The following is a 72,089-nucleotide window of genomic DNA, read 5'->3' on the forward strand; positions in this document are numbered from 1 at the left end:
CCACCGACTCAGACGCGTCCGACGCCACATAACCTAGCACAAACATAGGCAACCACCAACACGAGCCCACCGACTCGGACGTGACCGACACCACATACACAAGCACAAACATAGGCAACCACCAACACGAGCCCACCGACTCGGACGCGACCGACGCCACATAACCTAGCATGGAGAGAACCGAGGGGCAAAAACATATCACTCCAGAACAAGCATCATCTGCTGACAAAACAACTTTCATAATTTGACCCAAAAAAAATCTGAAACAAAAAAGGACTACAGGAAAAAGCATTGTCATCCCAATCAAACAACACATTTAAATATTAAGTCACACCCACAAATCCACCTATATAGGGCAAGCAGACAATTTGCTACAGCATTTGCTAATCAAACACACATGCAAGCAGACCACACTACTACACAGACAACTCATCTACACACTGCAAACACACATAACTCACCCACAACACAACCTCCAAACAACTAGCACCACTGAAAGACACACCTACACACACACACACTCACCTTCACCCTCACATACACATTTAACACCACCATCAACCATCACCATGCCCCTAAGGAAGAATCCAGAGTTCCTAGCTGCTGAGTTGGAAGTGTTGGTAGATGAGATCATCCGAGCTGAGCCACAGTTATTTGGCAGCATGGCACAATAGACCTCACAGGCCTAGAAAACCAAACTCTGGGACCGGATCGTCAGCAAGGTGAATGCCCATTCACCTATCTTGCGCACAATGGAGGATATCCGCAACCGGTATTATGACGTTCGCAGGAGGGTAAAGAAGCTCATTGCCAGGGAACATGCCCTGAGCACCAAGACTGGTGTTGGACGGTATAAACCGGTGCGTTTCAAAACATGGGAGGTGAAGGTGCGGGACCTGCTCCCACAGTATAAGTATAAATACAAACAGACAAGTATTACAATACATGCACATAGATGCACAGAGCTGGACATGAGCAGCAAAGCACAGCTCTCCAAAATCATAATATCCTATTGGCTAATATCTCAGTGTCTGTGAAGATTGATGATTAAAATTAGTAAGTGAACGCTACTTTAGCAACAACATCGACACATTTGTCTGTGTATGACACAAGAACTCATGAAAATACACAAATAACATTGTGTCTCTCTACTACTCACAGGCACTCTGGAACAGGGGGCAGATTCTGGAGAGGATTCTGAGTCCAGCAGCAGCTCCAGTTCAACCTCGGACACTGAGAGCTCCAGTGACTCTCACACCTCCTCTGGTGATGGGACCGAACTTGGCACCTCCGGTGTGGGTCAGCATGCGGCACCAGTATGACACGAGCCCCCTCAACCACGCCTGCAACATCCTTAATCACCCAGACACCTAGGATACCCACGGACACGCCCAGTCTACAAACCACTCGTAGCACACCCAGACAGCCAACTCTGGATGTGGCAGAAGACGCAAGCCCTGACAACGATGTAGGAGGACAGGAGCTGCCAGTGCGGGCAACGCCCAGGAATATCCGTGCGGGTGGGGCAAGGAGTGGTGTGAGGGTGCGTAGTGGGAGGCCACATCACACAGCTGGTGTCAAAGATGAAGCTGACCCACAGTTGCAACGCATTTTTGATGTATATCGGGAATGTACAAGAGACTTTGGACAGGTGGTCGAGATCCTCAGGACATGAACCAGCATCAGGTTGCCCATTTCGACTGGATGGATGACCATGTGGACCGTGTGGAGCAACACATGGACAGTGTGGACCAAAACATGGACCGTGTGGAGCAACATATGGATCGTGTGGAGCAACACATGGACCGTGTGGAGGTACACATGGACCGCATGGAAACCAACTGATCAAAACTTGACGATCTGACTGCGGTGCATAGGGACATACTCACATGCCTACACCAGTTAACATCCAACATCACCCCACCTCCCCGTGTGCACTCCACACCTGTTGCCTCAACATCGGCAACTGCCACAGGGAGGGATGAGGAGTCTGGCGAGGAGTCCCCTGTACCGCAGCAGGCTGATACTGAGGGCCCCCCACCACCAAATTAGAGGAGGGGCCGTCCAAGGAAGGATGGCAAGTGAGAGACTGTTGGACCTGCACCCCCCCCAAGGAAGCAATGAAATGCTCGGGATATCCTCCATTCTGTGCAAATCATTCCCTTTGTTGACAGTCCATGGACTCTACCACATGGGATGGAGCACTTGAGTTGGGATATATGCCAAATTCACTGTGGACTTTTCTCGGAAGATTTTGATCGGCCAACACTTTCAAATCCAACATGAACTGTGGTATTCAAATTAGGCAATGGTATCTCCTTTCACTAACATTTTATTCACATGCACCTTAATAATATATTATTCACACAACCCATGCGTCATCTGTGACTTATACACTGTACCCACTCATGAAATCAAGTTCATTATCACCTGGCACTGTCTCCCAATGAGGTGCCTGAGGTCTATGGTAGGGAATCCTCTCGTACTTAAGTATGCATGGCAGAATAGGGTGTTGGTGAAGGATGGATGGCCATTAGCTGCACATCAGAACATGCAAGACAGCACAACACCACCTCTAGTGTCTACTTAGCCCTACATATCTTACAGTAGATACACAATGATTATACAAAGCACTAGCCAGTACCAAAGACATCTCTGAGTCAAGGTAGAAACACACACCTTCACGCTCACTCACCCATGCTTGTCCGCAAAACCGTTAATCAGAGCGTGTGTAAACATCAAACATTTACGTTTCATAAAGAACAATCTCTGTTGTTGGAGTATACGAGATATCTAATGCAGCTGAATACATGATCCTCAAACAATATACATCAAAAAAAGGGAAATATTTTGATCAAATCATAGCTGCCATGTGTGTACATCCCCAGCATGGAAATCTCCACCCTCCATGTGATGCTGACATATTCCTCAAGCCATCATCAGAAAGTAGGAGTACTGGTTACAGCATATGCACCGAAAAGCACTTGTGCGTAGATGTTAATCTCCCATCTGTGCAGATTGTCGCCCTGTGCCTCAATGTCATGCAAGGATTCCACTCATGTGTGAAAAAGTGTAGCATTTCATGGCTAAAATATCTGTGCTGACTAGATCTTCTATTCCAAGGAGTCTTTCTTCCAGACTTGTGGCGCGGCGCTTCTACAGTGATTAAGGGTGGGCAGAATTAGCAAAAGTAGCTTTTGCAAAATATTGCGAAATGGCAAAATCTCTGCGATCACACGAAATTTCGTGTGATCGCGGAGATTTTGTGCTGATTAATGCGTTACTGAATTTGACCTTCAACTCGGGCACCTGCTTTATTTATATCTGTAAGTGCTTCCTGTTGAGGTTTAATTTTTGTGACAGGAGAATCGTGCCAGAAGGAATTCTGCCCTGCATACAAGAAGATGCCACCGTTTTGTGCAATACTCAACTGGAGTACTTTCTACTGGCTAATCAGTAAGTGCTACCTCGGTGGGTAATGAAATGTATAGTGCTTTTCCTACACTACAGCTGCGTAAAGCGCCAGAAGAGTTGTCTCCAGCGACCATGTGTGTCTGTAACTTTTGCCACCGCGCCGATGGGCACCGGGGTCCCTCGAGTGAGCTGTCCATCATAGTGGGGAAAGGGCGGGAAGACGTTGCACACCACTGGTGTGTGGGCTGGGGCCAAACGGCGGGGCTTCTATGCAGTTATCATGCCTCTTGTTTATAAAGGGTCAGACACTGACCAGAGCAGCAGATGAGGAGACAGAACCTCCTGGTGTCAGGAACTACACAGGGATTGCGCTCGAGAAACTCATGGATGCACAGACCTCCATCAAGGATTACAGTAAATTGTTGAAGGTAGATATGGGGAGAAAGCCCACCTGCCTAGCCTCCACCGTGCTCACAAATCTTTTGTGCTGATTAATGCGTTACTGAAAGTGACCTTCAACTCGGGTACCTGCTTTAAATCTGTTTGTGCTTCCTGTTGAAGTTTAAAATGACAGGAGCATCGTGCCAGAAGGAATCCTGACCTGCATATTTCCGTTCCCCCGCGGATCGCGGAAGTTTCGACATTTTCGCGTTCCGCCTGCAACGCGAAAATGTTGAAATTTCGCAATTTCCGTGATCGGAACGTGAATTGACGCCCACCCTTAACAGTGACAAAATGATCTCATGTGGACACAAAGGTACCTAGCACAACTACCCGACGCAAACGAAACGTACGCCAACGACTCCTTGTAGCCAAGCATCAACACGACCCGCCCGAGTCGGACGCGAACAATGCCACATAACCTAGCACAAACATTTGGAACCACCAACACGAGCCCACCAATTCGGACGTGACCGACGCCACGTAACCTAGCACAAACGTAGGCAACCACCAACACGAGCCCACTGACTCGGATGCGACCGACGCCACATAACCTAGCACAAACATAGGAAACCACCAACACAAGCCCAACGACTCGGACGCGACCGACACCACATAACCTAGCACAAACATAGGCAACCACCAACACGAGCCCACCGACTCGGACGTGACCGACGCCACATAACCTAGCACAAACATAGGCAACCACCAACACGAGTACACCGACTCAGACGCGTCCGACGCCACATAACCTAGCACAAACATAGGCAACCACCAACACGAGCCCACCGACTCGGACGTGACCGACGCCACATAACCTAGCACAAACATAGGCAACCACCAACACGAGCCCACCGACTCGGACGTGACCGACACCACATACACAAGCACAAACATGGGCAACCACCAACACGAGTCCACTGACTCGGACGCAACTGACGCCACATAACCTAGCATGGAGAGAACCGAGGGGCAAAAACATATCACTCCAGAACAAGCATCATCTGCTGACAAAACAACTTTCATAATTTGACCAAAAAAAAATCTGAAACAAAAAAAGGACTACAGGAAAAAGCATTGTCATCCCAATCAAACAACACATTTAAATATTAAGTCACACCCACAAATCCACGTATATAGGGCAAGCAGAAAATTTGCTACAGCATTTGCTAATCAAACACACATGCAAGCAGACCACACTACTACACAGACAACTCATCTACACACTGCAAACACACATAACTCACCCACCACACAACCTCCAAACAACTAGCACCACTGAAAGACACACCTACACACACACACACTCACCTTCACCCTCACATACACATTTAACACCACCATCAACCATCACCATGCCCCTAAGGAAGAATTCAGAGTTCCTAGCTGCTGAGTTGGAAGTGTTGGTAGATGAGATCATCCGAGCTGAGCCACAGTTATTTGGCAGCATGGCACAATAGACCTCACAGGCCCAGAAAACCAAACTCTGGGACCGGATCGTCAGCAAGGTGAATGCCCATTCACCTATCTTGCGCACAATGGAGGATATCCGCAACCGGTATTATGACGTTCGCAGGAGGGTAAAGAAGCTCATTGCCAGGGAACATGCCCTGAGCACCAAGACTGGTGTTGGACGGTATAAACCGGTGCGTTTCAAAACATGGGAGGTGAAGGTGCGGGACCTGCTCCCACAGTATAAGTATAAATACAAACAGACAAGTATTACAATACATGCACATAGATGCACAGAGCTGGACATGAGCAGCAAAGCACAGCTCTCCAAAATCATAATATCCTATTGGCTAATATCTCAGTGTCTGTGAAGATTGATGATTAAAATTAGTAAGTGAACGCTACTTTAGCAACAACATCGACACATTTGTCTGTGTATGACACAAGAACTCATGAAAATACACAAATAACATTGTGTCTCTCTACTACTCACAGGCACTCTGGAACAGGGGTAGATTCTGGAGAGGATTCTGAGTCCAGCAGCAGCTCCAGTTCAACCTCGGACACTGAGAGCTCCAGTGACTCTCACACCTCCTCTGGTGATGGGACCGAACCTGGCACCTCCGGTGTGGGTCAGCATGCGGCACCAGTATGACACGAGCCCCCTCAACCACGCCTGCAACATCCTTAATCACCCAGACACCTAGGATACCCACGGACAAGCCCAGTCTACAAACCACTCGTAGCACACCCAGACAGCCAACTCTGGATGTGGCAGAAGACGCAAGCCCTGACAACGATGTAGGAGGACAGGAGCTGCCAGTGCGGGCAACGCCCAGGAATATCCGTGCGGGTGGGGCAAGGAGTGGTGTGAGGGTGCGTGGTGGGAGGCCACATCACACAGCTGGTGTCAAAGATGAAGCTGACCCACAGTTGCAACGCATTTTTGATGTATATCGGGAATGTACAAGAGACTTTGGACAGGTGGTCGAGATCCTCAGGACATGAACCAGCATCAGGTTGCCCATTTCGACTGGATGGATGACCATGAGGACCGTGTGGAGCAACACATGGACAGTGTGGACCAAAACATGGACCGTGTGGAGCAACATATGGATCGTGTGGAGCAACACATGGACCGTGTGGAGGTACACATGGACCGCATGGAAACCAACTGATCAAAACTTGACGATCTGACTGCAGTGCATAGGGACATACTCACATGCCTACACCAGTTAACATCCAACATCACCCCACCTCCCCGTGTGCACTCCACACCTGTTGCCTCAACATCGGCAACTGCCACAGGGAGGGATGAGGAGTCTGGCGTGGAGTCCCCTGTACCGCAGCAGGCTGATACTGAAGGCCCCCCACCACCAAATTAGAGGAGGGGCCGTCCAAGGAAGGATGGCAAGTGAGAGACTGTTGGACCTGCACCCCCCCCAAGGAAGCAATGAAATGCTCGGGATATCCTCCATTCTGTGCAAATCATTCCCTTTGTTGACAGTCCATGGACTCTACCACATGGGATGGAGCACTTGAGTTGGGATATATGCCAAATTCACTGTGGACTTTTCTCTGAAGATTTTGATCGGCCAACACTTTCAAATCCAACATGAACTGTGGTATTCAAATTAGGCAATGGTATCTCCTTTCACTAACATTTTATTCACATGCACCTTAATAATATATTATTCACACAACCCATGCGTCATCTGTGACTTATACACTGTACCCACTCATGAAATCAAGTTCATTATCACCTGGCACTGTCTCCCAATGAGGTGCCTGAGGTCTATGGTAGGGAATCCTCTCGTACTTAAGTATGCATGGCAGAATAGGGTGTTGGTGAAGGATGGATGGCCATTAGCTGCACATCATAACATGCAAGACAGCACAACACCACCTCTAGTGTCTACTTAGCCCTACATATCTTACAGTAGATACACAATGATTATGCAAAGCACTAGCCAGTACCAAAGACATCTCTGAGTCAAGGTAGAAACACACACCTTCACGCTCACTCACCCATGCTTGTCCGCAAAACCGTTAATCAGAGCATGTGTAAACATCAAACATTTACGTTTCATAAAGAACAATCTCTGTTGTTGGAGTATACGAGATATCTAATGCAGCTGAATACATGATCCTCAAACAATATACATCAAAAAAAGGGAAATATTTTGATCAAATCATAGCTGCCATGTGTGTACATCCCCAGCATGGAAATCTCCACCCTCCATGTGATGCTGACATATTCCTCAAGCCATCATCAGAAAGTAGGAGTACTGGTTACAGCATATGCACCGAAAAGCACTTTTGCGTAGATGTTAATCTCCCATCTGTGCAGATTGTCGCCCTGTGCCTCAATGTCATGCAAGGATTCCACTCATGTGTGAAAAAGTGTAGCATTTCATGGCTAAAATATCTGTGCTGACTAGATCTTCTATTCCAAGGAGTCTTTCTTCCAGACTTGTGGCGCGGCGCTTTTACAGTGATTAAGGGTGGGCAGAATTAGCAAAAGTGGCTTTTGCAAAATATTGCGAAATGGCAAAATCTCTGCGATCACACGAAATTTCGTGTGATCGCGGAGATTTTGTGCTGATTAATGCGTTACTGAATTTGACCTTCAACTCGGGCACCTGCTTTATTTATATCTGTAAGTGCTTCCTGTTGAGGTTTAATTTTTGTGACAGGAGAATCGTGCCAGAAGGAATTCTGCCCTGCATACAAGAAGATGCCACCGTTTTGTGCAATACTCAACTGGAGTACTTTCTACTGGCTAATCAGTAAGTGCTACCTCGGTGGGTAATGAAATGTATAGTGCTTTTCCTACACTACAGCTGCGTAAAGGGCCAGAAGAGTTGTCTCCAGCGACCATGTGTGTCTGTAACTTTTGCCACCGCGCCGATGGGCACCGGGGTCCCTCGAGTGAGCTGTCCATCATAGTGGGGAAAGGGCGGGAAGACGTTGCACACCACTGGTGTGTGGGCTGGGGCCAAACGGCGGGGCTTCTATGCAGTTATCATGCCTCTTGTTTATAAAGGGTCAGACACTGACCAGAGCAGCAGATGAGGAGACAGAACCTCCTGGTGTCAGGAACTACACGGGGATTGCGCTCGAGAAACTCATGGATGCACAGACCTCCATCAAGGATTACAGTAAATTGTTGAAGGTAGATATGGGGAGAAAGCCCACCTGCCTAGCCTCCACCGTGCTCACAAATCTTTTGTGCTGATTAATGCGTTACTGAAAGTGACCTTCAACTCGGGTACCTGCTTTAAATCTGTTTGTGCTTCCTGTTGAAGTTTAAAATGACAGGAGCATCGTGCCAGAAGGAATCCTGACCTGCATATTTCCGTTCCCCCGCGGATCGCGGAAGTTTCGACATTTTCGCGTTCCGCCTGCAACGCGAAAATGTTGAAATTTCGCAATTTCCGTGATCGGAACGTAAATTGACGCCCACCCTTACCAGTGACAAAATGATCTCATGTGGACACAAAGGTACCTAGCACAACTGCCCGACGCAAACGAAACGTACGCCAACGACTCCTTGTAGCCAAGCATCAACACGACCCGCCCGAGTCGGACGCGAACAATGCCACATAACCTAGCACAAACATATGGAACCACCAACACGAGCCCACCAATTCGGACGTGACCGACGCCACGTAACCTAGCACAAACGTAGGCAACCACCAACACGAGCCCACTGACTCGGATGCGACCGACGCCACATAACCTAGCACAAACATAGGAAACCACCAACACAAGCCCAACGACTCGGACGTGACCGACACCACATAACCTAGCACAAACATAGGCAACCACCAACACGAGCCCACCGACTCGGACGTGACCGACGCCACATAACCTAGCACAAACATAGGCAACCACCAACACGAGTACACCGACTCAGACGCGTCCGACGCCACATAACCTAGCACAAACATAGGCAACCACCAACACGAGCCCACCGACTCGGACGTGACCGACACCACATACACAAGCACAAACATGGGCAACCACCAACACGAGCCCACTGACTCGGACGCGACTGACGCCACATAACCTAGCATGGAGAGAACCGAGGGGCAAAAACATATCACTCCAGAACAAGCATCATCTGCTGACAAAACAACTTTCATAATTTGACCAAAAAAAAATCTGAAACAAAAAAAGGACTACAGGAAAAAGCATTGTCATCCCAATCAAACAACACATTTAAATATTAAGTCACACCCACAAATCCACGTATATAGGGCAAGCAGAAAATTTGCTACAGCATTTGCTAATCAAACACACATGCAAGCAGACCACACTACTACACAGACAACTCATCTACACACTGCAAACACACATAACTCACCCACCACACAACCTCCAAACAACTAGCACCCCTGAAAGACACACCTACACACACACACACTCACCTTCACCCTCACATACACATTTAACACCACCATCAACCATCACCATGCCCCTAAGGAAGAATTCAGAGTTCCTAGCTGCTGAGTTGGAAGTGTTGGTAGATGAGATCATCCGAGCTGAGCCACAGTTATTTGGCAGCATGGCACAATAGACCTCACAGGCCCAGAAAACCAAACTCTGGGACCGGATCGTCAGCAAGGTGAATGCCCATTCACCTATCTTGCGCACAATGGAGGATATCCGCAACCGGTATTATGACGTTCGCAGGAGGGTAAAGAAGCTCATTGCCAGGGAACATGCCCTGAGCACCAAGACTGGTGTTGGACGGTATAAACCGGTGCGTTTCAAAACATGGGAGGTGAAGGTGCGGGACCTGCTCCCACAGTATAAGTATAAATACAAACAGACAAGTATTACAATACATGCACATAGATGCACAGAGCTGGACATGAGCAGCAAAGCACAGCTCTCCAAAATCATAATATCCTATTGGCTAATATCTCAGTGTCTGTGAAGATTGATGATTAAAATTAGTAAGTGAACGCTACTTTAGCAACAACATCGACACATTTGTCTGTGTATGACACAAGAACTCATGAAAATACACAAATAACATTGTGTCTCTCTACTACTCACAGGCACTCTGGAACAGGGGGCAGATTCTGGAGAGGATTCTGAGTCCAGCAGCAGCTCCAGTTCAACCTCGGACACTGAGAGCTCCAGTGACTCTCACACCTCCTCTGGTGATGGGACCGAACCTGGCACCTCCGGTGTGGGTCAGCATGCGGCACCAGTATGACACGAGCCCCCTCAACCACGCCTGCAACATCCTTAATCACCCAGACACCTAGGATACCCACGGACACGCCCAGTCTACAAACCACTCGTAGCACACCCAGACAGCCAACTCTGGATGTGCCAGAAGACACAAGCCCTGACAACGATGTAGGAGGACAGGAGCTGCCAGTGTGGGCAACACCCGGGAATATCCGTGCGGGTAGGGCAAGGAGTGGTGTGAGGGTGCGTGGTGGGAGGCCACGTCACACAGCTGGTGTCAGAGATGAAGCTGACCCACAGTTGCAACGCATTTTTGATGTATATCGGGAATGTACAAGAGACTTTGGACAGGTGGTCGAGATCCTCAGGACATGAACCAGCATCAGGTTGCCCATTTCGACTGGATGGATGACCATGTGGACCGTGTGGAGCAACACATGGACAGTGTGGACCAAAACATGGACCGTGTGGAGCAACATATGGATTGTGTGGAGCAACACATGGACCGTGTGGAGGTACACATGGACCGCATGGAAACCAACTGATCAAAACTTGACGATCTGACTGCAGTGCATAGGGACATACTCACATGCCTACACCAGTTAACATCCAACATCACCCCACCTCCCCGTGTGCACTCCACACCTGTTGCCTCAACATCGGCAACTGCCACAGGGAGGGATGAGGAGTCTGGCGAGGAGTCCCCTGTACCGCAGCAGGCTGATACTGAGGGCCCCCCACCACCAAATTAGAGGAGGGGCCGTCCAAGGAAGGATGGCAAGTGAGAGACTGTTGGACCTGCACCCCCCCCAAGGAAGCAATGAAATGCTCGGGATATCCTCCATTCTGTGCAAATCATTCCCTTTGTTGACAGTCCATGGACTCTACCACATGGGATGGAGCACTTGAGTTGGGATATATGCCAAATTCACTGTGGACTTTTCTCTGAAGATTTTGATCGGCCAACACTTTCAAATCCAACATGAACTGTGGTATTCAAATTAGGCAATGGTATCTCCTTTCACTAACATTTTATTCACATGCACCTTAATAATATATTATTCACACAACCCATGCGTCATCTGTGACTTATACACTGTACCCACTCATGAAATCAAGTTCATTATCACCTGGCACTGTCTCCCAATGAGGTGCCTGAGGTCTATGGTAGGGAATCCTCTCGTACTTAAGTATGCGTGGCAGAATAGGGTGTTGGTGAAGGATGGATGGCCATTAGCTGCACATCAGAACATGCAAGACAGCACAACACCACCTCTAGTGTCTACTTAGCCCTACATATCTTACAGTAGATACACAATGATTATACAAAGCACTAGCCAGTACCAAAGACATCTCTGAGTCAAGGTAGAAACACACACCTTCACGCTCACTCACCCATGCTTGTCCGCAAAACCGTTAATCAGAGCGTGTGTAAACATCAAACATTTACGTTTCATAAAGAACAATCTCTGTTGTTGGAGTATACGAGATATCTAATGCAGCTGAATACATGATCCTCAAACAATATACATCAAAAAAAGGGAAATATTTTGATCAAATCATAGCTGCCATGTGTGTACATCCCCAGCATGGAAATCTCCACCCTCCATGTGATGCTGACATATTCCTCAAGCCATCATCAGAAAGTAGGAGTACTGGTTACAGCATATGCACCGAAAAGCACTTGTGCGTAGATGTTAATCTCCCATCTGTGCAGATTGTCGCCCTGTGCCTCAATGTCATGCAAGGATTCCACTCATGTGTGAAAAAGTGTAGCATTTCATGGCTAAAATATCTGTGCTGACTAGATCTTCTATTCCAAGGAGTCTTTCTTCCAGACTTGTGGCGCGGCGCTTTTACAGTGATTAAGGGTGGGCAGAATTAGCAAAAGTGGTTTTTGCAAAATATTGCGAAATGGCAAAATCTCTGCGATCACACGAAATTTCGTGTGATCGCGGAGATTTTGTGCTGATTAATGCGTTACTGAATTTGACCTTCAACTCGGGCACCTGCTTTATTTATATCTGTAAGTGCTTCCTGTTGAGGTTTAATTTTTGTGACAGGAGAATCGTGCCAGAAGGAATTCTGCCCTGCATACAAGAAGATGCCACCGTTTTGTGCAATACTCAACTGGAGTACTTTCTACTGGCTAATCAGTAAGTGCTACCTCGGTGGGTAATGAAATGTATAGTGCTTTTCCTACACTACAGCTGCGTAAAGGGCCAGAAGAGTTGTCTCCAGCGACCATGTGTGTCTGTAACTTTTGCCACCGCGCCGATGGGCACCGGGGTCCCTCGAGTGAGCTGTCCATCATAGTGGGGAAAGGGCGGGAAGACGTTGCACACCACTGGTGTGTGGGCTGGGGCAAAACGGCGGGGCTTCTATGCAGTTATCATGCCTCTTGTTTATAAAGGGTCAGACACTGACCAGAGCAGCAGATGAGGAGACAGAACCTCCTGGTGTCAGGAACTACACGGGGATTGCGCTCGAGAAACTCATGGATGCACAGACCTCCATCAAGGATTACAGTAAATTGTTGAAGGTAGATATGGGGAGAAAGCCCACCTGCCTAGCCTCCACCGTGCTCACAAATCTTTTGTGCTGATTAATGCGTTACTGAAAGTGACCTTCAACTCGGGTACCTGCTTTAAATCTGTTTGTGCTTCCTGTTGAAGTTTAAAATGACAGGAGCATCGTGCCAGAAGGAATCCTGACCTGCATATTTCCGTTCCCCCGCGGATCGCGGAAGTTTCGACATTTTCGCGTTCCGCCTGCAACGCGAAAATGTTGAAATTTCGCAATTTCCGTGATCGGAACGTAAATTGACGCCCACCCTTAACAGTGACAAAATGATCTCATGTGGACACAAAGGTACCTAGCACAACTGCCCGACGCAAACGAAACGTACGCCAACGACTCCTTGTAGCCAAGCATCAACACGACCCGCCCGAGTCGGACGCGAACAATGCCACATAACCTAGCACAAACATATGGAACCACCAACACGAGCCCACCAATTCGGACGTGACCGACGCCACGTAACCTAGCACAAACGTAGGCAACCACCAACACGAGCCCACTGACTCGGATGCGACCGACGCCACATAACCTAGCACAAACATAGGAAACCACCAACACAAGCCCAACGACTCGGACGCGACCGACACCACATAACCTAGCACAAACATAGGCAACCACCAACACGAGCCCACCGACTCGGACGTGACCGACGCCACATAACCTAGCACAAACATAGGCAACCACCAACACGAGTACACCGACTCAGACGCGTCCGACGCCACATAACCTAGCACAAACATAGGCAACCACCAACACGAGCCCACCGACTCGGACGTGACCGACACCACATACACAAGCACAAACATGGGCAACCACCAACACGAGCCCACTGACTCGGACGCGACTGACGCCACATAACCTAGCATGGAGAGAACCGAGGGGCAAAAACATATCACTCCAGAACAAGCATCATCTGCTGACAAAACAACTTTCATAATTTGACCAAAAAAAAATCTGAAACAAAAAAAGGACTACAGGAAAAAGCATTGTCATCCCAATCAAACAACACATTTAAATATTAAGTCACACCCACAAATCCACGTATATAGGGCAAGCAGAAAATTTGCTACAGCATTTGCTAATCAAACACACATGCAAGCAGACCACACTACTACACAGACAACTCATCTACACACTGCAAACACACATAACTCACCCACCACACAACCTCCAAACAACTAGCACCACTGAAAGACACACCTACACACACACACACTCACCTTCACCCTCACATACACATTTAACACCACCATCAACCATCACCATGCCCCTAAGGAAGAATTCAGAGTTCCTAGCTGCTGAGTTGGAAGTGTTGGTAGATGAGATCATCCGAGCTGAGCCACAGTTATTTGGCAGCATGGCACAATAGACCTCACAGGCCCAGAAAACCAAACTCTGGGACCGGATCGTCAGCAAGGTGAATGCCCATTCACGTATCTTGCGCACAATGGAGGATATCCGCAACCGGTATTATGACGTTCGCAGGAGGGTAAAGAAGCTCAACGCCAGGGAACATGCCCTGAGCACCAAGACTGGTGTTGGACGGTATAAACCGGTGCGTTTCAAAACATGGGAGGTGAAGGTGCGGGACCTGCTCCCACAGTATAAGTATAAATACAAACAGACAAGTATTACAATACATGCACATAGATGCACAGAGCTGGACATGAGCAGCAAAGCACAGCTCTCCAAAATCATAATATCCTATTGGCTAATATCTCAGTGTCTGTGAAGATTGATGATTAAAATTAGTAAGTGAACGCTACTTTAGCAACAACATCGACACATTTGTCTGTGTATGACACAAGAACTCATGAAAATACACAAATAACATTGTGTCTCTCTACTACTCACAGGCACTCTGGAACAGGGGGCAGATTCTGGAGAGGATTCTGAGTCCAGCAGCAGCTCCAGTTCAACCTCGGACACTGAGAGCTCCAGTGACTCTCACACCTCCTCTGGTGATGGGACCGAACCTGGCACCTCCAGTGTGGGTCAGCATGCGGCACCAGTATGACACAAGCCCCCTCAACCACGCCTGCAACATCCTTAATCACCCAGACACCTAGGATACCCACGGACACGCCCAGTCTACAAACCACTCGTAGCACACCCAGACAGCCAACTCTGGATGTGGCAGAAGACGCAAGCCCTGACAACGATGTAGGAGGACAGGAGCTGCCAGTGCGGGCAACGCCCAGGAATATCCGTGCGGGTGGGGCAAGGAGTGGTGTGAGGATGCGTGGTGGGAGGCCACATCACACAGCTGGTGTCAAAGATGAAGCTGACCCACAGTTGCAACGCATTTTTGATGTATATCGGGAATGTACAAGAGACTTTGGACAGGTGGTCGAGATCCTCAGGACATGAACCAGCATCAGGTTGCCCATTTCGACTGGATGGATGACCATGTGGACCGTGTGGAGCAACACATGGACAGTGTGGACCAAAACATGGACCGTGTGGAGCAACATATGGATCGTGTGGAGCAACACATGGACCGTGTGGAGGTACACATGGACCGCATGGAAACCAACTGATCAAAACTTGACAATCTGACTGCAGTGCATAGGGACATACTCACATGCCTACACCAGTTAACATCCAACATCACCCCACCTCCCCGTGTGCACTCCACACCTGTTGCCTCAACATCGGCAACTGCCACAGGGAGGGATGAGGAGTCTGGCGAGGAGTCCCCTGTACCGCAGCAGGCTGATACTGAGGGACCCCCACCACCAAATTAGAGGAGGGGCCGTCCAAGGAAGGATGGCAAGTGAGAGACTGTTGGACCTGCACCCCCCCCAAGGAAGCAATGAAATGCTCGGGATATCCTCCATTCTGTGCAAATCATTCCCTTTGTTGACAGTCCATGGACTCTACCACATGGGATGGAGCACTTGAGTTGGGATATATGCCAAATTCACTGTGGACTTTTCTCGGAAGATTTTGATCGGCCAACACTTTCAAATCCAACATGAACTGTGGTATTCAAATTAGGCAATGGTATCTCCTTTCACTAACATTTTATTCACATGCACCTTAATAATATATTATTCACACAACCCATGCGTCATCTGTGACTTATACACTGTACCCACTCATGAAATCAAGTTCATTATCACCTGGCACTGTTTCCCAATGAGGTGCCTGAGGTCTATGGTAGGGAATCCTCTCGTACTTAAGTATGCATGGCAGAATAGGGTGTTGGTGAAGGATGGATGGCCATTAGCTGCACATCAGAACATGCAAGACAGCACAACACCACCTCTAGTGTCTACTTAGCCCTACATATCTTACAGTAGATACACAATGATTATACAAAGCACTAGCCAGTACCAAAGACATCTCTGAGTCAAGGTAGAAACACACACCTTCACGCTCACTCACCCATGCTTGTCCGCAAAACCGTTAATCAGAGCGTGTGTAAACATCAAACATTTACGTTTCATAAAGAACAATCTCTGTTGTTGGAGTATACGAGATATCTAATGCAGCTGAATACATGATCCTCAAACAATATACATCAAAAAAAGGGAAATATTTTAATCAAATCATAGCTGCCATGTGTGTACATCCCCAGCATGGAAATCTCCACCCTCCATGTGATGCTGACATATTCCTCAAGCCATCATCAGAAAGTAGGAGTACTGGTTACAGCATATGCACCGAAAAGCACTTGTGCGTAGATGTTAATCTCCCATCTGTGCAGATTGTCGCCCTGTGCCTCAATGTCATGCAAGGATTCCACTCATGTGTGAAAAAGTGTAGCATTTCATGGCTAAACTATCTGTGCAGACTAGATCTTCTATTTCAAGGAGTCTTTCTTCCAGACTTGTGGCGCGGCGCTTCTACAGTGATTAAGGGTGGGCAGAATTAGCAAAAGTGGCTTTTGCAAAATATTGCGAAATGGCAAAATCTCTGCGATCACACGAAATTTCGTGTGATCGCGGAGATTTTGTGCTGATTAATGCGTTACTGAATTTGACCTTCAACTCGGGCACCTGCTTTATTTATATCTGTAAGTGCTTCCTGTTGAGGTTTAATTTTTGTGACAGGAGAATCGTGCCAGAAGGAATTCTGCCCTGCATACAAGAAGATGCCACCGTTTTGTGCAATACTGAACTGGAGTACTTTCTACTGGCTAATCAGTAAGTGCTACCTCGGTGGGTAATGAAATGTATAGTGCTTTTCCTCCACTACAGCTGCGTAAAGGGCCAGAAGAGTTGTCTCCAGCGACCATGTGTGTCTGTAACTTTTGCCACTGCGCCGATGGGCACCGGGGTCCCTCGAGTGAGCTGTCCATCATAGTGGGGAAAGGGCGGGAAGACGTTGCACACCACTGGTGTGTGGGCTGGGGCCAAACGGCGGGGCTTCTATGCAGTTATCATGCCTCTTGTTTATTAAGGGTCAGACACTGACCAGAGCAGCAGATGAGGAGACAGAACCTCCTGGTGTCAGGAACTACACGGGGATTGCGCTCGAGAAACTCATGGATGCACAGACCTCCATCAAGGATTACAGTAAATTGTTGAAGGTAGATATGGGGAGAAAGCCCACCTGCCTAGCCTCCACCGTGCTCACAAATCTTTTGTGCTGATTAATGCGTTACTGAAAGTGACCTTCAACTCGGGTACCTGCTTTAAATCTGTTTGTGCTTCCTGTTGAAGTTTAAAATGACAGGAGCATCGTGCCAGAATGAATCCTGACCTGCATATTTCCGTTCCCCCGCGGATCGCGGAAGTTTCGACATTTTCGCGTTCCGCCTGCAACGCGAAAATGTTGAAATTTCGCAATTTCCGTGATCGGAACGGAAATTGACGCCCACCCTTAACAGTGACAAAATGATCTCATGTGGACACAAAGGTACCTAGCACAACTACCCGACGCAACCGAAACGTACGCCAACGACTCCTTGTAGCCAAGCATCAACACGACCCGCCCGAGTCGGACGCGAACAATGCCACATAACCTAGCACAAACATATGGAACCACCAACACGAGCCCACCAATTCGGACGTGACCGACGCCACGTAACCTAGCACAAACGTAGGCAACCACCAACACGAGCCCACTGACTCGGATGCGACCAACGCCACATAACCTAGCACAAACATAGGAAACCACCAACACAAGCCCAACGACTCGGACGCGACCGACACCACATAACCTAGCACAAACATAGGCAACCACCAACACGAGCCCACTGACTCGGACGTGACCGACGCCACATAACCTAGCACAAACATAGGCAACCACCAACACGAGTACACCGACTCAGACGCGTCCGACGCCACATAACCTAGCACAAACATAGGCAACCACCAACACGAGCCCACCGACTCGGACGTGACCGACACCACATACACAAGCACAAACATAGGCAACCACCAACACGAGCCCACTGACTCGGACGCGACTGACGCCACATAACCTAGCATGGAGAGAACCGAGGGGCAAAAACATATCACTCCAGAACAAGCATCATCTGCTGACAAAACAACTTTCATAATTTGACCAAAAAAAAATCTGAAACAAAAAAAGGACTACAGGAAAAAGCATTGTCATCCCAATCAAACAACACATTTAAATATTAAGTCACACCCACAAATCCACGTATATAGGGCAAGCAGAAAATTTGCTACAGCATTTGCTAATCAAACACACATGCAAGCAGACCACACTACTACACAGACAACTCATCTACACACTGCAAACACACATAACTCACCCACCACACAACCTCCACACAACTAGCACCACTGAAAGACACACCTACACACACACACACACACTCACCTTCACCCTCACATACACATACAACACCACCAACAACCATCACCATGCCCCTAAGGAAGAATCCAGAGTTCCTAGCTGCTGAGTTGGAAGTGTTGGTAGATGAGATCATCCGAGCTGAGCCATAGTTATTTGGCAGCATGGCCCACCAGACCTCACAGGCCCAGAAAACCAAACTCTGGGACCGGATCGTCAGCAAGGTGAATGCCCATTCACCTATCTTGCGCACAATGGAGGATATCCGCAACCAGTATTATGACGTTCGCAGGAGGGTAAAGAAGCTCATTGCCAGAGAACATGCCCTGAGCACCAAGACTGGCGTTGGACGGTATAAACCGGTGCGTTTCAAAACATGGGAGGTGAAGGTGCGGGACCTGCTCCCACAGTATAAGTATAAATACAAACAGACAAGTATTACAATACATGCACATAGATGCACAGAGCTGGATATGAGCAGCAAAGCACAGCTCTCCAAAATCATAATATCCTATTGGCTAATATCTCAGTATCTGTGAAGATTGATGATTAAAATTAGTAAGTGAACGCTACTTTAGCAACAACATCGACACATTTGTCTGTGTATGACACAAGAACTCATGAAAATACACAAATAACATTGTGTCTCTCTACTACTCACAGGCACTCTGGAACAGGGGGCAGATTCTGGAGAGGATTCTGAGTCCAGCAGCAGCTCCAGTTCAACTTCGGACACTGAGAGCTCCAGTGACTCTCACACCTCCTCTGGTGATGGGACCGAACCTGGCACCTCCGGTGTGGGTCAGCATGCGGCACCCGTGTGACACGAGCCCCCTCAACCACGCCTGCAACATCCTTAATCACCCAGACACCTAGGATACCCACGGACACGCCCAGTCTACAAACCACTCGTAGCACACCCAGACAGCCAACTCTGGATGTGCCAGAAGACACAAGCCCTGACAACGATGTAGGAGGACAGGAGCTGCCAGTGTGGGCAACACCCGGGAATATCCGTGCGGGTAGGGCAAGGAGTGGTGTGAGGGTGCGTGGTGGGAGGCCACGTCACACAGCTGGTGTCAGAGATGAAGCTGACCCACAGTTGCAACGCATTTTTGATGTATATCGGGAATGTACAAGAGACTTTGGACAGGTGGTCGAGATCCTCAGGACATGAACCAGCATGCATCAGGTTGCCCATTTCGACCGGATGGATGACCATGTGGACCGTGTGGATCAACACATGGACAGTGTGGACCAAAACATGGACCGTGTGGAGCAACATATGGACTGTGTGGAGCAACACATGGACCGTGTGGAGGTACACATGGACCGCATGGAAACCAACTGATCGAAACTTGACGATCTGACTGCGGTGCATAGGGACATACTCACATGCCTACACCAGTTAACATCCAACATCACCCCACCTCCCCGTGTGCACTCCACACCTGTTGCCTCAACATCGGCAACTGCCACAGGGAGGGATGAGGAGTCTGGCGAGGAGTCCCCTGTACCGCAGCAGGCTGATACTGAGGGTCCCCCACCACCAAAGAAGAGGAGGGGCCGTCCAAGGAAGGATGGCAAGTGAGAAACTGTTGGACCTGCACCCCCCCTCCCCAGGAAGCAATGAAATGCTCGGGATATCCTCCATTCTGTGCAAATCATTCCCTTTGTTGACAGTCCATGGACTCTACCACATGGGATGGAGCACTTGAGTTGGGATATATGCCAAATTCACTGTGGACTTTTCTCGGAAGATTTTGATCGGCCAACACTTTCAAATCCAACATGAACTGTGGTATTCAAATTAGGCAATGGTATCTCCCTTCACTAACATTTTATTCACATGCACCTTAATAATATATTATTCACACAACCCATGCGTCATCTGTGACTTATACACTGTACCCACTCATGAAATCAAGTTCATTATCACCTGGCACTGTCTCCCAATGAGGTGCCTGAGGTCTATGGTAGGGAATCCTCTCGTACTTAAGTATGCATGGCAGAATAGGGTGTTGGTGAAGGATGGATGGCCATTAGCTGCACATCAGAACATGCAAGACAGCACAACACCACCTCTAGTGTCTACTTAGCCCTACATATCTTACAGTAGATACACAATGATTATACAAAGCACTAGCCAGTACCAAAGACATCTCTGAGTCAAGGTAGAAACACACACCTTCACGCTCACTCACCCATGCTTGTCCGCAAAACCGTTAATCAGAGCGTGTGTAAACATCAAACATTTACGTTTCATAAAGAACAATCTCTGTTGTTGGAGTATACGAGATATCTAATGCAGCTGAATACATGATCCTCAAACAATATACATCAAAAAAAGGGAAATATTTTGATCAAATCATAGCTGCCATGTGTGTACATCCCCAGCATGGAAATCTCCACCCTCCATGTGATGCTGACATATTCCTCAAGCCATCATCAGAAAGTAGGAGTACTGGTTACAGCATATGCACCGAAAAGCACTTGTGCGTAGATGTTAATCTCCCATCTGTGCAGATTGTCGCCCTGTGCCTCAATGTCATGCAAGGATTCCACTCATGTGTGAAAAAGTGTAGCATTTCATGGCTAAACTATCTGTGCAGACTAGATCTTCTATTTCAAGGAGTCTTTCTTCCAGACTTGTGGCGCGGCGCTTCTACAGTGATTAAGGGTGGGCAGAATTAGCAAAAGTGGCTTTTGCAAAATATTGCGAAATGGCAAAATCTCTGCGATCACACGAAATTTCGTGTGATCGCGGAGATTTTGTGCTGATTAATGCGTTACTGAATTTGACCTTCAACTCGGGCACCTGCTTTATTTATATCTGTAAGTGCTTCCTGTTGAGGTTTAATTTTTGTGACAGGAGAATCGTGCCAGAAGGAATTCTGCCCTGCATACAAGAAGATGCCACCGTTTTGTGCAATACTGAACTGGAGTACTTTCTACTGGCTAATCAGTAAGTGCTACCTCGGTGGGTAATGAAATGTATAGTGCTTTTCCTCCACTACAGCTGCGTAAAGGGCCAGAAGAGTTGTCTCCAGCGACCATGTGTGTCTGTAACTTTTGCCACTGCGCCGATGGGCACCGGGGTCCCTCGAATGAGCTGTCCATCATAGTGGGGAAAGGGCGGGAAGACGTTGCACACCACTGGTGTGTGGGCTGGGGCCAAACGGCGGGGCTTCTATGCAGTTATCATGCCTCTTGTTTATTAAGGGTCAGACACTGACCAGAGCAGCAGATGAGGAGACAGAACCTCCTGGTGTCAGGAACTACACGGGGATTGCGCTCGAGAAACTCATGGATGCACAGACCTCCATCAAGGATTACAGTAAATTGTTGAAGGTAGATATGGGGAGAAAGCCCACCTGCCTAGCCTCCACCGTGCTCACAAATCGTTTGTGCTGATTAATGCGTTACTGAAAGTGACCTTCAACTCGGGTACCTGCTTTAAATCTGTTTGTGCTTCCTGTTGAAGTTTAAAATGACAGGAGCATCGTGCCAGAATGAATCCTGACCTGCATATTTCCGTTCCCCCGCGGATCGCGGAAGTTTCGACATTTTCGCGTTCCGCCTGCAACGCGAAAATGTTGAAATTTCGCAATTTCCGTGATCGGAACGGAAATTGACGCCCACCCTTAACAGTGACAAAATGATCTCATGTGGACACAAAGGTACCTAGCACAACTACCCGACGCAACCGAAACGTACGCCAACGACTCCTTGTAGCCAAGCATCAACACGACCCGCCCGAGTCGGACGCGAACAATGCCACATAACCTAGCACAAACATATGGAACCACCAACACGAGCCCACCAATTCGGACGTGACCGACGCCACGTAACCTAGCACAAACGTAGGCAACCACCAACACGAGCCCACTGACTCGGATGCGACCGACGCCACATAACCTAGCACAAACATAGGAAACCACCAACACAAGCCCAACGACTCGGACGCGACCGACACCACATAACCTAGCACAAACATAGGCAACCACCAACACGAGCCCACTGACTCGGACGTGACCGACGCCACATAACCTAGCACAAACATAGGCAACCACCAACACGAGTACACCGACTCAGACGCGTCCGACGCCACATAACCTAGCACAAACATAGGCAACCACCAACACGAGCCCACCGACTCGGACGTGACCGACACCACATACACAAGCACAAACATAGGCAACCACCAACACGAGCCCACTGACTCGGACGCGACTGACGCCACATAACCTAGCATGGAGAGAACCGAGGGGCAAAAACATATCACTCCAGAACAAGCATCATCTGCTGACAAAACAACTTTCATAATTTGACCAAAAAAAAATCTGAAACAAAAAAAGGACTACAGGAAAAAGCATTGTCATCCCAATCAAACAACACATTTAAATATTAAGTCACACCCACAAATCCACGTATATAGGGCAAGCAGAAAATTTGCTACAGCATTTGCTAATCAAACACACATGCAAGCAGACCACACTACTACACAGACAACTCATCTACACACTGCAAACACACATAACTCACCCACCACACAACCTCCACACAACTAGCACCACTGAAAGACACACCTACACACACACACACACTCACCTTCACCCTCACATACACATACAACACCACCAACAACCATCACCATGCCCCTAAGGAAGAATCCAGAGTTCCTAGCTGCTGAGTTGGAAGTGTTGGTAGATGAGATCATCCGAGCTGAGCCATAGTTATTTGGCAGCATGGCCCACCAGACCTCACAGGCCCAGAAAACCAAACTCTGGGACCGGATCGTCAGCAAGGTGAATGCCCATTCACCTATCTTGCGCACAATGGAGGATATCCGCAACCAGTATTATGACGTTCGCAGGAGGGTAAAGAAGCTCATTGCCAGAGAACATGCCCTGAGCACCAAGACTGGCGTTGGACGGTATAAACCGGTGCGTTTCAAAACATGGGAGGTGAAGGTGCGGGACCTGCTCCCACAGTATAAGTATAAATACAAACAGACAAGTATTACAATACATGCACATAGATGCACAGAGCTGGACATGAGCAGCAAAGCACAGCTCTCCAAAATCATAATATCCTATTGGCTAATATCTCAGTATCTGTGAAGATTGATGATTAAAATTAGTAAGTGAACGCTAATTTAGCAACAACATCGACACATTTGTCTGTGTATGACACAAGAACTCATGAAAATACACAAATAACATTGTGTCTCTCTACTACTCACAGGCACTCTGGAACAGGGGGCAGATTCTGGAGAGGATTCTGAGTCCAGCAGCAGCTCCAGTTCAACTTCGGACACTGAGAGCTCCAGTGACTCTCACACCTCCTCTGGTGATGGGACCGAACCTGGCACCTCCGGTGTGGGTCAGCATGCGGCACCCGTATGACACGAGCCCCCTCAACCACGCCTGCAACATCCTTAATCACCCAGACACCTAGGATACCCACGGACACGCCCAGTCTACAAACCACTTGTAGCACACCCAGACAGCCAACTCTGGATGTGCCAGAAGACACAAGCCCTGACAACGATGTAGGAGGACAGGAGCTGCCAGTGTGGGCAACACCCGGGAATATCCGTGCGGGTAGGGCAAGGAGTGGTGTGAGGGTGCGTGGTGGGAGGCCACGTCACACAGCTGGTGTCAGAGATGAAGCTGAGCCACAGTTGCAACGCATTTTTGATGTATATCGGGAATGTACAAGAGACTTTGGACAGGTGGTCGAGATCCTCAGGACATGAACCAGCATGCATCAGGTTGCCCATTTCGACCGGATGGATGACCATGTGGACCGTGTGGAGCAACACATGGACAGTGTGGACCAAAACATGGACCGTGTGGAGCAACATATGGACTGTGTGGAGCAACACATGGACCGTGTGGAGGTACACATGGACCGCATGGAAACCAACTGATCGAAACTTGACGATCTGACTGCGGTGCATAGGGACATACTCACATGCCTACACCAGTTAACATCCAACATCACCCCACCTCCCCGTGTGCACTCCACACCTGTTGCCTCAACATCGGCAACTGCCACAGGGAGGGATGAGGAGTCTGGCGAGGAGTCCCCTGTACCGCAGCAGGCTGATACTGAGGGTCCCCCACCACCAAAGAAGAGGAGGGGCCGTCCAAGGAAGGATGGCAAGTGAGAAACTGTTGGACCTGCACCCCCCCTCCCCAGGAAGCAATGAAATGCTCGGGATATCCTCCATTCTGTGCAAATCATTCACTTTATTGACAGTCCATGGACTCTCCCACATGGGATGGAGCACTTGAGTTGGGATATATGCCAAATTCACTGTGGACTTTTCTCGGAAGATTTTGATCGGCCAACACTTTCAAATCCAACATGAACTGTGGTATTCAAATTAGGCAATGGTATTACCTTTCACTAACATTTTATTCACATGCACCTTAATAAAATATTATTCACACAACCAATGTGTCGTCTGTGACTTATACACTGTACCCACTCATGAAATCAAGTTCATTATTACCTGGCACTGTCTCCCAATGAGGTGCCTGAGGTGTATGGTAGGGAATCCTCTTGTACTTAAGTATGCATGGCAGAATAGGGTGTTGGTGAAGGATGGATAGCCATTAGCTGCACATCAGAACATGCAAGACAGCACAACACCACCTCTAGTGTCTACTTAGCCCAACATATCTTACAGTAGATACACAATGATTATACAAAGCACTAGCCAGTACCAACGAAATCTCTGAGTCAAGGTAGAAACACACACCTTCACGCTCACTCACCCATGCTTGTCCGCAAAACCGTTAATAAGAGCGTGTGTAAACATCAAACATTTACGTTTCATAAAGAACAATCTCTGTTGTTGGAGTATACAAGATATCTAATGCAGCTGAATACATGATCCTCAAACAATATACATCAAAAAAAGGGAAATATTTTGATCAAATCATAGGTGCCATGTGTGTACATCCCCAGCATGGAAATCTCCACCCTCCATGTGATGCTGACATATTCCTCAAGCCATTGAAGAACTCAGTGGCAATATGGGTTAACCGCTCACATCAGAAAGTAGGAGTACTGGTTACAGCATATGCACCGAAAAGCACTTGTGCGTAGATGTTAATCTCCCATCTGTGCAGATTGTCGTCCTGTGCCTCAATGTCATGCAAGGATTCCACTCATGTGTGAAAAAGTGTAGCATTTCATGGCTAAACTATCTGTGCTGACTAGATCTTCTATTCCAATGAGTCTTTCTTCCAGACTTGTGGCGCGGCGCTTCTACAGTGACTAAGGGTGGGCGGAATTAGCAAAAGTGCCTTTTGCAAAATATTGCGAAATGGCATAAAATCTCTGTGATCACATGAAGCTTCGTGTGTTCACGGAGATTTTGTGCTGATTAATGCGTTACTGAATTTGACCTTCAACTCGGGCACCTGCTTTATTTATATCTGTAAGTGTTTCCTGTTGAGGTTTAATTTTTGTGACAGGAGCATCGTGCCAGCAGGAATTCCTCCCTGCATACAAGATGATGCCACCGTTTTGTGCAATACTCAACTGGAGTACTTTCTACTGGCTAATCAGTAAGTGCTACCTCGGTGGGTAATGAAATGTATAGTACTTTTCCTACACTACAGCTGCGTAAAGGGCCAGAAGAGTTGTCTCCAGCGACCATGTGTGTCTGTAACTTTTGCCACCGCGCCGATGGGCACCGGGGTCCCTCGAGTGAGCTGTCCATCATAGTGGGGAAAGGGCGGGAAGACGTTGCACACCACTGGTGTGTGGGCTGGGGCCAAACGGCGGGGCTTCTATGCAGTTAACATGCGTCTTGTTTATAAAGGGTCAGAGACTGACCAGAGCAGCAGATGAGGAGACAGAACCTCCTGGTGTCAGGAACTACACGGGGATTGCGCTCGAGAAACTCATGGATGCAAAGACCTCCATCAAGGATTACAGTAAATCGTTGACGGTAGATATGGGGAGAAAGCCCACCTGCCTAGCCTCCACCGTGCTCACAAATATTTTGTGCTGATTAATGCGTTACTGAAAGTGACCTTCAACTCGGGTACCTGCTTTAAATCTGTTTGTGCTTCCTGTTGAGGTTTAAAATGACAGGAGCATCGTGCCAGAATGAATCCTGCCCTGCATATTTCCGTTCCCCCGCGGATCGCGGAAGTTTCAACATTTTCGCGTTCCGCCTGGAACGCGAAAATGTTGAAATTTTGCAATTTCCGCAATCGGAACGGAAATTGACGCCCACCCTTAACAGTGACAAAATGATCTCATGTGGACACAAAGGTACCTAGCACAACTACCCGACGCAACCGAAACGTACGCCAATGACTCCTTGTAGCCAAGCATCAACACGACCCGCATGAGTCGGATGCGAACGATGCCACATACACAAGCATTAACACTGACCGCCCGAGTCGGACGCAAACGATGCCACATACACAAACTTTAACACGGACCGCCCGAGTCGGACGCGAACGATGCCACATAACCTAGCACACACATAGGCAACCACCAGCACGAGCCCACCAACTCAGACGTGACTGACGCCACATACACAAGCACAAACATATGGAACCACTAACCCGAGCCCACCGATTCGGACGCGACCGACGCCACGTAACCTAGCACAAACGTAGGCAATCACCAACACGAGCCCACCGATTTGGATGCGACCGACGCCACATAACCTAGCACAAACATAGGAAACCACCAACACGAGCCCACCGACTCGGACGTGACCGACGCCACATAACCTAGCACAAACATAGGCAACCACCAACACAAGCCCACCGACTCGGACGCGTCTGACGCCACATAACCTAGCACAAACATAGGCAACCACCAACACGAGCCCACCGACTCGGACGTGACTGACACCACATACACAAGCACAAACATAGGCAACCACCAACACGAGCCCACCGACTTGGACGCGACCGACGCCACATAACCTAGCATGGAGAGAACCGAGGGGCAAAAACATATCGCTCCAGAAGAAGCATCATCTGCTGACAAAACAACTTTCATGATTTGACCCAAAAAAAATCTGAAACAAAAAAAGGACTACAGGAAAAAGCATTGTCATCCCAATCAAACAACACATTTAAATATTAAGTCACACCCACAAATCCACCTATATAGGGCAAGCAGAAAATTTGCTACAGCATTTGCTAATCAAACACACATGCAAGCAGACCACACTACTACACAGACAACTCATCTACACACTGCAAACACACATAACTCACCCACCACACAACCTCCACACAACTAGCACCACTGAAAGACACACCTGCACACACACACACTCACCTTCACCCTCACATACACATACAACACCACCAACAACCATCACCATGCCCCTAAGGAAGAATCCACAGTTCCTAGCTGCTGAGTTGGAAGTGTTGGTAGATGAGATCATCCGAGCTGAGCCACAGTTATTTGGCAGCATGGCCCAACAGACCTCACAGGCCCAGAAAACCAAACTCTGGGACCGGATCGTCAGCAAGGTGAATGCCCATTCACCTATCTTGCGCACAATGGAGGATATCCGCAATCGGTATTATGACATTCGCAGGAGGGTAAAGAAGCTCATTGCCAGAGAACATGCCCTGAGCACCAAGACTGGTGTTGGACGGTATAAACCGGTGCGTTTCAAAACATGGGAGGTGAAGGTGCGGGACCTGCTCCCACAGTATAAGTATAAATACAAACAGACAAGTATTACAATACATGCACATAGATGCACAGAGCTGGACATGAGCAGCAAAGCACAGCTCTCCAAAATCATAATATCCTATTGGCTAATATCTCAGTATCTGTGAAGATTGATGATTAAAATTAGTAAGTGAACGCTACTTTAGCAACAACATCGACACATTTGTCTGTGTATGACACAAGAACTCATGAAAATACACAAATAACAATGTGTCTCTCTACTACTCACAGGCACTCTGGAACAGGGGGCAGATTCTGGAGAGGATTCTGAGTCCAGCAGCAGCTCCAGTTCAACCTCGGACACTGAGAGCTCCAGTGACTCTCACACCTCCTCTGGTGATGGGACCGAACCTGGCACCTCCGGTGTAGGTCAGCATGCGGCACCAGTATGACACGAGCCCCCTTAACCACGCCTGTAACATCTTTAATCACCCAGACACCTAGGATACCCACGGACACGCCCAGTCTACAAACCACTCGTAGCACACCCAGACAGCCAACTCTGGATGTGGCAGAAGACACAAGCCCTGACAACGATGTAGGAGGACAGGAGCTGCCAGTGCGGGCAACACCCGGGAATATCTGTGAGGGTAGGGCAAGGAGTGGTGTGAGGGTGCGTGGTGGGAGGCCACGTCACACAGCTGGTGCCAGAGATGAAGCTGACCCACAGTTGCAACGCATTTTTGATGTAGATCGGGAATGTACAAGAGACTTTGGACAGGTGGTCGAGATCCTCAGGACATGAACCAGCATGCATCAGGTTGCCCATTTCGACCGGATGGATGACCATGTGGACCGTGTGGAGCAACACATGGACAGTGTGGACCAAAACATGGACCGTGTGGAGCAACATATGGACTGTGTGGAGCAACACATGGACCGTGTGGAGGTACACATGGACCGCATGGAAACCAACTGATCGAAACTTGACGATCTGACTGCGGTGCATAGGGACATACTCACATGCCTACACCAGTTAACATCCAACATCACCCCACCTCCCCGTGTGCACTCCACACCTGTTGCCTCAACATCGGCAACTGCCACAGGGAGGGATGAGGAGTCTGGCGAGGAGTCCCCTGTACCGCAGCAGGCTGATACTGAGGGTCCCCCACCACCAAAGAAGAGGAGGGGCCGTCCAAGGAAGGATGGCAAGTGAGAAACTGTTGGACCTGCACCCCCCCTCCCCAGGAAGCAATGAAATGCTCGGGATATCCTCCATTCTGTGCAAATCATTCACTTTATTGACAGTCCATGGACTCTCCCACATGGGATGGAGCACTTGAGTTGGGATATATGCCAAATTCACTGTGGACTTTTCTCGGAAGATTTTGATCGGCCAACACTTTCAAATCCAACATGAACTGTGGTATTCAAATTAGGCAATGGTATTACCTTTCACTAACATTTTATTCACATGCACCTTAATAAAATATTATTCACACAACCAATGTGTCGTCTGTGACTTATACACTGTACCCACTCATGAAATCAAGTTCATTATTACCTGGCACTGTCTCCCAATGAGGTGCCTGAGGTGTATGGTAGGGAATCCTCTTGTACTTAAGTATGCATGGCAGAATAGGGTGTTGGTGAAGGATGGATAGCCATTAGCTGCACATCAGAACATGCAAGACAGCACAACACCACCTCTAGTGTCTACTTAGCCCAACATATCTTACAGTAGATACACAATGATTATACAAAGCACTAGCCAGTACCAACGAAATCTCTGAGTCAAGGTAGAAACACACACCTTCACGCTCACTCACCCATGCTTGTCCGCAAAACCGTTAATAAGAGCGTGTGTAAACATCAAACATTTACGTTTCATAAAGAACAATCTCTGTTGTTGGAGTATACAAGATATCTAATGCAGCTGAATACATGATCCTCAAACAATATACATCAAAAAAAGGGAAATATTTTGATCAAATCATAGGTGCCATGTGTGTACATCCCCAGCATGGAAATCTCCACCCTCCATGTGATGCTGACATATTCCTCAAGCCATTGAAGAACTCAGTGGCAATATGGGTTAACCGCTCACATCAGAAAGTAGGAGTACTGGTTACAGCATATGCACCGAAAAGCACTTGTGCGTAGATGTTAATCTCCCATCTGTGCAGATTGTCGTCCTGTGCCTCAATGTCATGCAAGGATTCCACTCATGTGTGAAAAAGTGTAGCATTTCATGGCTAAACTATCTGTGCTGACTAGATCTTCTATTCCAATGAGTCTTTCTTCCAGACTTGTGGCGCGGCGCTTCTACAGTGACTAAGGGTGGGCGGAATTAGCAAAAGTGCCTTTTGCAAAATATTGCGAAATGGCATAAAATCTCTGCGATCACATGAAGCTTCGTGTGTTCACGGAGATTTTGTGCTGATTAATGCGTTACTGAATTTGACCTTCAACTCGGGCACCTGCTTTATTTATATCTGTAAGTGTTTCCTGTTGAGGTTTAATTTTTGTGACAGGAGCATCGTGCCAGCAGGAATTCCTCCCTGCATACAAGATGATGCCACCGTTTTGTGCAATACTCAACTGGAGTACTTTCTACTGGCTAATCAGTAAGTGCTACCTCGGTGGGTAATGAAATGTATAGTACTTTTCCTACACTACAGCTGCGTAAAGGGCCAGAAGAGTTGTCTCCAGCGACCATGTGTGTCTGTAACTTTTGCCACCGCGCCGATGGGCACCGGGGTCCCTCGAGTGAGCTGTCCATCATAGTGGGGAAAGGGCGGGAAGACGTTGCACACCACTGGTGTGTGGGCTGGGGCCAAACGGCGGGGCTTCTATGCAGTTAACATGCGTCTTGTTTATAAAGGGTCAGAGACTGACCAGAGCAGCAGATGAGGAGACAGAACCTCCTGGTGTCAGGAACTACACGGGGATTGCGCTCGAGAAACTCATGGATGCAAAGACCTCCATCAAGGATTACAGTAAATCGTTGACGGTAGATATGGGGAGAAAGCCCACCTGCCTAGCCTCCACCGTGCTCACAAATATTTTGTGCTGATTAATGCGTTACTGAAAGTGACCTTCAACTCGGGTACCTGCTTTAAATCTGTTTGTGCTTCCTGTTGAGGTTTAAAATGACAGGAGCATCGTGCCAGAATGAATCCTGCCCTGCATATTTCCGTTCCCCCGCGGATCGCGGAAGTTTCAACATTTTCGCGTTCCGCCTGGAACGCGAAAATGTTGAAATTTTGCAATTTCCGCAATCGGAACGGAAATTGACGCCCACCCTTAACAGTGACAAAATGATCTCATGTGGACACAAAGGTACCTAGCACAACTACCCGACGCAACCGAAACGTACGCCAATGACTCCTTGTAGCCAAGCATCAACACGACCCGCATGAGTCGGATGCGAACGATGCCACATACACAAGCATTAACACTGACCGCCCGAGTCGGACGCAAACGATGCCACATACACAAACTTTAACACGGACCGCCCGAGTCGGACGCGAACGATGCCACATAACCTAGCACACACATAGGCAACCACCAGCACGAGCCCACCAACTCAGACGTGACTGACGCCACATACACAAGCACAAACATATGGAACCACTAACCCGAGCCCACCGATTCGGACGCGACCGACGCCACGTAACCTAGCACAAACGTAGGCAATCACCAACACGAGCCCACCGATTTGGATGCGACCGACGCCACATAACCTAGCACAAACATAGGAAACCACCAACACGAGCCCACCGACTCGGACGTGACCGACGCCACATAACCTAGCACAAACATAGGCAACCACCAACACAAGCCCACCGACTCGGACGCGTCTGACGCCACATAACCTAGCACAAACATAGGCAACCACCAACACGAGCCCACCGACTCGGACGTGACTGACACCACATACACAAGCACAAACATAGGCAACCACCAACACGAGCCCACCGACTTGGACGCGACCGACGCCACATAACCTAGCATGGAGAGAACCGAGGGGCAAAAACATATCGCTCCAGAAGAAGCATCATCTGCTGACAAAACAACTTTCATGATTTGACCCAAAAAAAATCTGAAACAAAAAAAGGACTACAGGAAAAAGCATTGTCATCCCAATCAAACAACACATTTAAATATTAAGTCACACCCACAAATCCACCTATATAGGGCAAGCAGAAAATTTGCTACAGCATTTGCTAATCAAACACACATGCAAGCAGACCACACTACTACACAGACAACTCATCTACACACTGCAAACACACATAACTCACCCACCACACAACCTCCACACAACTAGCACCACTGAAAGACACACCTGCACACACACACACTCACCTTCACCCTCACATACACATACAACACCACCAACAACCATCACCATGCCCCTAAGGAAGAATCCACAGTTCCTAGCTGCTGAGTTGGAAGTGTTGGTAGATGAGATCATCCGAGCTGAGCCACAGTTATTTGGCAGCATGGCCCAACAGACCTCACAGGCCCAGAAAACCAAACTCTGGGACCGGATCGTCAGCAAGGTGAATGCCCATTCACCTATCTTGCGCACAATGGAGGATATCCGCAATCGGTATTATGACATTCGCAGGAGGGTAAAGAAGCTCATTGCCAGAGAACATGCCCTGAGCACCAAGACTGGTGTTGGACGGTATAAACCGGTGCGTTTCAAAACATGGGAGGTGAAGGTGCGGGACCTGCTCCCACAGTATAAGTATAAATACAAACAGACAAGTATTACAATACATGCACATAGATGCACAGAGCTGGACATGAGCAGCAAAGCACAGCTCTCCAAAATCATAATATCCTATTGGCTAATATCTCAGTATCTGTGAAGATTGATGATTAAAATTAGTAAGTGAACGCTACTTTAGCAACAACATCGACACATTTGTCTGTGTATGACACAAGAACTCATGAAAATACACAAATAACAATGTGTCTCTCTACTACTCACAGGCACTCTGGAACAGGGGGCAGATTCTGGAGAGGATTCTGAGTCCAGCAGCAGCTCCAGTTCAACCTCGGACACTGAGAGCTCCAGTGACTCTCACACCTCCTCTGGTGATGGGACCGAACCTGGCACCTCCGGTGTAGGTCAGCATGCGGCACCAGTATGACACGAGCCCCCTTAACCACGCCTGCAACATCTTTAATCACCCAGACACCTAGGATACCCACGGACACGCCCAGTCTACAAACCACTCGTAGCACACCCAGACAGCCAACTCTGGATGTGGCAGAAGACACAAGCCCTGACAACGATGTAGGAGGACAGGAGCTGCCAGTGCGGGCAACACCCGGGAATATCTGTGAGGGTAGGGCAAGGAGTGGTGTGAGGGTGCGTGGTGGGAGGCCACGTCACACAGCTGGTGCCAGAGATGAAGCTGACCCACAGTTGCAACGCATTTTTGATGTAGATCGGGAATGTACAAGAGACTTTGGACAGGTGGTCGAGATCCTCAGGACATGAACCAGCATGCATCAGGTTGCCCATTTCGACCGGATGGATGACCATGTGGACCGTGTGGAGCAACACATGGACAGTGTGGACCAAAACATGGACCGTGTGGAGCAACATATGGACTGTGTGGAGCAACACATGGACCGTGTGGAGGTGCACATGGACCGCATGGAAACCAACTGATCGAAACTTGACGATCTGACTGCGGTGCATAGGAACATACTCACATGCCTACACAAGTTAACATCCAACATCACCCCACCTCCCCGTGTGCACTCCACACCTGTTGCCTCAACATCGGCAACTGCCACAGGGAGGGATGAGGAGTCTGGCGAGGAGTCCCCTGTACCGCAGCAGGCTGATACTGAGGGTCCCACACCACCAAAGAAGAGGAGGGGCCGTCCAAGGAAGGATAGCAAGTGAGAAACTGTTGGACCTGCACCCCCCCCCCCCCCCAGGAAGCAATGAAATGCTCGGGATATCCTCCATTCTGTGCAAATCATTCACTTTGTTGACAGTCCATGGACTCTCCCACATGGGATGGAGCACTTGAGTTGGGATATATGCCAAATTCACTGTGGACTTTTCTCGGAAGATTTTGATCGGCCAACACTTTCAAATCCAACATGAACTGTGGTATTCAAATTAGGCAATGGTATCTCCTTTCACTAACATTTTATTCACATGCACCTTAATAATATATTATTCACACAACCCATGCGTCATCTGTGACTTATACACTGTACCCACTCATGAAATCAAGTTCATTATCACCTGGCACTGTCTCCCAATGAGGTGCCTGAGGTCTATGGTAGGGAATCCTCTCGTACTTAAGTATGCATGGCAGAATAGGGTGTTGGTGGAGGATGGATGGCCATTAGCTGCACATCAGAACATGCAAGACAGCACAACACCACCTCTAGTGTCTACTTAGCCCAACATTTCTTACAGTAGATACACAATGATTATACAAAGCACTAGCCAGTACCAAAGACATCTCTGAGTCAAGGTAGAAACACACACCTTCACGCTCACTCACCCATGCTTGTCCGCAAAACCGTTAATCAGAGCGTGTGTAAACATCAAACATTTACGTTTCATAAAGAACAATCTCTGTTGTTGGAGTATACGAGTTATCTAATGCAGATGAATACATGATCCTCAAACAATATACATCAAAAAAAGGGAAATATTTTGATCAAATCATAGGTGCTATGTGTGTACATCCCCAGCATGGAAATCTCCACCCTCCATGTGATGCTGACATATTCCTCAAGCCATCATCAGAAAGTAGGAGTACTGGTTACAGCATATGCACCGAAAAGCACTTGTGCGTAGATGTTAATCTCCCATCTGTGCAGATTGTCGCCCTGTGCCTCAATGTCATGCAAGGATTCCACTCATGTGTGAAAAAGTGTAGCATTTCATGGCTAAAATATCTGTGCTGACTAGATCTTCTATTCCAAGGAGTCTTTCTTCCAGACTTGTGGCGCGGCGCTTCTACAGTGACTAAGGGTGGGCAGAATTAGCAAAAGTGGCTTTTGCAAAATATTGCAAAATGGCAAAAATCTCTGCGATCACACGAAATTTCGTGTGATCGCGGAGATTTTGTGCTGATTAATGCGTTACTGAATTTGACCTTCAACTCGGGCACCTGCTTTATTTATATCTGTAAGTGCTTCCTGTTGAGCTTTAATTTTTGTGAAAGGAGCATCGTGCCAGAAGGAATTCTGCCCTGCATACAAGAAGATGCCACCGTTTTGTGCAATACTCAACTGGAATACTTTCTACTGGCTAATCAGTAAATGCTACCTCGGTGGGTAATGAAATGTATAGTGCTTTTCCTACACTACAGCTGCGTAAAGGGCCAGAAGAGTTGTCTCCAGCGACCATGTGTGTCTGTAACTTTTGCCACCGCGCCGATGGGCACCGGGGTCCCTCGAGTGAGCTGTCCATCATAGTGGGGAAAGGGCGGGAAGACGTTGCACACCACTGATGTGTGGGCTGGGGCCAAACGGCGGGGCTTCTATGCAGTTATCATGCCTCTTGTTTATAAAGGGTCAGACACTGACCAGAGCAGCAGATGAGGAGACAGAACCTCCTGGTGTCAGGAACTACACGGGGATTGCGCTCGAGAAACTCATGGATGCACAGACCTCCATCAAGGATTACAGTAAATTGTTGACGGTAGATATGGGGAGAAAGCACACCTGCCTAGCCTCCACCGTGCTCACAAATCTTTTGTGCTGATTAATGCGTTACTGAAAGTGACCTTCAACTCGGGTACCTGCTTTAAATCTGTTTGTGCTTCCTGTTGAGGTTTAAAATGACAGGAGCATCATGCCAGAATGAATCCTGCCCTGCATATTTCCATTCCCCCGTGGATCGCGGAAGTTTTGACATTTTCGCGTTCCGCCTGGAACGCGAAAATGTTGAAATTTCGCAATTTCCGCGAGCGAAACGGAAATTGACGCCCACCCTTAACAGTGAAAAAATGATCTCATGTGGACACAAAGGTACCTAGCACAACTATCAGAGAAATAAGGTGTGATAAAATGTCACACACAAAGTTATAATGCAAGCTTGGCTCCGGTGACTTTAGCATAATATAGCATAATACAGCATTATCCCATAGACAACACTACAATTCAGCAAATGTCTTAGGAAGAAAATTTACATGATACATACCAGAGATAGACATGCAATGTCACCCCAAGACACATAGCACATGCAACATTTGAACATTGCACACACTGTTATCAAATTAAACTGTTAAATCGCACAAACAAAGAACATACTCTAATGAAATGAAGACCATGTCCTGAAAACAGGATATTAACAATATTAGCATTTGCCAAAACAGACAAGGCAAACATCAATGTGTGTAACAGGTTTATTACACAGACAGTTGCTCTGCTCAACACAAAAGCAAAATGAGTATGGTCCCAGTGTCAAAATAAACAATCAAAATTATAAATCTGACCAAAATGAAGTGTCTGTCAGAGAGTACTGTTCCAAATTGTAAATCCATCATGGATCAGCATAGTGGTAACACACACAACAGCCAAAGGAGCCTGTGAAGGAGAGTCTTAAATTCAACGTTCCATGAATACATATCCAATGATTAAATCACTATTGTCCATTGTAAATTATGAGCACAAGCTAGGAGTAGTCTCAACAATGTAGTGATGAGCATCATGAGTACACATACCCTGGACCAATAAGATTGAGCATTGAGTTAGCATAGCCACACACGGATCACTACTGATTTTCCTACATACACACACCATACTTAGAAAAGGCGTCATCAAACATGTTTGCATACTTACACTCAAGTGAAAAAGTTGTTAATGAGCTGTCTCCTGACATCCACCGCCTCTTCCTCATCCTCACTGGCAATGTGCCCCAGGCCAGGATCCTCCCATGATGGTGGTCGTTGGTCCCTGTCATCCTGGATTATTGGTAGCCTATTCCTCACAGCCTTGTTGTGAAGCATGCAGCACACAATGATTATTTTGCACCCCTCCTCAGGTGAATATTGCAGGGCACCTCGCGTCCGATCCAGGCATTGGAATCCGGTCTTAAGCAGGCCAAATGTGCGTTCAATGACACGCCTGGTCCGCCCATGTGCCACGTTATAACGCTGATCAGCTGGTGTGACCGGGTTCCGTAGTGGTGTCAGCAACCATGGCAGGTTGGGGTACCCAGAGTCCCCTACATTTAACAAATATAAATGAGCATTAGAGCACAAACAGGCTACAACATGACATAAGATGAACACACAACTGACACTGAGAACATGATTCACCAACAAGCCAGGCACGCTCATTCCTGAGCTGTGACATCAACTGGGGGATACGACTCATCCTCATGATGTATGCGTCGTGGGCGGATCCAGGAAAATGCACACATATATGTGAGATGGTCTGGTCCGCAAGACATACCACAAGCGCATTGATGGAATGAAAGTGCTTGCGGTTGCGGTATACCTGCTCATGGGCTCATGGTGCTACCAAACCCACATGAGTCCCATCAATTGAACCAATCACATGTGGCATGTGTCCCAGGGAATAAAAGTCCTCCTTAATGCCTCTGAACTGTGGTGGCATGGGAAAGTAAATGTACTGGTTGAGGTACCTCAACATTGCCTCACACACATCCCGGAGCACTCGACTGAACATCGTCTGGGACATCCCACTAGCATCAGCCACAGTAAACTGGAACGAACCAGTTGCAAAAAAATGAAGTTGCGCCATCACCTTCACCCTGGGGGTAAGGGCAGAGGGATATGTGCGGCCAGGCAGCAAGTGTGGTGTCAACTGGACTGCCAATTCCTCAATCAATGCCCTCGTGAAGCGGTACCTCCTCATGCTCTCATGCTCCACCATGGTAGCAAGATCCGGGAAGGGTCTGTGGACATTTGGTGCCCTGCGGAACACATGAGAAGTTAGGTACAGAGATCACTCTCGAATTAAACATCAACTATTAACAAGTCTACAGATTGCGTTTCACTTACAATGATGCCACAGTGGAGTCAGATCTCTGAGGTAGATCTAATCCCTGAATTGCGGCAATGTGAGCATGAACATATATACAATTACGTAATGGCTGACACCCAAAAAACTGTGTTGTACCGTGACTACTCCCTGTTGTCTGACACTCTGCATGTGAGCTATTGTGACATACACAACACACACAAAATCAAGTCTAAGACATATATTTAGGAAACAACTAGCACATGAAATCAATGTGCACTGACATGTACAAGGTACCACTACATTGCAACAACACTACATACTGAGAGCTTGTCACAATGCACAACACTGTCATGGTGTTGCCATTGTCCTGCTGTGATGTATGACCTACATGGCCTACCACAGTGACATGACATTGATGATGTATAGCACTCATGTTTCTGATATACAGACATGCTATTCAATGACACATGGATACTACAGCAACTCATATTCCAAAACCAATAGGGTGAAATTCAACCTTACTGTGACAATTTTCAGCAGTGAGCCCTTGCGTCATATAAGTCGCACACACTGTGGACACAGTTCAAATGAGTTTACACTCGGTACCGTGTTCATGATCAGTTGATCTTGTGAATATGTGTTGAAGTTTACTGTGTTAACACAATGATCCACAGGGACAATGGGCAAGAATAGGACGGTGATTTGGAAAGTGGACACTCACACTAGTCATGTTCCTCACTAACACTGCTATAGTTGCCTTGTGATCTTGGATAATAATGTGAGTAGTTTTCTGTTTGTTCTCGGTAACATAGGACATGTGCTGAACTCCATCAACACAGGGCATGCTGCATGCCATCATTCATACACACATTGTCTGAGTTGATGAGTGGGCATTGCATCTACGCGTGTGAAAAATCATGACCGAGCCGGATGGACAGATTGCATACTGCATACATTGCAGTTCGAGGCGTGTGAATGTCCAAAAGACGCGTCTGACACATCCCGACCAAGCCGGACGGACAGATTGCATACTGCATACAATGCAGTTCGAGGCGTGTGAATGTCCAAAAGACGTGTCTGACACATCTCGACCGAGCCGGACGGACAGATTGCATACTGCATACAATGCAGTTCGAGGCGTGTGATTTTTCAAAAGATGCGTCTGACACATCCCGACCGAGCCGGACGGACAGATTGCATACTGCATACAATGCAGTTCGAGGCATGTGATTTTTCAAAAGACGCGTCTGACACATCCCGACCGAGCCGGACGGACAGATTGCCAGTTGGTCGTCATAGTGACAGATGCGCATTGTGCATCGTGCCCGATTCACGTAGGGTACGATTCGAATCATTTTGCACACAAATGTATCAAATTCGAAACGGTCATGCTGCAGAGATTCCGAACATGGCGGTAGGCGTGTCCGAGGAGTACTATTTCATGGATTGGACTAATTCATAGGATGCAAAAAAATCGGACCTATCCTTTTGGACGAATGGAACCGGTTCTGCCTCAGCAGCACAGATATAAGGCTGTCTCTTGCCCTGAGAGCTCACTTGCCTGCACTGAATGATCAATAAGGACATCTCTGATACCACTGCTGCTGTCTCTGTATCCTCTGGCTCCAAGAATGACACGTACTGTGGAGAGGGCCCCAGCCTTCACGGAGGAGGAGAACCAGGCCCTGCTGGACAGCCTCCTACCACAGTACAGCAAGCTGCATGGGAAACCAGGGGAGCAGGTGAGTGTGCAGGCCACATCCTCTCTCATTGTGCATCTTGTCTGTCTACCAGTAATGCTATTGTGTGAAGCTGTGGCTAGCAAGTTCACTCTGTAGTTGTCACACCCAAAGTGTGTAGGTACCTGCAGTGAACAGGTACTGTGCTGTGAGAGTGCTTTTTGAGACGGTCATACTACACAGGAAATGTTTCCATGTTGGTGATGGAGGACAAGTGTCTATCCCCATAGTTGCACTACCTCTGTTCATCATATGCCTTGTGAAAAGAACAGGTTTATCCAACTGTGTGATGCACAAACATGTAGCATGTGTGTTAATGGCCCTTTATCTTTGTCATCCTCACAGGTTGATGCCCATCAGAAACAGAAGATCTGGTTGACCATTGCCCGGGCAGGTCGATTGGTGGGGATCCACAGGCGTCGCATCCGCAACTGCCAGAAGAGGTGGCAGGACCTACGTGGCTGGACCAGGTGCATTGCGAGAGTCCAGCTGAAGCTGACGCCTCCTCGCAGTAGGGGTGGACACCGGACACTGACCCCCCACATGCTCAGGATTTTGGCAGTGGTCTTCCCTGACCTGGATGGGCTGTTAAAGGCCAGACAGCAGCAAGGAGGGGGTAAGTGCATGCCTTGTCTGTGAACTGTGTCTAACCTGATCTTTGCATTCCTTCAGCCTGGTTATGCAACCCCAGTATATGTGTTGTATAGAACTAGAGTCATGTTCATTCATTCATCTATGGCCCTTCCTCATCTGAGACACAGGTGTGTCCCTTTCAGTCAGTGACATGTCTCATTGGTGGGGGGGGGGGTGGCCTGCTGTTGACCAAGGTTGATGCTGGGTGCCCACTTCTGCTACCATCACAGTGTATTTTCCTTCATGAGTATGTTGATTTAGTGACATGTATCTGCACAAGGACAGATCCATGACATGCACTCTGTGTGGCACATAAATACGTGTCCTACTTGACGCTCTGCCTCGCCATATGTGTCTGGCGTGTTTCCCAGACACACATGCACATGATTGGACAATGTTGTGGGCACTGAAGTATGTCCATCATGTGTGTTACACATGCATGGACATATGTCCACTGTTCAGGCTACTCCCATGTTTCACATGTACGAGGTCAGGTATGCCTACTCTGGACGTGGTGTACAGTCAGTTATCCAAATCATGTGTGTCAAGATGATTTTGATGTATTGTGCAAGGTGCAATCAGGTGTCTGCCTCTGTATCATTGTGGAATGTGTCAGCTTTTTAGACAACTGTGACCTCTAATATTTAGTGGGGGTCAGCCATCTGACATGTGGCTGGTGGATCTTCACAATGGGTTCTGACCTAGGTGTGTGATCACTTGACTGTGCCTAATGGTGTATACAAATTTCTTGTGCAGGCACCTCTACTACATTGTCATCAGACTATACTGTGATCATGTTGACAGACTTGTCCTAGCTGACACTGTAATGTGGCATTTTAATGACGTAGGTTCATCAGTAGCCTTAACATGTGGGTGGCATTGGTGCGACATGTGCACTTGACCGATGCAGGGCTTATATTCACCACAAATACTTTATTGATAAAAGGTGCAGACGTTTAGTTTTGTGATGCACTGCCCTAGTGACAGTAGGCAGCAAGAAGATTTTAGCAAGAGTGCACTGTAGCATGTTGTTGCATTTCCTATAGTGTATCCCACAGTAATATAAGTTGTCCTGCATGCACTCTATTGTGGAATAGGCCAGGAATACATGAGCACATCATAGGTGTGTGGAGAAGGAAGCATATCCATGTTGTTTGAATAAACTTTGGGCATCCCTCATCCTGACACATGTACAAAGCCAGTGGCAGGAGATGGTATATGTGTGTACTGACACATTTCTATCACAATTCCTGCATTCAAGACAACTGTCTATGTGGTGCATATGTGCACATATGAGTAGTGTCTGGCTACATGCACCAGACTGAGGTCTCCATGGACATGTGGGATAGGAGGGGCTTGGTTTACTGGCAGACTGAAATGTGTGTTTAACAAATAGGTGTTAGCACTTTGGAGAATTAAATGCAAATGCGCTGTAATGTGCTGTATTGACTGTGATGTGTGATGTCAAACGTGTGAATGATGTTTATCTGTTTTCCCTGTTTATTTGCAGTTACATCTTCGGACTCTGGAGGAGACAGTTCCATGGACCGTGAGGATCAGCAGAGCCAGACAGGGTCCGCTTCCGAGGATTTGGAGGGACCCAGTGGCACGGAGTGTGAGGGGAGCCACAATGAGGAAATCGCAGCTGAAATCACCTCAGATGAGAAACACAGCAGCACCGGTGAGGATTCCCTTGTGGATGCGGGTGTCAGCAGACCCATGGCAGCATCTCTCAAGTCTGGCCCCAGCAACACCACCATCTCCACCCTCCCATCTGCTCCCATCCCAGATGTCTGTGGAGGCTCCCGTGTAAGGGAGCATGTCTCCTTCGTGCCAGGCACCGCACCCCTGCCCATGTCTTCACTGCTGCCCTGAGTGTGGAGTCTGTGGACTTACTTTCACAGATCCATGTAGAGCAGACATCAATGCTGAGTGTCCTCCCTTCTCACACCAGTCTCTTAACCCAACTGTTGTCCTACATGGAGGGCATCTCAGCTAACACCTCTGCCCAACATCAGACCATTCAGTCCATGGCCTCCACACTGACGGCAGCAGTGTCCCTCTTCCAACAGGCCCTCACCCTTGCTACTTCCGCCACATCTACCGTCCCCACTCCCCTGCCTGTTCAACAGACACACACACACACACATGCACGTACCACATCAGCCAATAGCAGCACACAGACACGCAAACCAAAGTCACGATCCACAAGCACGCACACTCCGGGGACTGATGACACACACAGGGGATGGTTCACAGATACACATACAGGCATCCACAAGCACTCCGCAATCTTCAGATGCCTCTCCCTCCAAAACACCTTCCCTTGCCTCACCTACTACCCCCATTCCCAAACAGCTCTTCCTCCGTGACCTTGGCCTCTTCCTCACAGACCCATCTGCTCCAATAAACAAGGGGAAGAGGAAGTCACCACACACGGAGGGGACTTCCCCTTCCCAGGCACACACCCTCCCCCAGGCGCAAGGACGCTGAGGCCCCCACCCGCAAGTCTCCCCTGACCAGGAAGGGTAAGACATCACCCTAAGGTCATACTTCTACCTCACACTCTCCACCCTGCATCCCCACAGACACACACACACAGGTCCCACAGCCATTCCCTGCACCAGGTTCACCCACACACCCATACCGCATCCCCAAGATGCTTAGGCCCTCCCCCCTTCTGCCCCCACCTCACATGCTCAGCCTGTTCCTGTCACTGGTGTGGAGGCTGTGTCTCCCCCCTCTGTCCTTCCCACCTCATCTGAAACCCATTTGACTCCTCTAGATGTTGGCACTGCAGTATGAGGCACATCCACCTCTTCTGACTTGGGCACTGCATTTGAGAGCCCGTCCACGACATGTGTCCTGCACACTGCAGTGGTGCAGGAAAACACATCATCTGACTTGTGCCCACCAGTGGTGACGGTGCCCACTGTGTTAGACCCCTCCACTGCAGTTGCTGGCATCACTCCTGCACCCACCACACCTCCCCTGCCCCATTCTCCTGTCCCCTGATCCTGTCCCTGCGGTGCATGGCCTGCCACTATGTATGCCCCTCCAAGGAGTGAGATGCCCCTGGTCCATAGCAGTGCAGGCAATAAATAGGTGACAAGTTGTCACATGTCACCATGGTAGGACTCTGATGATTGACCTTTTTGCATCGTGGCATGAACACATTTTATGTTTTAAAGCTGATTAAAGCTATTTTTTGTTATCCAGTGTTGTTTCATCTAATGTACATGATGTTGATGATGTGTATCATGAACTTGCTGTTGTGATGGTGTCTGTGTTTGTGCATCTGCACCACTGCAGGGTTCTGTATTTTCCTTGCTATTGGCAGTGTGTTTCTGGTAAGTTTTAGCCTAGTGTCCCTGCGTCTCATGGATCTACAGCCTGCGCATTCATCATGTTTGGTATCTCCCATTGCTGACATGGTATGGAACTTGATCACCTTCCTTCTTCAGTCTCCACAGGATTCCTCAGTATGTGTGTCTGTTGCTGTGGATATGTGTGTATACATCATGGTGCTCATTTAGCACATCATATGACTATACACTGAAGTCATTTTCAGGGATTATGGACATTGCTTGTCTGCACATGACAGAGGGTGTTCTGTGTATACACAGCAATCTTTGCCTCACAAATTCTATTTCAGTATGTGACACAACAACTACATTGCCACAGCATTGCTTGTGCAATTTAGACACGGAATCATGCATGCTGTTTTGGAGATGCTGCTATTTTGAATGTACAGAGTGCCATTTTTGTCACTGTGGTGATGGCTGTTTTAGACCCCATTGCCACAATGAGCATAAGATGCATCATTTTTGGACAACACAATCACCTTTTGATCACTGTGGTGATGGGGGGTTAGACCCCATTGCCACAATGAGCATGAGATGCTTCATTTTTGGACAACACAATCACCTTTTGATCACTGTGGTAATGGGGGGGAGGGGGTTAGACCCCATTGTCACAATGAACATAAGATGCATCTTTTTTGGATAAGACAATGATCTTCTGGTCACTGTAGTGAGTGGGGGTGTAGACCTCATTACCACAATGGCCATGAAATGCAGGATATTAGTGACACATAGCGATTTGTTGCACACATGTGTTGTGAGTCACATTGTATGATCACTGCCTCAATCTGTGTAGTTAGCATTTTTTACATGCAAACATGCTATGTATATAAGATGATAGGGGTGGTGGTTTGGTGGGTCACCCGATGTGTGTGTATCCTGCCACCTATGACTGGTGATGGCCATTTTGATTGGCATCCCCCCTATGGGGTGGACATTACTGGAAGTGGGAGGCATCCCTCCCCCTATGGGGTGGACATTACTGGGAGTGGGAGGCATCCACCCCCTAAGGGGTGGACATTACTGGGAGTAGGAGGCATCCTTCCCCCTATGGGGTGGACATTACTGGGAGTGATAGGCATCCACCCCCTATGGGGTGGACATTACTGGGAGTGGGAGGCATCCTTCCCCCTATGGGGTGGACAATACTGTGAGTGATAGGCATCCACTCCCCTATGGTGGTGTCTCCTTTCGTGTACTGGTGACATTATGGTGTGTGGTAGGTGTCTGACTTACCTTCTGCGTCGTGCGCGTAGGTGGCGATGGGCGTAGAGTATAGGGAACACATGCGTGATTGGGTACATGTCTTCTCCGTCTCGTCCCCGTTGATTGTGTTCTGGTGCGATTCGGAACTTTCATACGTCTCGTCCGAATGCTGTGACATGCTGCAGGCGGCACCACGTACGACGCGTATTGTGTACGCATCGTACTTGCATATTCGGAAATTGGTCTGGATGAGCCTCTGTGCGACTTGTTTTCGGAGTTTCCTGAGCCAGTTCGCTGCTGACATAGAGCACGATGCGGACGGTTCAGTCGGAATTTTGCTGGTTATACGCATCGTACTTGCTGGTTTGGAGAAAAAAGCTCTGGATGCAAGTCGGTCGGTAGGTAAGCCTACGAATAGCATTGGGAAGGCATTTTTAGCGACATCGGAATCGACCCCTTAGTGTCAAAATTTGATTAAAAATAAATTCTTTTTAGAGGATAATAAACATACATGGCTCTATATTTGTAAAAACAACTTTTTTTAAATAGAATATTTAAACAACCTGTCACATACAGAAACTTAATGTCAACTATTCAGACCTATTAATATAACACCTTCAAACCCAAAAGTACCTTTGTACATTTTTAACAACATAAAATACAATTTTTCAAGTGCTCTCGAAATAATGTAACTAAATTTTAACGAAAACCAAAAAATATTTAGCACAACAATTCAAACATATATTTATGCAAAAAATAAAACTACAATTTTTTATTAAACTATAGTACCAAATTTTAATTGTAAGCAACAAATTTCACAACTTAAATGTAATGAAACAACAAACATCACACTCTGATATTTAATCAAAAGCTATATAAATGTAAAAATTTCCAAGGAAATATGTGTTCATCTTTACATAAATTTTAATAATTAATTGAATTACTACTCATGCAAATCCACTAGAAACCCAAATCCCGGCACTAATGATCTCCAAATCAATTATTAATTTCAATAGTAAATGTATATATCTTATTCCATCTTTTCAAAAACTTTAACATTTTATATCGAGACTTATTAACATTAAATCCCAACAGACTGTTGCTTTAAAAAAACCATAAAACATTCGAAAAGCCAAATAATTGCACAATTTAATTTTTCAAAAATGTAAATTAGAAACCCAAAAATTATATATTTATATTAATTTAACATAAATAAGAAAACATAACAAAATTAACACTTACTTTTTTAAAATTTAAAAATCTAGAATTAATTTTAGAATATTTGTGGAAAGACATATTACCCATAACAACTATGAGCTCGTTACAATGTCAGTCAGAAATATTGCGCCCAACACCGTTTCTCATTCGGTATTTTAACGACTAGTGTTCGACGTTTGAATGTGACCGAATACTATGTTTCCAAACTCTGTTTGGAAGGACTCCAATTCACTGCTATGGGAGCCTGTGTTTGCACCAACAACACAAACTGCTATAGGGAAAATATCTTTCTGCGGAAAACCTTTCACCATGAAAAGTGGCCTTATAGGAGCAGTTTCCAACAGCCTTTTTACGTGTTGGAGAGACAGAGTAAGAAAGGCTGTCAGAATACAAAATCGGAATGGGTCAGTTGGAAAATGTATCTGCAGAACTGTATGGATCGCCTCCGACCAACTTGGTATCTTCGATTGCCATTCGTGAGTGATTAGAAATGAGCAAACAGTTACCCTTCAGACCGCGTTAATTGTCATTGGATCTGGCTAATTGAATTACAACCGACTCGGGCAGTTGGGTTAGGACTCAGGCGATGGGAACCCGAGTATAGATAAGAGGCTTTCAGACCAACATAGTAATGAGGCACTTTATTTTTATTATTTTTACATTGTTATTTCATACCACAATATTTGAACATTGCAATATTGAAAACACTATGGTGCCGATTCCGATCCGTTAAAAATAATTTGCGTACGACCCGTATCCGTATTTTTTTACGTACGAGTCGTACAAGTACCGTACAAACGGCCAAGTACGATTCGTACGTGAAAAATAACTACGAATATCGTCGGGAAAAGTGTACGAGAGTGAGCCGGACATTTTTACGTGCAAATCGTAAAACACAATTCCGAGTGCGCAAGTACGATCCCGACCGTCCGTCCGAATACACAATCGCACGTAAAATGGCCCGTACGGAGCCAACGCAGTAGCACACATGTACACGGGTAAACTTATGCCCGTGTACAAGCCGTACAGCCCCCCCCACCCCCCAATATGTCTGCACCGTACACCACCCTGTCCGCACTGTACCCCAGCCCCGCAACTGTACGCGCCGTACCCCCCATGTACGCGCTGACCCCCCCATGTACGCACCGTACCTCCGCATGTACGCGCCGTACCCCCGCATGTGCACGCTGTACCCCCATGTACACGCCTTACCCCCCCTGTCCACACTGTACCCCAGCCCCGCAACTGTACGCGCTGTACCCCCCCATGTACGCGCCGTACCCCCCCATGTACGCGCCATACCTCCGAATGTACCCGCCGTACCTCTGCATGTACTCGCCGTACCCCCCCATGTACGCACCTTACCCCCCTGTCTGCACTGTACCCCAGCCCCGCAACTGTACGCGCCGTACCCCCCATGTACGCGCCATACCTCCGCATGTACGCGCCGTACCTCCGCATGTACGCGCTGTACCCCAGGCCCACACGTGTATGCACCGTACCCCCACCGCATGTACGCGCCGCACTCCAACACCGGTGTTAGATCTGGCACCTTGGCGTGAGTTTCCCTTCCACTTTTTGCTGATGTGCCTCATTGTGTTTTGTTGGTGTTAGCTGCTCAGGGCCCTGTGCCACTGCTAATCAGTGCCACAGTACAAGTGCTCCCTTTGGAAAAATGTATACATTGATTGGTGTCCATGTTTGGCTTATTTGGTTTACTATCAGCCCCTAGTAAAGTGCACCAGGAGTGCCAGGGCTTGTAAATACAAATGATGCTGGTGGGCTTGCAGCACTGGTTGTGCCACCCACAGAAGCGGCCTAGTAAAATGTGTCTGGGGTCTGCCACTGCAGAACCTGCGCGCGGTCTGGTAGTGTCGCGCTGATTGCGTAAGTGCACCTACTTGCCAGTCCCCAAACCTTCACTTAACTACATATTGGTCACCCCTCTGGTAGGCCCAAGGGCAGGGTGCATTGTAGGTATAAGGTAGGACATACCCTGATGTGTGTGGCATGTCCTAATAGTGAATTACAGCCATTTTCGTTTATCACTATTGAAGGCTACCTGCTCTCCATAGGCCAGAATGGGCAGCTGGAATTACTACATGCTGTAATCCCAGTGGACTCAGAGAGCATGGTAGAAAGTCAAGTTTAGTATGCCTGAACTCAGAATAATAAAATACTTCTTTTAGTAAAGTTTATTTTAATATCCTGTGTTTGTAAATACTACTTTTAGAAAGTTAGTATTTACTGACCTGGCCATTTCAGTCCGCATCTGCTGTGTGTGTGTGTTCTACCTAGTAACAGTAAAGGAGCAGGGCTGGGGAATTCCAGGAGACAGGCTGGCTGCCAGGTGGTGAGTAGAGAGATTACACCAGGATGGGTGGGAGGAGTACACCTTTGACTCTGAATAGACCTGTGCTCTGCCACCACAATGCCGGCTCCGCCCCCTGTGGAGCGGCTGATGTCTCTGCCCTGCTGCTGAAAGGAAAGAGCAGAGTCACCACAACAAAGTGCTCCAAAACTGGACTGAGCCAGGCCCAGGCCCCCTGGCGACAAAGAACAAAAGAATTGTGCTATAAAAGAAGGAGCCCTGCTCCTAAGAAATCAGATCCTGTTTGCGCCAAGAAGAACCTCTGCCCGAAGAGAAGGACCTGGGAAAGCTGCATGGAGGACTACTGTCTCTGACCTGTGAGACTGGCCTGTGGTGGGTGCCTTGCTGCAAGAAGGAGAGGAGGAAAAGACTTCAGAAGAAAAGACTTTTGATCAACTTGTGCTTTAAACAATCTCCAAGGGCTTGCTGGTGAACTTTCCCCCTGAACTGCGCCCCAGGAACAGTGGGCGCTACCTTTCCCCAAGAAGAAGAGAAGCTGCTGGAGGCGATCCTGTAACGCTGACCCCAGAGGACTTGTGTGCCCCTCATCTGAGCACCGCGACATCTGCCACCGGGGCTACTGCGAGCACTGCAAAGACCTGTCCACCTGGTCCAAGCACCGCAAGCAACTGCCCCCGAGCTGTAGCTCGCACCGCAAAGAAGAGCTCGACTAGGCTCCGAGCGCCGAGCCTCTGCGACCCCCCCTGGCCGTGGAAGCCCTGTAAGGACCTTCGAATCACTGTGCGTCCTCCGAGTGAAGCCGGCAGCGCGACGCGCTGAAGAAATTGCCCCCAAGCTGCCCCTCCTGCTTCTGACCTCTGGTGCGAGTCTGGAAGCCTGGAAGTGCCCCACGAAGCATCGCCATCCACTGACCTCAAGGGACAGCATCGCGACGTGGGACACCCCTCGACGGACTTCTGGAGCCACCGAGAACTTTGTCCTGCAAGAAAAGGTACTGTGCATTGCAAGCACACCGGTACGAAACTTCCCGGGCTTTGTACGGTGCTAGCGTCGCGCTACGCGACTCACGCGAGAAGGGTGAGCCTTGGTACGGTCCGTACTGCATAGAAAAGATAGACGTTGCTCACACGAGAGGCGTGAGGTTTGGAAAGAGGCGTACCGAACGTGTACGACACGTACCTACGAGGGTACGGTCCGTACGGTTCACGTCCAGCATACGCGTGCTCACGCGAGAAGCGCGGGAAACGGCAAGCGTACGCGTGCTCACGCGAGAAGCGTGAGAAACGGCAAGACACGTTAAAAACCTTGTAAGAAGCATACCGAAGGCGCTACGAAGCGCACAGACACCCAAAGAAGCAGTTTTAAAGTAGAACACTGCCATTTTAAGAACTGTGGACTGCCTAAAAGCATTGAAAGTAACTGGAACCTTATTTAAGTGAAGAACTGTATTTTAACAAGCCTGCGTAAAGAAATCTTATATATAAAGAACTTTATTTTGATATAAATACAGCCTTGTGTCTTTGTGTGGTGGGGTGGTGATTATTGTGTGGGACAACTTGAACGCTTAACCTAATGCCCTCTGGAAATCTAGCCTGACTGCTCGCGCCACGTTACCTAGAGGGTGAGCAGGGGTTAGCCCTGACTTAGAGGAAAGGGTCCCTGCTTGTCGCAAGTGCATACCTGCGCCAACCAGAGACCCCGGATTCTAACATTGGTGGCAGCGGTGAGGATTTACGGATTTGCGTTCTTTGTGTCTGCGCAGTGATTACTAACCATTGCACAGTGAGGACAGTCCAGTAGCTTGAGCCACAGAACTTTTTATTTTCGCTTGCCAAGTAAAGAAGATCCCTTGTGTTGGAGTCATGCCTGGCCAAAACAGCATTGAGAAGTCCGTCTCTCAAACCTCTGAGATAGCAGGATTGGAATGGGACGAAGCAAAACTGGGCAACTACACAAAAGAACAACTCAGGCATTTCTGCCAGAAGTTCAAGGTTCCACGCAAAGGATGCACAAACAAAGCACACTTCCACACGGCACTGAGAGCCTGGATGGAATCAAGGGGTGCAGCTGAGAATGTTGTACCTGAGGTTGACCTAGTGGAACCAGTGGAGAGCATCCGTAGTCTTGGCAGAGGCCTGTCACCAGAGGAGCTGGCAGACAGACAGGCCGCAAGAGATCATGAGATTACATTGGCAAAGTTGAAATTGAATGGCCAATTGGAGCTAGAGAGCAAGAAAATGGCTCTTGAAGAAAGAAAGATTCAGATGGAGCACGACGCGAGAATGAGGGAGCTGGCGATAAAAGAGAAAAGTTTGGAAAACCCTCCCTCTGGTGGCAGCGCAACGCCGGTGCAGGTAGAGTCAAGGGTGTACATGCCAAAAGATGTAGTTAAGGAATGCTTTAAGAATGATGACATAGGGCAGTGGTTCAAGGCCTATGAGGTAGCCATGTCTTCCCACCGGGTCCCTGAGAGAGATTGGGGAGCGGGGTTGTGGGGACGGTTCCTCAGTGAGGGTTGGGACACACTTTTAGATTTGCCCTCTGACATGTATAATTCTTAACCCCACATGAAGGAAGCTTTAATGACCAGATATGGGCTAACTCCTGAATTATATAGACAGAGGTTCAGGGGGTGTACCAAGATTGCGGGGAGTACGTATGTGGAGTATGTGACCTTTTTCTGCAGAGCACTGGATGGCTGGGTGAAGGGTAGCAAAGTTGAAGATTACCAAGGTCTCTTTGATTTAATTGCATGGGAGCACTTGTCGCTTAATTGTTTTCCTGAGCTACGCCAACACCTGATAGATAGCAAGATGACTAACCCTAGGAAGCTTGCTGAAGAGGCGGACTGCTGGGTCAGCACCAGGGTCCACAAGGGTCAAGTGGGAGACTCCGCCAAGGGTGGGCAGGGTCCCCAGCAGAAGAGTGGGGGGGACAAGAGAAAACAGAAAGGGTTCCAAAAAAGCCCCCAAAGTAATCCCCAAGAGAACCAGCAGAAAGGTTCTCAGCCTCCCCCACCCCCGAAGCCGACAGGGGCCCCGACAGGTAAACCTGTTCCCAAGGGGCCCCCTCAATGTTATAAATGTGGTGAACTAGGTCACTTTGCCAGTGATCCCAAGTGTCGCCAGTATGTGAAACCAGCACCCACTGGTGCTCTACCGAAGCAAGTGGCTACAGTAGCCTATGGGGAGGAGGTAGAAGTCCCAGGTGGGTGGGACCCTGTCCAACTGACCTTAGGCTCACTAGGAGACAGTGAGATGGTCCCAAACGCCGACTTGCCCTCTAACACTAAGAAATATGGGCAAGTGGTGACCGTCAATGGGAAGAAGGTAGAGGCTCTTAGAGACACAAGAGCCAGCGTGACTGCAGTGCGGCAGCACCTGGTATCTCAAGAGCAGGTCGTACCCCATGCCTATTGTCGGGTTGTCAATGCTGACAACACAGAGAGTCATTGTCCAATGGCTCAAGTTCCCTTTGAGTGGGGGGGTGTCTCTGGTACTCTGCAAGTCGCTGTGAGAACTGCCATGCCTGTAGACTGTCTCCTAGGGAATGATTTGGAGAGCTCCCCTTGGGAAAAGGTGGAGAAGACAGCTCACCTGCGGATGGTGGGTTTACCTGATTGGGCGTGCGTGACCACCCGGTCGATGGCAGCCAGTAGGGGTGTTGAAGGGACCCTGGAGCCTGAGAGAGAGGCCCAGGAACCGGCTTTAGGGAGAGGGCGCAGGAGGCACGGGAAACCGGCTCCTAAAGTTCCCACGGCCCAGGAGGAAGCAGACCTTGAGGGGGATGCCCTGGAGCCGACCGGGGAACAGATAGCCTAACTGGGGGACCTGCCTGAGCTGACCCATTGGCAGCAAGAAGGAGGCCCCACCAGGGAGGAATTCTGCAGGGAGCAGAGAGAGTGCCCCTCTCTAGTGGGTATGCGGCAGCAGGCTGCAGCCCAAGCCAATGGTCATCAGTCCGGTACGCACTTGTTATGTTATGTTATGTTATGTTATTCGTTCTTCTATAGCACACAGCTGCCCCAGCAAAGGGGCGTCCCGGCGCTCTGAGCGACAGAACGAAAAGATACATAGAACAGGATGTAACAGAGAGAGGGAGAAGCGGGACCGAGAAAAGAGATCCTATGTAGTAAGATGACATCCAGAGGGAAAGAGATAGGTTTTAATAGCCCTCCTGAACATAAGCATATCATCAAGGGCACAAATATGAGCAGGTAGTGAGTTCCAAAGCCTAGCCGCTAGAACGCGGAAGGAACGTCCTCCCGCTCTGCAGCGTTTGAACCGTGGAACTACTGCTAGATTTTGGTCCAGTGACCTCAAACAGCGAGCGGGAACATAAGGAGTAAGAAGATGCTCCAGAATCGGAGGAGAGGACAACTTAAGGATCTTAAAGGAGAGACATAAACTCTTAAACTCAATCCTTTGAGCCACAGGCAGCCAATGTAGTTTCCGAATAGTCTCCCTCGCAGAACAGAACCTAGGTAAACCCACCAGGGCTCTGGCCGCCGCGTTCTATACTCGCTGCATCCGAGTAACTTCCGCCTGATTGGCCCCCACCAAGAGCGAAATCGCGTAATCCAGCCGCGAGAGTATGGTGGCCTGAATTATCAGCTGTCTAGTGGGGGCATCAAACAATTTCAGGGTTGGCCTAACCCCCCGCAAAATCCCAAAGCAAGCAGCAGCCACTTTTTTCGTGTGTCCGCAGAAACTAAGGGCGGAATCTAACCAAACCCCCAGGTTTTTAGTCTCGGGGACCGGAATAGGGGTTGAGCCCAGCTCTGGGGGCCACCACTGTGCACCCCATAGATTGCATTGCTTACCAACGATGAGAACTTCAGTTTTTTTAGCATTGAGTTGTAAGCAGTTAGCCGTCATCCAGCCAGCCACTGCTGTAATGCCCTCCCTGAACCTAGGGGCCTCCGAGTCGGAGTCCCCGTTAAGTGCAACCACCAGCTGCGTGTCGTCAGCATAGGAGACCATAGTAAGGTCCCACTGCTTGGCGACCGCAGCCAGCGGCTGCACATACAGATTGAACAGTGTGGGGCTGAGTGCCGACCCCTGAGGGACTCCCTGCTCGATAGGATAGGGTTTGGATTCAAAAGGAGGTGTGGCGACCCGAAATGAATGACCAGCTAGGAAAGACCGAAACCAGTCAAGTGCCACACTAGAGATACCTGCCTCACCCAGACGCTGCAGAAGTAACACATGTGAGACCGTCTCAAACGCGGCACTAAGGTCAAGTAACACCAGTGCCCCAGTTTGACCGGAATCAAGCACGGTGCGAAGATGTTCTCTCATCGCGAGAAGAGCAGTCTCCGTGCTGTGACCTGCTCGAAACCCGTTCTGGGAGGAATCCAAGATATTAGCCGTCTGAAGATGTTGAGTCAGAATACCGTTGACATAAGCCTCCGCCACCTTGGCAGCCCAAGGGAGAAGAGAGATTGGGCGATAATTCTCCAATTTAAGGGGATCCAAGGCGGGTTTCTTCAGAATAGGGGTGACATAGGCTTGTTTCCACTTAGATGGTACTGTCCCTGCGCACAGCGAAAGATTAATAAGTTGGCGCATAGGGGGGAAACATAAAGCAGCCGAATCCCTGAACTGCGCGGGTCTAAGCGGGTCTGCAGGGGACCCGGATTTAATTTTAGCTGCCAACCTATTGAACTCTGCTTCTGAGATTCCCGGGAATGTGGATAGAGCCATATTAGAAGTAGAAGTAGGTCTCTGACCTTCACACTGAGGGGTGGTATTAGGGAAGGAGCGGTAGATGGTATGCACCTTTTCCAAAAAAAAGTTGGCGAGCTCCTCACAGTGGGATACAGAACATATCTCACCTGCTGAGGCCCTTTTAGCAGTCAGATCTTTAAGAACTTTAAAAATCAGCTTTGTAGGGTTGGGGCTACGTTTGAACTCCTGGGAGAAATAAGCCGCACGAGCTCTGCATATGGCTCTATGGTATATTTTGATTTTTCCAAGGTACAGTGTTTTTTTCTCAGCATCATAGGTTTTACGCCAGGCTCTTTCCGCTTGTTTACACAATTTTTTGGGAAGCAGTAAAGCGTTATCATACGATGGGCTGGGTTCAAAAGAGCGGCATTTACTCCACGTAGCAGGAATCAAAGAATCGAGTGCCCGGGAAACCCAGTCACAGAAGAGATCATAGCCACACTCGACATCATTAAAAGGGTCTCGTGGATATTCACTGAGTACCCGATGAAAGTCCTCGAGCTTAAGTTTCTTCCAGGGCCGTTTAAAGACAGACCTGTGTAAGTTAGTGAAAGGAGGGTTTCTAATCACAAGGTTCAGTTCCACTAAGAAATGGTCTCACCAGGCCACCGGAGAGGGAGGCAGAACATTAGCCTCAGACAGGTTTGTAAAAATAGGGTCCAGGATGTGGCCACCCACATGCGTAGGGAGGGTGACTACCTGACTTAACTGCAACGCCTCTAAATCTGCGAGAGTACTGCTGATAGCAGGGGTGTGGCAGAGGTCAAAGTGGAGATTAAGGTCGCCAAGGACCGTGAAATTAGCCGACCCTATCGCGAAAGAGCTCACTACTTCAGGAAGAGCCTTTCTGAAGGCTATATCATTACCAGGGGGTCTGTAAATCAAAAGCCCAGAAAAGGTGAGGTGATGATTAATTGTGATACAGAAATGCGCACTCTCGCAGCCATCTATAGCTAATTTCTTCCAGGTACAGGGGAAGCAAGATTTAACTACCATTGCAATACCCCCACCCCTAGAATTACGATTGCAAGTGAATATGGAATATTGTTGCGGGATTGCCAAATTCAATTCTACCGTGGTTTCATCATAAAACCAGGTTTCAGTCATAAAAAAGATATCAGGAGCTTCTGCTGGGATAAGATCATGGATAGCAGAATGATGTTTAATCAATGATCTGACATTAAGGTTCCAAATTTTAAGGCTCCGAGGAATGGAAGGCTCGCTAGACCGGGATGTCATGGGAGGGGACTCACATAATGCCCTAATGGGGGTAGGGGAGCTAAGGACAAAATTACCACAAGGGCACCGATGGGGCCCGCACAGCGGATCATGAGGAGGGTACTCGCAAAATATTGAGGACTGCCGAATGCTCAGTAAATCCTCTCTCATGTACTGGCAGCTCGCGAATTTGGAAGGCACGATAGCCCTTGCGCCTGGCGCCTCCTTAGCGCTGACGGGCGCAGACGGGCAGGACTCTGGCACGACTCCGGCGCAGATCCGACGCGCCCGCTGATCCCGTCCGCTGCGCGGTGACATGACGGCCCTTTTTTATGCGCAGCTAGAGCGCGTCCCAGCAAGAGCCCACACCCAATATGGCCGCCGTCCAAGACTCGCCGGCCCGAACCTGATCTCTCAGCATCGATACTCGGCTTAGAGTAGCGAGGGAGGGGAGAGATCTCTAGCGGATGTCACCACCGAAGAGGTAAGGGCTGATGGTAAAGCGCGGTGGAGCAATCACACTTACAATGACATATACAGTTTTTTAAAAACAAAGTTAAAGTGAAAGAAAGATCTCCCGGCATCCGCCTCAGGAGAGTGAAAATAACGTGCTGCCTTAATCTACTGGGAGAACGACCTCCTGTGCTCAGAGCCTAAGGTTGCTGAACCTGGGTCAGCCCGTGCGCTGGTGGTACCCCAGAAGTTCAGAGCCTTCCTACTGGGGCTGGCTCACAACGTTCCGTTAGCAGTGCATTTGGGGCAGGACAAGACATTCGAAAGGCTTGTCACCCACTTCTATTGGCCTCAAATGCGCAGGAGTTCTGACACTCACTGCAGGACATGCCAGACTTGCCAGGCAAGTGGCAAGAGTGGAAGGAAGCTCAAGCCTCCACTCCAACCTTTCCCTGTGGTCAGTACCCCATTCCAGCGAGTGGGGATTGACATTGTGGGGCCACTGGACCTCAAGACAGCCATGGGCAACAGGTTTATCCTGGTCTTGGTGGACCATGCCACCCGGTACCCTGAAGCCATCCCTCTGAGGACAGTGACGGCCCCCGTGGTGGGACGGGCACTGATGGGAATTTTCTCACGAGTAGGATTCCCTCTAGAGGTGGTGTTCGACAGGGGGACCAATTTCATATCGAAATATATGAAATCCCTTTGGCAAGAGTGTGGTGTGACATACAAGTTCACCACCCCTTACCATCCCCAAGGAAACGGGTTGGTTGAGAGATTCAACCGAACCCTAAAGGGCATGATTATGGGTCTTGAGGAACCCATGAGGCGTAAGTGGGACGTCCTCTTACCATGCCAGTCCCTTTGAGCTTCTGTATGGCCACCCAGTACGAGGACCTCTTAGTCTGGTCAAGGAAGGCTGGGAGCAATCTCCCAGGAAACCTCCCCAGAATGTATATAGTTACATGCTGGCCTTTCGGAACCAGACTAGGCGTTTCAGGCAACTTGCTGAGGCAAATCTGGAAGCCAGCCAGGAGGAAGTGAAGCGGTGGTTCGACCAGAATGCCACTCTGGTTGAGCTTCAACCTGGTCAAAAGGTATGGGTCCTGGCCCCTGTGGAGCCTTGTGCACTCCAGGACAAGTGGACAGGACCCTTTGAGATTGTGGAGCGCAAGAGTTCTGTCACCTACTTGGTGGACTTGCAGTCTCCTAGGAACCCCTTGAGGGTCCTCCATGTCAATCGACTGAAGCCCCACTTGGAGAGGTCCAAAGTGGGCATGCTCTTGGCACAGATGATGGGACGGAGGAGGAGTCTGAGCCTCTTCCTGACCTCCTGGTAGCCTCAGAGCAAGATGGGTCAGTGGATGGAGTTAACCTCTCACCCACCCTGACCCCTGAGCAACAGGATGACTGCCGCCAGCTGCTGGGGCAGTTTCCTGACCTGTTCTCCCTGGTTCCTGGTATCACAGATTGGTGCGTCCATGATGTGGATACAGGAGACAGCTTACCTGTGAAGCACAAGGCTTACAGGGTAACTGACAGGGTCAGAGCCTGCATCAAAGAGGAGGTCTCAAAGATGCTTGCTCTTGGGGTGGTTGGGTCCTCCAGCAGTCCTTGGGCCAGCCTAGTGGTCTTGGTCCCAAAGGCTGCAGAGCCGGGTGCCACACCCGAACTCCGGTTCTGTGTGGACTACAGAGGACTCAATTCAGTCACGAAGACTGACGCGCACCCCATCCCCAGAGCTGATGAGCTCATCGATCGGTTAGGGGCTGCACGGTACCTCAGCACGTTTGATTTAACGTCTGGGTACTGGCAGATCGCCTTGACTGATGGGGCCAAGGAGAGGTCCGCATTCTCCACACCAGATGGGCACTACCAGTTCCGGGTTATGCCATTTGGGATGAAGAATGCCCCTGCCACCTTCCAGAGGTTGGTCAACCAGGTGTTGGCTGGGCTGACCGAGTTCAGCGCCGCCTACCTGGATGACATTGCAGTGTTCAGTGGCACATGGAAGGAACACCTGCAACATCTCTGGGAAGTGTTGATGGCACTGCGCAAGGCAGGCCTCACGATCAAGGCAAGCAAGTGTCAGATCGGGCAGGGTTCCGTGGTGTACTTGGGACACCAAGTAGGGAACGGCCAGGTGGTGCCCCTACAACCCAAGATCGAAACCATCCTGGCTTGGGAGCCCCCAAAGACCCAGACGGAGGTGAGGGCCTTTTTAGGACTCACAAGGTACTACAGGAGGTTTGTCAAGGGGTATGGCAGCATTGTTGCCCCCTTGACAGAGCTGACTTCGAAGAAGCAGCCCAGAAAAGTGATATGGACTGACACCTGTCAGAAGGCTTTTGACACCCTGAAAACTGCCATGTGCACGGCGCCCGTGCTCTTGGCTCCTGACTTCTCCAAAGAATTCCTAGTGCAAACAGACGCATCAGAGCATGGTGTAGGGGCTGTTCTCTCACAGATGACTGAGGAGGGCTGGGACCAACCTGTAGCCTTTATTAGTAGGAGGTTACTTCCACGGGAACAAAGGTGGAGTGCGATAGAGTGAGAAGCATTTGCTGTGGTCTGGGCGCTGAAGAAGCTGAGGCCCTACTTGTTTGGGACTCACTTCCGGGTTCAGACCGACTACAGGCCCCTCAGATGGTTGATGCAAATGAGGGGTGAGAACCCAAAACTGTTGAGGTGGTCCATCTCCCTACAGGGTATGGACTTTACGGTGGAACATCGCCCTGGCACCGATCACGCCAATGCTGACGGTCTGTCCAGGTTTTTCCGCCTTAGTGAAGAGGAACTCCCTGGGGTAGGGTAGTTCCCCCCACATTTCAGCTGGAGGGGACACGTGTTAGACCTGGCACCTTGGCGTGAGTTTCCCTTCCACTTTTTGCTGATGTGCCTCATTGTGTTTTGTTGGTGTTAGCTGCTCAGGGCCCTGTGCCACTGCTAATCAGTGCCACAGTGCAAGTGCTCCCTTTGGAAAAGTGTGTACATTGATTGGTGTCCATGTTTGGCTTATTTGGTTTACTATCAGCCCCTAGTAAAGTGCACCAGGAGTGCCAGGGCTTGTAAATACAAATGCTGCTGGTGGGCTTGCAGCACTGGTTGTGCCACCCACAGAAGCGGCCTAGTAAAATGTGTCTAGGGTCTGCCACTGCAGAACCTGCGCGCGGTCTGGTACTGTCGTGCTGATTGTGCAAGTGCACCTACTTGCCAGTCCCCAAACCTTCACTTAACTACATATTGGTCACCCCTCTGGTAGGCCCAAGGGCAGGGTGCATTGTAGTTATAAGGTAGGACATGCCCTGATGTGTGTGGCATGTCCTAATAGTGAATTACAGCCATTTTCGTTTTTCACTATTGAAGGCTACCTGCTCTCCATAGGCCAGAATGGGCTGCTGGAATTACTACACGCTGTAATCCCAGTGGACTCAGAGAGCATGGTAGAAAGTTTAGTATGCCTGAACTCAGAATAATAAAATACTTCTTTTAGTAAATTTATTTTAATATCCTGTGTTTGTAAATACTACTTTTAGAAAGTTAGTATTTACTGACCTGGCCATTTCAGTCCGCCTCTGCTGTGTGTGTGTGTTCTACCTAGTAACAGTAAAGGAGCAGGGCTGGGGAATTCCAGGAGACAGGCTGGCTGCCAGGTGGTGGGTAGAGAGATTACACCAGGATGGGTGGGAGGAGTACACCTTTGACTCTGAATAGACCTGTGCTCTGCCACCACAATGCCGGCTCCGCCCCCTGTGGAGAGGCTGATGTCTCTGCCCTGCTGCTGAAAGGAAAGAGCAGAGTCACCACAACAAAGTGCTCCAAAACTGGACTGAGCCAGGCCCAGGCCCCCTGGCGACAAAGAACAAAAGAATTGTGCTATAAAAGAAGGAGCCCTGCTCCTAAGAAATCAGATCCTGTTTGCACCAAGAAGAACCTTTGCCCGAAGAGAAGGACCTGGGAAAGCTGCATGGAGGACTACGGTCTCTGACCTGTGAGACTGGCCTGTGGTGGGTGCCTTGCTGCAAGAAGGAGAGGAGGAAAAGACTTGAGAAGAAAAGACTTTTGATCAACTTGTGCTTTAATCAATCTCCAAGGGCTTGCTGGTGAACTTGCCCCCTGAACTGCGCCCCAGGAACAGTGGGCGCTACCTTTCCCCAGAAGAAGAGAAGCTGCTGGAGGCGATCCTGTAACGCTGGCCACCGGGGCTACTGCGAGCACCGCAAAGACCTGTCCACCTGGTCCAAGCACCGCAAGCAACTGCCCCCCGAGCCGTAGCTCGCACCGCAAAGAAGAGACTGACTAGGCTCCGAGCGCCGAGCCTCTGCGACCCCCCTGGCCGTGGAAACCCTGTAATGACCTTCGAATCACTGTGCGTCCTCCGAGTGAAGCCGGCAGTGCGACGCGCTGAAGAAATTGCCCCCGAGCTGCCCCTCCTGCTTCTGACCTCTGGTGCGAGTTTGGAATCCTGGAAGTGTCCCACGAAGCATCGCCATCCACTGACCTCAAGGGACAGCAACGCGACGTGGGACACCCCTCGACGGACTGAGCCTTGGTACGGTCCATACTGCATAGAAAAGATAGACGGTGCTCACGCGAGAAGCGTGAGGTTTGGAAAGAGGCGTACCGAACGTGTACGACACGTACCTACGAGGGTACGGTCCGTACGGTTCACGTCCAGCCTACGCGTGCTCACGCGAGAAGCGTGAGAAGCAGCAAGACACGTTAAAAACTTGTAAGAAGCGTAACGAAGGCGCTACGAAGCGCACAGACACCCAAAGAAGCATTTTTAAAGTAGAACACTGCCATTTTAAGAACTGTGGACTGCCTAAAAGCATTGAAAGTAACTGGAACCTTATTTAAGTGAAGAACTGTATTTTAACAAGCCTGCGTAAAGAAATCTTATATATAAAGAACTTTATTTTGATATAAATACAGCCTTGTGTCTTTGTGTGGTGGGGTGGTGATTATTGTGTGGGACAACTTGAACGCTTAACCTAATGCCCTCTGGAAATCTATCCTAACTGCTCGCGCCACGTTACCTAGAGGGTGAGCAGGGGTTATTTTTAAAGAGGTAATCCTATGCCCTGACTTAGAGGAAAGGGTCCCTGCTTGTCGCAAGTGCATACCTGCGCCAACCCAAGACCCCGGATTCTAACAACCCTACCCCAGCACCCTCACCCAGCATCGCGTATGTACGGACCGTACCTACGCGAAAAAGACTCTTACAGAACCAGGACACTGTAAAACAGCACAATGAGGGTCAATTCGACTCGCACAACACCACAAAACACGTCTACATGACAAAATACATCTCAATGACTGACCTGGCACATCCAAACAGGCAAACAGAGGACCAAATCACAACCATCTCTTATAACACACTCACCAAAATTCAAACACAGCGACACCCAAAAATGGACCTATAAAAAGGGCCCACACACACAACCCATGAGCCTTTGCAACAGACCCACTGCTGCCAGACCCCACAGAGAAACAACTCTACATTACTGATACCTTCACTACACCTTCACTCACACACCTTCACACAACCTCCTTCACAAACATCCCCCTCTTCACATTCACACACACACCGTCACATTCACACCCACACACCCACAACCATCCACACCCACACCCCACACCATGCCCACAGACAAGAATCCAAAGTTCACAACGGCAGAGCTGGACCTCCTTGTCAACGAAGTCATCAGAGTCGAGCCACAGCTGTTTGGAACATTGGTCAGACAGACCAGCATAGCTGAAAAATCTGCCATGTGGCAGAGGATTGTCGATAAGGTGAATGCTGTTGCGCCCATCCAAAGGACCAGGCATGAATGCTAAGCCAGGTGGTACGATCTGCGCAGGGCGCAGGGCGGTCAAGAGGAAAATGAACGAAGAATATGCCCAGAGTAACATCACTGGAGGTGGGCCGCCCCGCAGACCCGTACACTACCATCCCTGGGAGGAGAAGGTGATGGCCCTGCTACCGCCGGTGGGAGTACACGGAGTCGAAGGAGTCGCAGAGCCTGGTGAGTAAACAAACAACTTACGTAACATGGGGGCAATGGGGTCCACACCACATATACACCAAATGCACGCAACTTCCCCCAAGCACTCACCGCACACAACCACACTAAAAAACCATGCTCATGCCACTAACGTCTCCATGCACCCTTCACAAATCAGGGCAAGGCCATGTCCAAGGCTACAACAACCACAAACACAAGACTGGATGTCCGGGAGGCTGGGAAGGTTGGCCCCACACAACACATTGTGAAAATGAGACGCAGACACCAATGCCCTCAGCCCATATGGCATAGGTACATACCCATGCACAATGCACAGGGACTGGCAAAGTACTGACAAGGTAGCTGACACTTGGCCCTGCTGTATGCAGCACAAGGCCCTCCTGGGACCACTGTACACTCAAACACGAACTCCACAAGCACAGGTATCTAGCACAAGAACTCACACTCACTGTCATGCCAGCATGCACCATGAAGGGACAGACAAATCACCTGGGAGACCCAATGACAACTCACTACACACAACAGCACGCCTGGTCACACCCCCCCCTAACACAAGCACACACCCCCGGGGCAGGCAACGGATTTACACACTCCACAATGGACATGTGACACAACAAGACCAATCCATAGCCAAATAAGCATCATAGCCAACAATCTACAGGTCAAACACTCAGGAGAACATCCCAATCTGTCCCCCGCAACATACCCATCCCCAAGTGGACATTGAGAGGAATGCTAGGCACATCCAACTACCTGGAGGAACTGTGTCAACTTGAATATATATGAAACATAGATGTCGCATGAAACACCATTAACATTGTCTCTCTCTCACACACAGGGCAACATCGTCGATCTCCCCCCAACACTGGGGGGGGGGGAAGAATCACAGTCCCAGGCTCCGTGTGAAGATGATCCCACCGGCAGCGACGACTCTCACCACTCCGTGGATGACCCCGACCAACCTAGACCCTCTGGTGCCCAAGCCCCTGCAGCACCTGCGTCAGGTACATCTGTGCCAACCACCCCCCCCCATTCCTGCCACATCCCAGGACACACCCAGGAGCCCTGCTCGCACTGAACAACAGAGCCAGTCTGAGGTTCTCCGGGCACCCAGGAGGAGGCAGGCAACCCTGCAAATGCCATCCCTCAGGGGTCCCGTAGACCCGATGTGCCCACAAGGGCAGGCCAGGCTCAAGTGGGCTGGGGTGGTAGGAGTGGAGGCAGGCGGAGGCGTGAACCTGACCAGCAAGCTCAGGACACCGGTATGTCACACATACGCAACATCCTGGACACATACCGGCGTGACACCAGAGGCATCAACCAGGTCGTGCCGAGACTCTCAGAGATGCAGGGGACCCTCGATGAGATAAAGAACCTACAGGTCGAGCATCATGCCAGTCATCAACAACACCAAGGACGGATGGAGGCAAGACTGGCTGAGCTCCTGGCGGTGCACAGGGACATGAGCCAATCACTCCGTCAGATCGCCCAAAGCATGGGCAGCCCTCCCTGTGCCACCAGGCGTAGACCAGCACCAGACACAGATAGGGAGGAGGAGGAGGATTCGTCTGACGGAGCGTCCCAAACATCGTCAAGGCCTGCATCTGAGGGTCCCCGGAGGTAGGTGGGTCGTCCACGGAAAAGACCGTGAGAGTCAGCAGACCATCCACATCTCCCAGGTCACCTGGCCTGGCACATGGCCCTCTGGCGCAACAGCAGCACCTCATCCAATGACATTCTCTGCCACATGGTCTTGCTGGTCACAGTCTGACCAATGATGACCAACACTGTGCCCTGGACTCTGATGACTTCCAATGCCAAGGATACCAACTCCCCCTGTGAACTTTGGATTCTATTCCCCCGGTAGAGCACCTAATTTCATCTAACAAAACACGTACCCCACCGCAAATAAATATATTACTTTGGTCATGAGACGTTCCTGTCATTTTGCATTATTCAACAACACATGTGTGGAAATGTCAAACTTTGCCTGAGTGTTGAACTAACTCCAGCCATCCATACCCTGGGATCAGAGTCTCGTACAGGACACACATGGGTCACAAGGTATCATTCAATGTAGGCATGGAGCACAACACTCACCTGTGATGGCCTCTGGCTGCTGAGGGGGGGCTTGCTAAACTGTGCGGACAGACCTATTTGGGAGATTATCATCAAGGCGTAGAGGTCATGGCTCATGTGGAGGTTCCCGGGGAGGGAGTCCCAGGTATGTGTGGCCAGGTGGGAGAGCAATGTCTTGTATGCTGGAGTACGGTGGATGTGAAGAACGGTGGCCAGGGCAAGGTTGGATGCACGGAGATGGCCCAACGGGATCTAGGATGACAGACGTACAAGGTTGGTTTGGGGTCGGGGTTGTGGACTGCCTCCTGAGTGTGGGTGGGGAGTGTGGATGTCATCCTGCAGCAGACAGTGATCCATTGCAGCTATCTATGGTGGACGGTGAGGTGGCTGGGGCGCAGGGTGTTGAAGCTGAGGTGTGCAGATGCACCCTGGATGTGGACAAGTTTCCTGGGAGTTTGGATGTACTTGCTCCGTAGAGGGCAGGGCAGTATTTGACACGGATTTTGTCATGGACCTGGGTGATGGTCTGTCTTTTCTTGGAGTGGATCTATCTGTGGATCATGTGCATAATGCAGAGGGCGTTGCAGCATGAGGTACAGATGCTGTGGACTAGCATGGCAAATGTGAGCGAGCCAAACATGAGGCACACCATCTTGTGTGTGTGGCCACTGGGTGCTTGTGCAGGGCTCTTGCGGGTGGGACACAAGCACTTGACCCAGCTGGATGGGGACAATCCTCAGATGATCACCTCAGTCCTGTACAAGTCCAGCCTCAGGTGGCTCGTGTTCAGCCATTCATCAATGGATCTCATGCATACTTGAATGATGGAACTGCCAATGTCTGTGTCTTTGTTGAGGGTGAGGAGCACCTGGCTGTCAATGGCATACGAGCTGATGATGAGGTGCTGTGCGCATGTGAGGGTGAAGAGGGGGGTCCTGGGCACTCTGTAAATTGACATTGCGAGAGATGATACCTGTGCCATGTCCCAGACGATGACACCATACTACATGCTGAAGCCTTGAGTCCCACTCCCATGCCCTTGCTGGGCTACAGAGCCGGTGGGGAGTATTATGGACGTGACCTGGTTGGTGTGACAGGGCCTGGAAGGCAGGGCAGCGCAGTGTAGGCAGTTGGAGTTGCACACTCAGCATGCAAAGGTGTCGTGTGTGTGCTAAGGGTATGTCTGACAGCAGGCGTTAGATGTGAGGATGGACATAGCTCGGAGTGTGGCTGCTACATCAGACTGTAGTGTGATGTGGGTTATGCAAGGACAGGATGGTGGTGCAATGTGCACCTTGCATGTGCTGATGGTCCAGCCTTTGGCACCGCGTGGCAGCAACAGTGGCATAGACAAGCTGAGGACAGCCAAATGAATGGGTGGAGGGAGGAAGTGAGGAGCATCTTGGAGGCGTGTGTGTTGCCAAATCTGGATACTCTGTGGGCCCTTGCTGCAGGGGCCGCAGCAGCAGGCGTCATCTCCTTGCCAAATGCCAGAATTTGCACACAAAGACTAGGATGTCAGAAGGACAACTGCAACAGGCGCGTGTGTAAAGTAAGGAGTGTCCAGTGTCACATGGCACACCCAGAGACAATGCATGCACAATCACCAAAGAAGCATGACACCGGATCAGGAAACTAAAGGCCGACCTGCGCACAGGAGACACACCCTCAGCAGGTGTTGATGGCCCATTGTGTGGACCAACATGCCAAAAAACATACACGACCATGTACTTCATGCCCAATAGGGAGCCTAATCCATGAGCAACTGCATGCATGTTGCTAAACTACACATGGAATCCTATGCATAATCTTCCACAACTATGCCAGATATGCCGCATGCAAAGTGGCAAGAGACCTGCATTGACAGAGATGAGGCACCTTGGAGTGTGACGAACACCTTTATTACTCAGCCTCACACTAAGGGAAATGCATCAATTGGAACAGACTCACAGGTCATTTGGCTGACCATGTGTGACCTACACTGGACACCCGCTTCAACACACAGATGTGGTAAATCCTACTGAGCTGGCACACAAGTGAAGGGGTTGATCCTAACACCCCTTGCTGCACACGGAGAGTCTGCAATTCCCCATTGAGCCTCATATGGGGATGTCCCACACTAAATCCACCATTAGCATCCCGTATGTTCCTGAGGGACGTTATACACACATTGATGCCTTCATCAGAATCCACAAACCATTACAGATGACTGTCAGGAAGGGTGACTATCAATTCATGGGAGCCATGCAACACATCATGTGCCCCATGGTGAGTCGACATTTATGCATGGTAACACAACATGCACAGGAGCAGTCCCCACATATCGCAAACACGTACCACCCACAAAATGCCTTGCGGCACTCCTTACCCAAAATGACATTTCACCATGTCTGTGCATGTAACTCTGATCCAGCACACGTTGCAATACTCATGAGGAATAGCAGGAGGGCAATGATGACATGAGCAGACGACAGCCGCAAGAACCTGGAGAGGACAGACACACAACAAGTCAGCGAAGAGCTAGTAATCCGCAGACATGTACATGTACTCTACAGGAATGATGTTGTCACCATGCTCTTAAAAAATTTAGTGTCCCATCTAAAATGTGTGGAATGACATCATCACTTGAATGACACATCAGAACACACCTCCAAGTCACTTAGCACACATTTGCTGGACACACACATTGCAACACATGCCACACAAGGCTCAAAGCGTGCACACTCAGATACAGAGACTCACCATTATGAGAAGAAGTTGCGGATAAGCTGACTCTGGATGTCCTCATCCTCATCCTCACTTGCCCCGTAGCCAAGCCCTTCATCCTCCACGGGTGGATGATCCTGCTCATCCGGATCAAGGATGAGTGGCACGGCCTTCTCCACTGCCATGTTGTGCAGCATGCAGCACACAATGAAGATTTTGCAGACCTTCACCGGGGCATATGGGAGGGCGCCGATGGTCTTGTGGAGGCACCGGAATCTGCTCTTCAGGAGTCCAAACGTCCTCTCAATCACGCGCCTCGTCTGCCCATGGGTGTCGTTGTACCGGTGTTCTGCGGCTGTTCTGGGGTTGTGGAGAGGCGTCATCAGCCATGACATGTTGGGATAGCCAGAGTCCCCTACATGGAAACATCATGTGAAGAAGTGGGTCAGGAGATGCCGTAAGATACAAAGATAGCGCGAAACACAGGACTAACAGAGTATACCCACCAACAAGACATGCTCGTTCCGCGTGCAGCTGCAGCATCATTTCTGGCACCCTGCTACGCCTCATGATGTAGGCATCGTGTGCGGACCCTGGAAAACGGGCACAGACATGGGAAATCAGCATGTTAGCAAGAGACACCACAAGGGCATTGATAGAGTGATAATGTTTGCGGTTCTGAAAGGCTACCTCCTGTGCCTGTGGTGGTACCAAAGCCTCATGTGTCCCATCAATGGCCCCAATTACGTGAGGCATCCCTCCCAGGGCATAGAACTCACCCTTGATACCTGTCAACTGCTCACGAGTGGGAAAATGGATGAATTCATCCAGGTGCACCAACATGGCTTCTAAAACATCATGCAGGACACGGCTGAACATTGTCTGGGACATGCCACCGACATCAGCTATGGTCAATTGAAACGTACCGGTGGCAATAAAATGTAGGGCTGCCATTACCTTCATCCTGGGGGTCAGAGCTGTAGGATACCTGTATTGTGGTTGGAGGTGTGGTTCAAGCCGGCGGGTCAAGTCCTCTATCAACTCTTGCGAGAAGCAGTATCTGCGTATGCAGTCATGTTCACGCATGGCATCCAGGTCTGGCATTCGTCTGGGGAGAGGCGGTGCCCTGCAGAGATTTGGAAGGAATAACGAAGAGTGAGTACATTACCACACCAATGTCACTGAGGTGAGCACATGTTCAACAGCTAATACACATCTGCTTAATACAGAGTCTGGTCTGTGCAATACATCCAGGACACGTAGGCCAGCCAGGTGATACTCCTACGAAGAACCAGCCACAATAATTGCATGGCAATGTTGACGTGACATGCCATTAAAATAGCTGTGGGCCAGTGTAAGTGACCAGCCAGACACATTACATGAGTGACAGACATCCACATATCAGCATTTGAAGGATGTTATCTCATACAGACAGCTGGCGCAAGTCTAGACGCACAGGTCACAAGTCATCTGAAAAAGGACAGATAACACACATTTCCATGAAGGGGTACATGTCAAAAAATGATGACACAGACATTGAGACAACGCAGATATTGCCTCATGTCAGGAAGTCATCTTCGAACCATCATGACACATGTAACGTGTGAGTCCACATGTGGCATGGTGTGCGTATATGTGTGTCATGCATATATGCACAGAGACATATGTTGGATGCTGCAACAGCAGATGGAGTTGACGGAACACCAACGGCAAGCTCATGGGAACACATGACACACACATGACATAGTCACATCATGGCACGCTGGTAGTCACATGTCAGGTGTAATTATCCGTGTACCTGGCATCAGGGGACAGTTGCGGGTTTTGGTGACTGTGCCATACCAGTGATGCAGTGCTTGAAACGTGTGTCCTACATGCACACATGTGCAAAGTGTGAAGGGGAAGTGTGCCACTTAGTGCCCCATCACACATGACATGTGTAAACAGCTCATCACACATCTATTGTGCCACAACATGATGAGACATGTGCCACATCACTGCCTGACACACCTAGGCCCTGCACATGAAGGACTGCACTGACAATGACTTGATGTCCAGCCTTGTGCGAGTCTCACACCTCCATTCCTTTCGTGTGCGCCTCCTATTACCAGTGTAAGCTGTGAAACGCAGTACACACGCTCTGAGGGCGTGTGTACGGGCCATACACGCGTGAGTACATGCCGTATCACTAGGGCCTACGGTACCCCAACTATAGTGATAGGCACGTACTCACGCGTGTACGGGCCGTACACGCGTGAGTACGTGCCTATCACTATAGTTGGGGTACCGTAGGCCCTAGTGATACGGCACATACTCACGCGTGTATGGCCCGTACACGCGTGAGTACGGGCCGTATCACTCAAACCTACAGTAACACAACTATAGTGATAGGCACGTACTCACGCGTGTAGGGGCCATACACGCGTGAGTACGTGCCGTATCATTAGGGCCTACGGTACCCCAACTATAGTGATAGGCACATACTCACGCGTGTACGGGCCGTACACGCGTGAGTACGTGCCGTATCACTAGGGCCTACGGTACCCCAACTATAGTAATAGGCACGTACTTACGCGTGTACGGCCAGTACACGCGTGAGTACGTGCCTATCACTATAGTTGGGGTACAGTAGGCCCTAGTGATACGGCACGTACTCACGCGTGTATGGCCCGTACACACGTGAATACGGGCTGTATCACTCGGACCTACAGTAACACAACTATAGTGATAGGCACGTACTCACGCGTGTACGGGCCGTACACGCATGAGTACGTGCCGTATCACTAGGGCCTACGGTACCCCAACTATAGTGATAGGCACGTACTCACACGTGAGTACGTGCCTATCACTATAGTTGGGGTACCGTAGGCCCTAGTGTACGGCACGTACTCACACGTGTACGGCCTGTACACGCGTGGGTACGTGCCTATCACTATAGTTGGGGTACCGTAGGTCCGAGTGATACGGCACGTACTCACGCGTGTACGGCCTGTACACGCGTGAGTACGTGCCTATCACTATAGTTGGGGGTACCGTAGGCCCTAGTGATACGGCCCGTACTCACGCGTGTACGGCACGTACACGCATGAGTACGTGCCTATCACTATAGTTGGGGGTACCGTAGGCCCTAGTGATACGGCCCGTACTCACGCGTGTACGGCACGTACACGCATGAGTACGTGCCTATCACTATAGTTGGGGGTACTGTAGGCCCTAGTGATACGGCCCGTACTCACGCGTGTACGGCACGTACACGTGTGAGTACGGCCCGTATCACTGTAGTGATGGTGCCCTAGGGGTACGTGTGAAACGCACCGTACCTGTGTGGGGATTTAAGAATTACAATGGGGACACATGAGGGACAAGTATTAGGGCCTAAATGCATGCTGGTTGTCATGGATACCGAGTTTCAAGTTCAAAATTTAACATCATGTGGTCTGGAAAAAGCAGTTGGCCACATTATACATTGTTGCAAAGTGGTTGTTGACTTGACATGCACACATGTGCAAAGTGTGAAGGGGAAGTGTGCCACGTAGTGCCCCATCACACATGACATGTGTAAACAGCTCATCATACATCTATTGTGCCACAACATGATGAGACATGTGCCACATCACTGCCTGACACACCTAGGCCCTGCACATGAAGGACTGCACTGACAATGACTTGATGTCCAGCCTTGTGCGAGTCTCACACCTCCATTCCTTTCGTGTGCGCCTCCTATCACCAGTGTAAGCTGTGAAACGCAGTGCACACGCTCTGAAGGCGTGTGTACGGGCCGTACACGTGTGAGTACGTGCCGTATCACTAGGGCCTATGGTACCCCAACTATAGTGTTAGGCACTGACTCACGCGTGTATGGGCCGTACACGCGTGAGTACATGCCTATCACTATAGTTGGGGTACCGTAGGCCCTAGTGATATGGCACGTACTCACGCGTGTACGGCCCGTACACGCGTGAGTACGTGCCTATCACTATAGTTGGGGTACCGTAGGCCCTAGTGATATGGCACGTACTCACGCGTGTTCGGCCTGTACACGCGTGAGTACGGGCCGTATCACTCGGACCTACAGTAACACAACTATAGTGATAGGCACATACTCACGCGTGTACGGGCTGTACATGTGTGAGTACGTGCCGTATCACTAGGGCCTACGGTACCCCAACTATAGTGATAGGCACGTACTCACGCGTGAGTACGTGCCGTACACGCGTGAGTACGTGCCTATCACTATAGTTGGGGTACCGTAGGCCCTAGTTATACGGCACGTACTCACGCGTGTACGGCCCGTACACGCATGAGTACGTGCCTATCACTATAGTTGGGGTACCGTAGGTCCGAGTGATACGGCACGTACTCACGCGTGTATGCCCCGTACACGCGTGAGTACGTGCCTATCACTATAGTTGGGGGTACCGTAGGCCCTAGTGATACGGCCCGTACTCACGCGTGTACAGCACATACACACGTGAGTACGTGCCTATCACTATAGTTGGGGGTACCGTAGGCCCTAGTGATACGGCCCGTACTCACGCATGTACGGCACGTACACGCGTGAGTACGGCCCGTATCACTGTAGTGATGGTGCCCTAGGGGTACGTGTGAAACGCGCCGTACCTGTGTGGGGATTTAAGAATTACAATGGGGGCACATGAGGGACAAGTAATAGGGCCTAAATGCATGCTGGTTGTCATGGATACCGAGTTTCAAGTTCAAAATTTAACATCATGTGGTCTGGAAAAAGCAGTTGGCCACATTATACATTGTTGCAAAGTGGTTGTTGACTTGACATGATACTGCAAATGCGAAAGATGCTAAGGCTGTCACTGGTGTATGTTTAAAGG

The sequence above is a fragment of the Triturus cristatus genome, chromosome 1_1, assembly GCF_964204655.1.
Source record: "Triturus cristatus chromosome 1_1, aTriCri1.1, whole genome shotgun sequence".
Taxonomy (NCBI): domain Eukaryota; kingdom Metazoa; phylum Chordata; class Amphibia; order Caudata; family Salamandridae; genus Triturus; species Triturus cristatus.